Genomic DNA, 51147 nt, shown 5'->3' with positions numbered 1-51147 from the left:
TCTGTTTGCTAGAATTTTGTTAAGGATTTTTGCATCTATGTTCATCAGTGATATTGGCCTGTAGTTTTCTTTTTTTGTGGCATCTTTGTCAGGTTTTGGTATCAGGGTGATGGTGGCCTCATAGAATGAGTTTGGAAGTTTGCCTTCTTCTGCAATATTCTGGAAGAGTTTGAGTAAGATAGGTGTTAGCTCTTCTCTAAATTTTTGGTAGAATTCAGCTGTGAAGCCATCTGGTCCTGGGCTTTTGTTTGCTGGAAGATTTCTGATTACAGTTTCGATTTCCTTGCTTGTGATGGGTCTGGTTCAGTTTTGGAAAGTTACACTTTTCTAAGAACTTGTCCATTTCTTCCAAGTTGTCCATTTTATTGGCATAGAGCTGCTGGTAGTAGTCTCTTATGATCCTTAGTATTTCAGAGTTATCTGTTGTGATCTCTCCATTTTCATTTCTAATTTTGTTGATTTGGTTCTTCTCCCTTTGTTTCTTAATGAGTCTGGCTAATGGTTTGTCAATTTTATTTACCTTTTCAAAAAACCAGCTTTTAGCTTTGTTGATTTTTGCTATGGTCTCTTTTGTTTCTTTTGCATTTATTTCTGCCCTAATTTTTTAAGATTTCTTTCCTTCTACTAACCCTAGGGTTCTTCATTTCTTCCTTCTCTAGTTGCTTTAGGTGTAGAGTTAGGTTATTTATTTGACTTTTTTCTTGTTTCTTGAGGTAAGCCTGTAATGCTATGAACCTTCCCGTTAGCACTGCTTTTACAGTGTCCCATAGGTTTTGGGTTGTTGTGTTTTCATTTTCATTTGTTTATATGCATATTTTGATTTCTTTTTTGATTTCTTCTATGAGCAGATTTCATTTTAAACATTCTTAAACTTTTCAGTTTATTTTTTACATCTGTCATTCAGGTTAACTTCTCACTTTATCACTTTTTTATGGCTACTATTGACTTTTGACTTTGGGAAAAATGAAAAATTCTGGGACTATGAGATCATGATCTTTTTTTTCCCTTCCCTCCTTTTGTTCAAGTTTAGTTGTTAAGACATAGGAGGGAAGCAGGGAGGGGATAGTAGAAGTTTTGGCTGTTTTTGTTAAGGTTGTTTTGAACTGCATTATTATGTGCCTAAGATAAGTTTAAATTATCTGAATGATAGGGAATTTCAGGCTCTGCTGTTATAAAATGCCCTCTCTCCTTATAAGCTAACTTCCCAGATGACTCAGATGGTAAAGAGTCTGCCTGCAATGCAAAAGACCTGGGTTCGATCCCTGGGTCAGGACGATCCTCTGGAGAAGGAAATGGCAACCCACTCCAGTATTATATTAGTTGAAAGTATTTTTTTTAAGTTTTAAAACAGTGAAAGTATACTTGATATACTTTATTAAAGTATAGATTAAAAATTTACTACTTAACATATATTCTAGGAAAATGTCTACGTTTAACCCAGTTAATGAACTAAACAGCCAGTTGGCATGTGGCAACATTTATGATGACTGAATTTGAAGTGATTGTGATTTATCATCTTTGTTGCCTAGCCTAATATATCTATTATTTCCGAAAGTTGAAACTAGGTCCCAAATTTGTGAGTCATAATCTGTCCATTTCCCTGTGTGATAAAATGTAAATTTTTATTTCCCATCTAAAAATTTTATTCTCAGGAATTCCCCCAATAGTCCAGTGGTGAGGACTCTATGCTTTCACTGCCGAGGGCCCAAGTGCAATCCCTTGTCAGAGAACTGAGATGCCACAAACTGCAAAAGGGGGCCACATTTTTTTAAAATTTTTTTCTCTAAGAACATTAGTTTTTGTTACTAGTTCCTAGAGACTGAATGGGATTGTTCTCTGATTTTCATTCAGTAGGCAAGGTAGTTTAAATGCAACATTTGTTAAAAACTTTTTATTTTGTATTGGGCTATAGCTGATTAACAATATCATGATAGTTTCAGGTGGACCGCAAAGGGGCTCAGCCATACATAAACATTCTTCCCCAAATTCCCCTCCCATCCAGCCTGCCACATAACATTGAGCAGAGTTCCCTGTGCTATATGGTAGTCCTTGTTGGTTATCCATTATTAAATATAGCAGTGTATATGTGTCAATTCCAAACTCCCTAACCCTTACCCCCACCCTTCCCCCTAAATGTAACAATTTTGTGATATGTGAATATTATGGATTTCCATTGGATTCTCCTGTCTCCTCTACAGAGTAGATACTCAATAAATGCTTATTGAGTAAATGAAAGAAAATATATTAATTTATTTCAGAAATTTATCATATCTTTCATTAAGATTTTTTCAGTAAAGATCTGCCAAATAGCAGCTTCGGTAGATATTCTTTGGGAAAGAGGAGGGAAGAATAAAAGGGCTAAGAGTATTTTATTTTCAGCCCATTAGAGTTACTGCTTCAAGCTGTGTTTTAGTCACCTGAGCCATAAGTTAAATGGGAGGGCTGTTGTAATTGAAATATACTTTTTTGTTCTCCAAGGAGACTTACCTAGTTCTCCCACCTCCTCACCTGTTGCTCTGATAAGATTTTTCCCTCCTTTTCAATTTATTTCACAAATGTAACAGTTGAAGAAGAAGAAAGAAAAATTACCCACAGTTTTACCCCATCAATTGTCTTTAGTATTCTGTGTTCCTTTCAAGTGCTTGTCTACATAAATATGTATTCTGATATACCTTATAAGTAATCACTCGTAATTTTGTCTTTTGTGTTTTAAGATCTTGCAGCCAGGCAAGACAGCTTCACAGGGATGGTAGGAACAAATGATCTGGTGTGAGGATGGAAGAAGGCCAGAAATAGTAAGGGTGGTGATTGAACCTTCCCTGTTTCATCAAGCCAATCCTCAAGCCACCCTAGTGCCATCACAGTTGCAGTGGGCAGCATGCCCAGTTGCAGAGTTTCAGAATGTATTGTTTAACATTGAGGCTTAACTTGCATTAAATAAAGGGAACTGTGAGCAGGGAAACCCTTCAGACTGGTTATATTATGAGCTGTAGAACTGTTGCCATTTTTCTGTTCCCCAGTTGTGCCCGTGAAAGAGGTATGTTCAGGCTGGAGACTCAGGCTCAGATGGGGGAACGAAGAGCCAAGGACCAATCTCAGTTTGGTCTGACAGGTGAATTCAATCTACTCCCTAAACTCAGCTTTTGTATCTGTAAGACTGAGAGATACAGATAGTGATGGGAAAAACCTTTTGAAAATAGAAGACAACTTAGTGGTTACTCTGCTAATATAATGGAAGTTGCCAACTGGAAAATGAATGCAAAGAAAAACAATGCAGCTAGATTGTGTGCCACAAATTTATTAGTCAATAAATATTCTGTGGTTTGATGTACAGTATCATATTTTTAATATGCTCTGATTAGAAATCTCCTAAAATATTCTGGAAGACTCCAATACTGTTGAATTGGAAGATATTTGGATTTATTAAAACATATTTGGCCTCAATAATGTCCCTTAGCCATTTTTCTTGAAAGCGAATCATTCCTGGTCTGCAGAGGAAGAGAAACAAACACAACAAAAGCTTTTAAAGGGAAACAAAACACTGAGCCAGGGATCCATTGATTCCCTGTTTACTCTGTTATATTCCTAGTGAGCAAAATGCCTTTTGGGGGTGGGGACAAAGATTGTCTCCATTCCTTAGGCCCAGTCAATAAAAGGGTGAGTTTATATGTAAAGATTCTGTAAGAGAGCTGATGTACAAATAAAAGGAGTTATTGAATATTATTTATGAGTGAGTTCCATGTGATTGTGAAGTTCCCCATTGAAACAACAGACAGGACCTACTTTGGCCCCACCCTACTCCGGCAACTAACCTCAAGTTGCTAGTCACTGAAAAGCAAGACATTACAGATAAAATCCATTTTCTAGAACAAAAGCAGAATCTTACTTTCAGCCCATCTTAATGGAGTAGGTGGTCCAAAGAAGAAAAGTGACCATTAAATAAATTATCTGTCATTGAGGGCTTCCCAAGGTGGCTCAGTGGTAAAGAATCTGCCTGAAATGCAGGAGACTCAGGTTCAATCCCTGGGTTGGGAAGATCCCTGGAGAAAGATTTCCCAGTATTCTTGCCTGGGAAATCCCAAGGACAGAGGAGTCTGGAGGGCTACACTCCATGGGGTTGCAAAAGAGTGAGACATGATGTAGCAACTAAACAGCAACAACAAAACAGACCCACTGGCTTCTTGGAGTGTGATGACCTTGTCCTACTACCCTTTTAAAATCTCTAAATTTTCTTTACCTGTGAACTAATGAATGGCCCTCAAAGACATAAGAGACATCAATGGGTGTATCCTAAGAGAAAAAGACAACTGTCAGCCAAGACCAGTCATACCAACTCATGATTCTTTCCATTGCTACATGTATCCATAAATACAGTCTTTAATTTCTAGAATTCATCTTCCCTGTGAATTGGAGATCTGTGGGTGGTAGTTCTTTGTCACTTCAAACCTGTGTTCCCCCAAAAGATCTTTTAGGGAGTAAATACCTTAAGAGTCTCCATAAAATTGAAAATAAGTCAGGGGAGGCTGTGCTCTCATTACTAGGAGCATGAGGAAGTCATGTGCCCTCTTTACATGATCCAGTTTACTCAGCCAACAGTACCAACTTACCTTGTAGGGACAGCCTAAGAATGAAGCCATGTAGATGAACACGGTACAAAAACATTTTAAAAATGTCTTTTACAGTTATAATTCTGTCTCAGTGACCCCCATCCAGTGTCCCCTCCAAAATTATACTTGGAATTCTGAGCAAGAGCCTGGCTCCCAAGTCCTCTCTCTGTGTGGTCTCGTTTACCTCCAGAGCCTCCCTTTCCAATGTTAGAGCTTGCCAGTTAGCAAGATAGCTAATGGTGGACTGTATGACCAGGAGAAATGAGAACTCCTTATAGTCTACCTCTTTAGATCACTCCAGGTTCCAAACTCTCCAAATAGGTGAGTTTGTACTAGGATAGGATAAATATAGGACATGGTTGGCTCACTATGGTGTGGTTATCTATAAAGCCTTAGAGTCAGGAGAGCCTCAAATAGCTTGGGAAAGGATGAAGGCAAAGGGGAAGTAACACTTTTATGTCTCCTGTATTCCAGGCATCATGGTTAGTACCACCCTGGTTCTAAGGATCCTAACCCTGGATTCATGGGTGTCATTTGGACTCCTTTCACAGCATCTGTCAACATATTTCATATTCACAGTCAACCTAGTGGTGACAAGCAGTCATTCCTTCAAATACTCAGTGCCAACTATTTGCCAGGTCTTTACAGCAGCACCAAAATCCCTGCCTTCATGGAGCTTACATTCTGGTGGGGGTGCAGAGTATAACAAGGTAAGAAATTACATAGACGATCAGAAGATGGTAAAGTATTAGGGAGGGAAGGAGGGTTCCAGTCAGAGGGAACAGCAAGTACGGAAACCCTGAGGTGGGACTCTACCTGGCTTATTTGAGGAGTAGCAAAATCAGAGTGGCTGGAGCAGAGTAAGTGAAGGGGCAGGGGTAATGGGAAAGCAGAAATAACAAGGGACCAGATCACACAAGGCCTGTAGGCCCTCACTACTCAGGGTGTCGTCTGTGGATCTGCAGCATCAGCAGCTCCTGGGAGCTTCTTAGTAATGCAGAAGCTCAGACCTGCTGAATTTGAATTTTCCTTTTAACAAGATCCCTGAGTAATTCACATGCATTTTGAAGTTGGAGAAGCATGTTGGAACATTGGAGGTGTGACATAACTTCATTTTTCCAAGACTTCCTATGGCTGGCTGAAAAGAGACAGGATGCAGGTAAAGGTGGAAGCAGAAAGACTGGCTAGAAGGCTATTGAAATAACTTTGGTGAGGGATGATGGTGTCTTGGCCCAAGGTGGTAGAGGTGCAGTGGGAAGAGAGGTTTGGATTGAGCGCCTATTTTGAAGGTAGGGTCAACAGGATTTTCTAATGGATGTGACTGAAAAAGAAGAGTCAAGGAGGATGACAAGGATTTTGGCCATCAGCTGAGATGAGGAAGGCATAGGTAGGTCAGACTTTAAAAGGAAAATCAGAAGTTCAGCTTTGGATACAGTAAGGGAGATGTTTAAATATCCAAGTGACAGAAGTCTGGGCTGGAGACAGAAATTTGGGAATCATAAGCCAGAGGTGGAGCTTCCCTGGTGGTCTAGTGGTTGAGAATCCTCCTGCCAATGCAGGGGACATAGGTTCGATCCCTGGTCTGGGAAGATTACACATACTGCAGAGCAACTAAGCCCATGCACCCTAGGCCTGTGCTCCGCAATGAGAAGCCTGCACACCACAATGAAGAGTAGCCCCTGCTCACCGCAGCTAGAGAAAGCTCACACATAGCAACAAAGACCCAATGTAGAAAACATAAATTTTTTTTTTAAAAATAAGCTAGAGGTAGCATTTAAAGCCAGGAGACTGGATAAGATTGTGCAAGAAATGAGGATAGAGAAGATATCCAAAGGCTGAGTTTCGGGACATGCACACATGAGGAGGTCAGTGAGAGAAGAGACCAGAGAACCAGTAGAGTAAAAACTGGTCAATGAGGCAAGAGGAAAACCAGGAGAGAATGTTGTTGTTCTAGAAGCCAAATAGAACATTTCACAGAGGAGGGCGTGATCAGTGATGGCAAGTGCTACAGATGGGCTCCACCAGATTGAAGACAGAAATATGACTGTTGAGTTTCACAAGGAAGGGGCCATCAATGGCCTCGACATGCGAAGTCTCTTCTCATTGAAGTGTCACTGAAGGGAACAGGGCAGCCAAGGAAGCGCTTACCGGAGGTTTGTTTTTGTTGACCTTGATGGTGAAGTACACACTGGCAGTGATTTGGGCTATGGGTCTCCGAGCAGTTGGGATGCTCCAACGTACACAGTAGATGTAGTAGAAGCTGTGAAACACATCTTCCTTCCTTAAAAACTCTGTGTAGTGCTCCCAGCGGCCTTGATACTCCCAATTCTATTTCACAGGAGAGAAGAAAAAGCACACAGAGGAAGAAAAGCAGACTTGTGTTCAAGTCCTCTCAGTGCACCCCAACCTTTTTGGCACTAGGGACCAGTTTTGTGAAAGACAGTTTTTCCACGGCCAGGGTGGGGGGGATGGTTTGGGGCTGATTCAAGTGCATTACAATTATTGGGCACTTTTATTCCTAATCTAATGCCGCCACTGATCTGACTGGAGGTACCTACCGGTCTGTAGCCCACAGGTTGGGGACCCCTGTGATGAAGGCAGCACACAACAGTAGGGATTATAGCCCCACTTCTGGAATCCATTTCTAACCTTTTAGACTGACGTTCAAACTATAGTCAACTCTCACTTATCTCCAAGGGTAGAGGAGAGAAAAGGTGGAGCTAAAATGGGAAATAACCTAACAGTGCAGACATTGCTTGAGATTGGATTTTGGAGTGCAGGGGCGCACACTCAGGTGTGTGTAGATACACACTGCATGCATGTCCACAGTGACCTCCTTCCGGACCCTTACTTGGAAGGCAAGTTTGGTTAATTGGCAAGTAATTAGAAAGTGCTTAGAATATGTGTTCTGCTCACTCCAGGAGACCTAAATGTGTGACTAGGAAGTAATGAGGCTGGAACTTCCCTGGTGGTCCAGTGGGTTAAGACTTCACCTTCCAATGCAGGGGGATGCAGTTTCGATCCTTGGTCGGGGACCTAAGATCCTACATGCCTTGTGGCCCCAAACATAAGACAGAAACAATATTGTAACAAATTTAATAAAGACTTTTTAAAAAAATGAAAGTGATGAGGCTGATTTCATCACCTGTTTGGGAAAATCAGACTCACTTCATTGCAGCCCTAGGTGGTAAGTGAAATAAGATCAGAAAAGGAGGTCAGGATCATCCAGATGGCTTGGAGAAGCTTCCCCCTCCAAAGCACACACCTTAATAACACCTCAGGTCCACACAAGTCATGTTGCACCCTTGAGTCTCAGCACCAGGCCTTGAAAGCCGGAGATATTCATCAAGTTCAACAAACCCCCCTTACTCTGGCTGTTGAGGCACAGAAAGCTTCCAAATTGAAAAAGATCCTAAATTAAGATGAAGATCCACAGAAGGACGGGAGTAGGATTCTCTAACAATCCCAGTGATATCAGAAGAGAGTTTGGGAGGAGATGGTAAAAAGACTTCAGGCCTTCCTTTAAAAAAAATAAATATTGGGACTTCCTTGGTGGTCCAGTGGTTAAGAATCCATCTCCCAATGCAAGGGACATGGGTTTGATCCTTGATTGGGGAACTAAGATGCCACATGCTGCGAGGAACCTAAAGCCTGTGCGACTGCATACCACATGAAGAACCCGCATGCTGCAACAAAGACCCAGTGCAGACAATAATAAAAAGAAACAAAAACTGTAGGCTGGTCTTCTGCCTCAGCTGATTTTATTTCAAACTTAAACCCAGTTGGCTGTTAGAGTTGGCCAGAGAGGAACATCAGACTCTAAATTTCTTGAGATCAGGTCTCTGTGTTCTTACACAGATCATTATTCCTTTGAATGAAGGAGTCAACAGTCAACCCTATGAGGACCGTTGGACCATGCCTTTTATTTTCAACCTTTCTGTGTTATACTTGATACACTTTTTTAGGCCTAATGTTTAATCTGTCACAGAGACTTCTCTGATGGTCCAGTGGTTAAGACTGTACTTCTAATGCAGGGGGTGTGGGTTCAATCCCTGGTCAGGGACTAAGATCCCACATGCCTCTCTGCACAGCCAAAATATTTTAAAAAATAATCTGTCACACAGTCACAGGCTCTGTAGCATTGGAATGGTCCCTAAAGATCATCTAACAGAGCCCCTTGCTTTGCACATGAGGATCCCGGGACCTAGAAATAGGAAAGGACAAACCAAACAGCTGGAACTAGGACCCGGGCTCCCAGGCAGCCAGCTCAGTGCTCTCTCCACCCCATCAGATGTCTCAGCTCTAGGATATTCTAAAGCAGGCTTAGACACAGTAAGTTCAGCTGTCTCCATCAAGCCAGTCTCTTCCCATTTTTGTCTCTATGCTGTGAGTGTGTGTTATCCCATGTTTTGTCATTTTTACATAACATTGCTTTATATACTCACTTCCAGGAAAAGAGTATCTCATTGTGCTATTCTGCCATGGATGGCTTAGACAATAACATACTATTGGACACTCAAAATCAACAGGCACCTGGAAGTATATGCACAAAACTTATCCCTGGTAAGTGACATCTGAGGGAGTAGAACTGGATATTGTAGGGATAGAAGGGGGTTTTCATGTTCTACTTTGTGGCTTTTTGCTCACTGAGTTTTTTTTTAATAATGATATCTTAATTTTATTATGAAAATATTGTAAGTGTGTGATAGGCATGAGGGATTTTCCAGGTTTTCTTGTATAAAGAACTTCTTTGTGTATTCTTGGGACTTCTCGGTGGTCAAGTGGTTAAGACTCCATGCTGCCAATGCTGAGGGCATGGGTTCAATCCCTGGTCAGAGAACTAAGATCCCACATGCCGTGCAGTGTAGCCAAAAGATAAAAATAAATTTTAAAAATGTTTTTAAAAAGAACTGCTTTGTGTATCCTTGTTACTACATTGCATTGCTGAAGAAAATAAACCAGTGCTGCCCACTGGCAGTGTATAAGTGTACCCATTTTTCCCTCCCCACAAACACACAAGCCTTCTGATACCAGATTGAATCATTCTTATTCACATTGTAATACCTTAAAATCTTTTGAATTTGCATTTTTCATTGATAGTAAACTGTATTATTTTTGGCATCAAAAAGGACTCTTCCTATTACAGTGAGAAAAGTATATCAGATAGACCTACAGTCAAAACTTTATTTTGCTGATTAATCAGAAAGACTTTGGACAAATTGCCCAACCTCTGTGACCCTCAAGTTTCATCATCTGTAAAATGGGTACACTGAGGTACCCACACCCAGGTTTTTTGTGAGGATTAAATGAGATAATGAATGTGAAATGCTTAGTGGTGCTTCGCACATTGCAGTGCTCACTCAGCAAATGGTAATAACTCCTAATTTGCCATCCCCTGGTGTGTGGTGAACTCTAAGAAATCTGCAGTAAGCTTGAGAAAGCTTTCCATTAGAAGTGCCTGGCACTTAGATGGTAGACTTTACTTCTAGGGCTTGCTGCATTAGTAGGACTAGAAATGGTGGTTTTATGTCAGGAGTTACATAGAGCTGCTAGCTTTTCCATCACCTTCTACTTTCTAATTTGTCTCTGTCCTCACAACAGTCCTACCAATGAGTAAGACAAATACTTTGACTTAGCTTTTCATCTGTGAAGAAATAATGGCACAGAGAATAAATCTGTTCATATATTCAGCACATATTTATAGAGCAGCTCCTCTGGTGACTCAGCTGGTAAAGCATCTGCTTGCAATGTGGGAGACCTGGGTTCGATCCCTGGGTTGGAAAGATCTCCTGAAGAAGGGAACGGCTACCCACTCCAGTATTCCGGCCTGGAGAATTCCATGGACTATACAGTCCATGGGGTCACAAAGAGTCGGACACGACTGAGTGGCTTTCACTTTCACTACCATGTACCTGACCTTTCTAAGGCCTGGGGACATGACAGTGAACAAAAATCTCTGCCCTCATGGACCATGTGTTCTGATGGCGGATAAAGGCAATAGGGTAAATAAAATCTAATATCCTAGATAAAGCTGAGTTCTGATGGAAAAGAAATAAGTCAGAGGAGAAATGGGTGTAATTTTAAATCAGGTGGCCGGGAAAGGCCTCAGTGAGCATAAGGCATCTTAACAAAGACCTGAAGAGAGGGAAAACGTGACCCATGAGAGTAGATCTCAGGGGAGAGGGAACAGCAAGTGTAGAGACCCTGAGGTGGGAGCATGCCTGGCAGTTCAACTGCAAGTACAACTTGAGTGAGAAAGGGGACCAGGGAGAAGGTGGTAGGTGATGGAGTCTGAGCAGTCAGTTGGGGGGAGGCGGGGATGGAGACTCGGATCACATGGGGCCCTGTAGCCCAGGCAGGACTGACTTTTAGCCTTTTACTCGGGACCAGTAGGATCTCCAGAGGCACGTTTTCCTGCTTGTTCTCTGTCCCATTCAGTCTGATTCATAAACCCTGGGTGCAGCAAGCAGAACCTTTGGCCCAAACCCAAATGGAAGATGTTCTCCGAGTGGGAAGGCCCAAGGGGAACCAAAACTTTGCACCATTTGTCTTCATTGTCTTCCTGGTACCCCTTGCAATGGCAACAGCAGTCCTGCCGCTGGATCACAAATGGAGGGTGTGGAGTCCCAAACCCCTGACCTTTCCTCTTTCCCACTTGACTGGGGCCTTCCTGGGCCTGGGAAAGTGCCCTTAGGCCAGAAGGCTTGGATGGACTGACCAGAGGAACAGAGACAGCTGGACACTTCTTCCAGGCTCCGGGAGTTTGCCTCCACCAGTTTCACCTGGTTTCTCTTCCAAGGAAATAGAGCGAGTGGGGGTTTCAGACCAGTCTTCTTCCTCCACCCCGCCAGTATGCAAAGCAACCCAGGGCCTTCTTCCCAGAGCTGCCAGGATAAGCCCCACAAATAGGTCAGAGCCAGGACCAGGAGGAAAAAGAAAAGGAGTTAGGAGCATGTGCATCTGACTGTACAGTGAACACATTCCAGAGCTAAGTCAAAACACCTTGTGATCTCTCTACATCCCCTCTGTAGAACTCTAGAGCTGGGACTACAGAACCCCTGTTTTTAGAGAGGCATCTCCCTCCTTAGAAAGGAAACCACTCCCCAGTGGCTCAGTGATAAAGAATCTGCCTGCCAATGCAGGAGATGCAGGTTCGATCCCTGGGTTGGGAAGATCCCCTGGAGAAGGGAATGGCAACCCATTCCCATAATCTTGCCTGGGAGATCCCATGGGCAGAGGAACCTGGTGGGCTACAGTCCACAGGGTCGCACAAATCAGACACAACTTAACAACTAAACAACAATTCCTTCTTAGGCCATTAGGCCCCCATTTAGGGCAGTGGCATGGGGAAATTGCTTAGCTGAGAATATCTGATTTTCTTAGGGAAGTGTACAGTGAAGACAATACAAACACTGGGAAATACGATTGTGCTGTTCACCTTCAAAGACTATCCCATCTTGATTTTGAAATCCAGATGAGACAGTTTTTATTTATTCAAGTCGCCTGTGGTATCATCACTTAGGCTTTCTAGCAGGACTTCCAACTTTTCATCAAAGAGGAGTCTTTTTGTCATTCTTCGCCCTTGTGTGCAAAGCTGGAGTGGCCAAAGGACTTACCAAAACAAACTCCTCAACTTGCTTACGGCCCTTTTCTTCTGTGAATTCACCGTGGGTGATCCAGTCGATATTTCTGACGGGGTTTTCAGCTTCTGCAAACAGAGTATGAATGTATTAGTTACCTCCTAGTGGAGCACTACCTAATGAGACCATAGGCACCCAGACAGGTTTACTACCTTCTATAGACTTGATAGCAGCAGTGATGGCATCCTTGGCTAAAGTTTGAGCTATTTCTGTTATGTCTTGAGGGTCTTCTTTGGCCATTGCCTGGCTTGTGGAACCTTTATCCTCATTTGCTTCCTTCTCAAATTTGACTTTTTTGGTCACATTCATCTTCTTTTCACTGGAAAAAGAAACTCAAGAAGTTACTTGTGTGTGTGTGCGTGTGTGTGTGCACATATGCACATGCCTGTATAAACTCATCTTAAGTACAGACTATCTATTGAAGAATCACAAGACACAGGAAACAGTTGTTGCCTCTAGGGAGGGTATTAGGTGTTAGGGTAGGAGGGGTCTCGCTGTTTACCTTCTGTGCCTGGATGCTGAGATCCACTATTCCTGAAAACCAAGGATTTTCTGATTCTCATAACCATGAAGACTTAAGTCAAGGAAGGTGTAGCCAAATGATTCCTAACTTCCTTGTGGTTCTAACAGTATTGATTTCTAGTTGAGTCTTTATTAGAACTTCAACCCCCAGGTTTCCCTGGTGGCTCAGTGGTAAAGAATCCGCCTGCCAATGCAGGAGATGCAGGTTCGATCCCTGATCTGGGACGATCCAACATGCTGCAGAGCAACTAAGCTCCTGTGCCACAACTATCGAGCCTGTGACCTAGAGCCCAGGAGCCGCAACTACTGAGCCCATGTGCTGCAACTACCGAAGGCCCTAGAGCCTGTGCTCTGCAACAAGAGAAGCCACCACAGTGAGAAGCCCGTGCAGTACAACAAAGAAGAGCCCCCACTTGTAGCAACTAGAGAAAGCCTGTGCAGCAACGAAGACCCAGCACAGCCAAAAATAAATAAAATTATAAAACAACAACAACTTCAAACCCTGCTTTAGGCTACTGAGGGCATGTGGCTCTTTGAAGATAAAGTGAATTAAAAGGATTAGAGGCAGTACAGTAGAGGAGGGGTTTGCTTTTCAGTTTTTTTCCTCTTGGATTTTCCAGATATGCAATTATCTGTCAGAAACTATCTTTTCTTTTGCCATCTCTTTCCCTGCAATATATAAGTGTTAGCTTTGGGTAACACTTCCAGAAAAATGGAAAGGAAACGAGACAGTGGCTTCTCTTGCTTCAGGCTTCAAGGGGTGTGCTTTTTGGTGTGGCACCAGTAAGTATGATGCTGGCTCAGAGCTTGAAATTTGTTAAGAGAATATTTGTCTGCTCCTATTTTAGTAAGATGTTTGTGTGTGTTAGTCACTCAGTCGTGTCTGACTCTTTGAGACCCCATGGACTGTAGCCCACCAGGCTCCTCTGTCCATGGAATTCTCCAGGCAAGAATGCTGGAGTGGGTTGCCATTCCCTTCTCCATGGGATCTTCCTGACCCAGGGATCAAAGCCACGTCTCATGCATTGTAGACAGATTCTTCACCATCTGAGCCACCAGGGAAGTCCAAGATGTTTGTAAGAGATAATTAAATTTTTCCAACTGTGTTTAACACTTGTCCAGATTGTGGAAATTAGTTATCAGGACTTTACAGTCACAGAGCTATAAGTCTTTGCACATTTTCCATTTTCCCCCTTGAGTCTTGGAGTCTTTCTTTCCCTGCTGTGCTGAAGTCTCCTCACTGAGGTGCACTCACTTCTAGCATAGCTATAAACCCCCTGCAGGCAATCCCTGCTTGGCCAGTGCTGCCTGAAAGTGGCTCTCTCGCTCCTAAGGGAGCTATTTATTTCTCTATAAATAGCAACTCCCAATTTGGGGGGGTTAATGTGCCTCATTCCATTTGGCTCTCAGCATGGCTGTGAGATCATGGCTGGACATCTATCTTGTGCCTTCCAGGCCCACTTTCCCCACCTCCCCTGCTCTCCAGCCAGGAACACTGACCTGCTGGGACTGTAACAGTAGGCTGTCCCGTGCCCTCTGGCTTCCAGGAGGTGCCACACAGTGGGGAGATCAGGCTGAAAGGAGAGTGAGCTCCAGGCAGGTATTCCCCCGGGGCTCTCCGCCTCCCGGGTCACCCCTGACTGGCTGCCTGAGGAGGTGGCCACCAGTCCCAGGGCAGCTCGCTCACTTCTCAGTCTGGTGAGAGTAACCATCCTCTCCCCTCAACGTCATGGCCCCACTGTTACCAGCCCCAAGGAGCAGTCCTCACCCTCCTTTCCCTACCCTCTGCCCATACCTTTGTAAATATTCCCTTTACTTAATCCTTCTCTCCGACTTTCTGTGTGCCAGCAGTTTCCCCACTGGGGCCCTGAGTCATAAAAAGAGGGACTCTATAGTTACCACATGAACCAGGAAGCCAACCTCACATCAGGCCATCCAGCTCCACAGTCCACCTCTCCTCCACCCTGCCCTCCTCCCTCCCCTCGACGCTTCACAATGAGTGATGACCTCATCGCTGTGAGCCTCTTTCAAGAAGGTCATCCTTTGTTCCCTTTCTGGACATCATCACTGATCCCAGGCTGTGGTGCATGCTGTACTAGGCAATCCAGCTCCCCTGGCTGCAGTGGAGGGGTGGACAGGGTCATCCTTTGGGGGAAAACGGAATCTTCCCAGGCAGCCCATCCCAGAGTGAGGAGGGACTGAAGGGTCGGGGTAAGGGTGTCTGGAGGTCCTTAGCCCTCGAGAACTGGCTCTCCCACCCCGAGGCCCATGCCAGTTTGGCCAAAGCAGTTTGTCATAAACCCCATCCAGCAACATGATCCTTCAGAAAACGGCCCATTTGGCTACTTGGTCATTCGGTGACTTGACTTTCAGTAAATTGCCTCTTGATGAATTGACTGGAAGCCAAATCTGTGCCCTTCAAACCCAGCAAATTAGTTGGGGCCTTGTCTATAGAAGGACCCCAGGAGCCCTGTGCTCAGTGGGGTACAGGCCTCAGGAGGCAGTTCCCATCTTATCCTCACATGCCTGTGGACCACAGACCCAAAGCCTCCCTCCCACCGGCCTCACCTAGCTCTTTCTCCTCCTCCCCTTACTAATGTGAGGCCAGAAGGCAGAATGGCTATGAAGGGCCGGGGTCAAGCTTGAGGTGTGAGTGACAAATGGGGAAAACAAGTTCAGGCCCCTTTTGCAGAGCCCTCCCATCCTTCATAACCCTCAATACCTCTGTGACCGGATCATTTTATCCTGGATCCTCGTATGAAACAGCAGTGGTCTGGGAAGCCACAGAAAGAGTCGCTGGGCAGCTTTTCCCCTGGCTTCCCGGCTGGAATGTTTACACCTGCTACCAGGGCAACACCAATTTCAGCCAACAGGAACCAAAGCCCAAATGATTGACTTCTTCTGTTAGTGAGAGGGCGGCTAGTAGGGTCACAGCAGCAGTCTGAGCTGTGGATCAGGACTAGGCTGTCCTGTCCACGCTAGCTTCCCCTCAGCAGGTGGACTTGCAGGGCTGCGCAGGAGTAGGGAGCCTCGCAGCTGTTATATACTGGGAGTCCTTATTGTGTGCCAGTCACTGGGAAGTGCTACATCACAATAGCCCCAAGAAGTAGGTGTTGGTGTTTTCATTACAGTTGAGCAGGGGCACAGAGTGTATTACATAAGTTGGCTAAAACTCAAACCCAGAGCTGTCCGCCTTCATTGACTGAGCTTTCACTTATTTATTCCCAACTTCTGAGGTTAGGATCTCCCTTGTGTGCCCGATTGTTTTCAAAGATGTCTTTTATGAATCCAGGATGAGCTTATATTGTAATGGTTATCAGCACATACCCAGGAACAATTTACTTAACATTTCTTAGTTTGTCTGTAAAATGGGGATGACAGTGCCTGCAGAATCCTCTTAATGAGGATCAAATCACAGTTTTACAGAAAAGGCTGAGAACAGTGCTTGGTACATCAGAGTCAAGGCAGGAGGAGGGCTCGTGTGGACACTGCCATTGGGGAGCACAGAGGCTCCTGAGCTATGAAAACGCTGGATGATGAGGACCTGCCTGGGTTCTGTTTGTTGATCTGACTCCCATACAGCCCATCAGACCAACTGCCATGAACCTTCTAGTGCCTCAGCAGGCCCTGATCCACAGCCCTGCCCTCCTCCTGGGTTCCCTGGGAGAAAGAGGGGGAACTGGAAACACTGGGCAGGGTCGCAGCTGCACTCCAAAAGGACAGAGCTCCAGCCGCCTGTATGCGGCAGGGGCGGCAAGACCTAAGAAGCCCCGGGACCACTGGTGCGAGGCCCAGGGTGAGCATGGAAGGGTGGGCAGTGGGATTCTTAACTGCCCAGAGGAGACGTGCAATCCACCAATGAGACGCTCTTAGAAGGTAAAATGTTCTTAAGGGGGAGCCCGGAAAGATTTCCCAGCTGATTAGAAAGGCTCCTCTTTGAAGCAGAAGCTTCAAGTGGGTGGCCAGAATGACACCGTTTACCCCCAGCCAAGCCCCTCACTGAAGCGACAAATTCTGGCCTCTGGGCCTGAGAGCTTGAGAGACCTTTTGAACCCTCATCAGCCATGAGGACAGGGACTTCCAAACCATGCCCTCCTCGGATGCCTCCTCCCCAGGCGGCGCCGCAGAAGAGTGTTGAGAGGGCCGGGGTGGGGGTGGGGGTTGGAAGTGGGGGCGCAGATGGGAGAGAAGCAGGTGGGGCAGGAGGAGAAGGAGCAGGAAATAAGCCTCTGGCAGCTCCCCTCTCACACACCCCCGTCCCCAAGCTCTTGCCCTGGAGGGGGGGCCGGGCCCCGGGAGGGTGGGGCAGCGCCTGCTCCAGCCGCGCGCCAGCCTGTGCCTTCGAGAACTTGGAGCCCGTGTGCAAAGACATGCCCCGCGGCCCCGCTCGCGGCCCTTCTAGACCCTGTGGGCAGCCTGGTGAGTGTGCGCGGTCTGCTCACGGGGGGCCTTGGACACGGGGTCACACGGGGTCAGAAACGCGCCGTCTCCGGCTCCGGCTTCGTCCCTTGCTCCAGCCAGGGGAGGGAGAAGGGGCAGGGCCTCGCTTGCCCCGCGTGTGGAAAGTGGAGTGAATTGGTACCCAGGGTGCGGTGCTCAGTAGGGGGTGTTGTTTGGTCGCTGTCAGCTTCTTCCTGACTTGAGGACAGTTAGGGGAGGAATAAGTTGGGGAGGGGGGCAGAAGCGGGCAGGGGGTCCCGCAGGGGCAGTAGACATCAGTACAGGAGAAAGGACAGCCACACCCTGGGCCTTGGTTTTTCTTCCTTCCCACCTGTAACCTGTTGAGGCTTGTCCCAGGCCACAGGTGCGAGGTCTTGCAACAAGGCCACAGAATTGAAGCCCAGAACCAAGGACACCTCCCAAGCTGACTGAGCCCCTTTGTAATGGTTGCCAAAAGCCCCCCTAATCCTCACTAACAAGTTCCTGACTCCCAATTAGGCCAAGGTGCCCACTCCACTAAACACCCCATAGCGCCCCAACCCATCACCTATTGCCAGCCTTCCAGCAGGAATTTTGTCTTGAGGCTATAAAAATTGGCTATTAACTCACGAAAACTGTCAGCTTTCTCTCCTCTGTCAGGAGGTCGTCCCACTGTATTCACAGCACCCACATTATCTCTGCTCTTTGTTCTTAGTAAAAACTCACTCCCTTCTGAAAAGTCCTGTGTCTGGAAATTCTTTTCCAACCCGCGATCAGACAGCCTCAACATAGCCCTTCGTTTCCTCTAAGCTCCTGCCCTCACCTCTCCTGGTACCTTCAGCCTGTCACCCCCTTCCCTTGTTTATCTTCTTACTCCCCCAACCCCGGCCGATGTCCCACAAGGCTGTTCTCAGAGATGAAGCTCATGCTATATGCTGACGATCCCCTGGCAAGTGATCCCAGTCAGCTAGCACGGGTCTTCTGAGGACTGCAAGGCCCTGAGGTGAAGTGAAGCTGAAACAAGTTTCCCACCCTCAGTGCACCTACAGTCTAGTTGGGAGGATAAACTGTGCTCACCTGACAAGAGAAGCAGTGAGTCAAATGTAGCAAGGCACCATGGGTTTGGGCAGCTTCTCAGCAAGTGTGGCTGATGACTTCACTTCCACCGTAAAAGGCCTGACTAGACTGTCCCCAGAAGGGAGAGGAGGTGATAGGAGCCCAGGGCCTTTCCTAAATGGAGGGCTGTTCTTCATCCATAAAGGCCACACACCCTGCGTACTGTGCCTGTCAGCCCCAGGTGGGCAGACCCCTGAGAGCTGTGATGTCACAAAGACCTCTTGCAATATTCCAGCGGTCCTTGAGCATGCAGGTCTGCCATTGCGGGAGTGCCTCATTGAACAGCTTCCTGCTCAGAACACAAGTCCTATGGCAGAACTGTTCCCAGATGGCTGGCCTTTTGATGGGGATGCCTAGATGGTCATTCCCACATTGGGCAGCCCTTAACAGACACTGGATGAGAACTCCAGAGTTGCCCTAGAGACCTGACCCAGCTTGACCCAAAGACTAGGCTCTTAAACTTAAGAGATGGGAGTGGGCTTCTGGGGGCCTGCACTGTTTTCTGGCCTCTAGAAACAAAGAGTATTAAGCCTAAAAGGAAAACAATCTGTCTGCTAAGTGAAACAGACATTCCCCAGCCATGTAGTAGGTGGCACATAGGGGGACAGGCAGGTATGCCAAAGAAAATCTTAAAACACACAGGAAAGATTCTTGTTTTCTTGGGGGCAAGTGACACTCCGTGTTTCCATTGTCTTCCCTTTTCTCCTACTGCCTTCGGCATTACAGTTCTTTGGTGTCATAACTGAAATTGCATAGTTGTTGAACTTACCTGGTGGCGCAATGGATAAGAATCCCCCTGCTGATGAAGGGGACATGGGTTTGATTCCTGGTCCAGGAAGATTCCACAGGCTACGGAGCAACTAAGCCTGCAAGCCACAACTACTGAGCCTTCATGCTGCAACTACTGAAGCCCGTGTGCCCCAGAGCCTATGCTCTACAACAAGAGAAGCCACTGCAATGAAAGCTTGTGCACTTCAACTAGACAGTAGCCCCTGCTTGCCACAACGAAGACCCATTTAAGCCAAAAATAAAAAAGTTAAAAAAAGAAATTGCATACTTGTTTGTAAATTTTATTTCCCGACCACACTCTAACCCATATAATTGATTTCTCCATGTTTTCTGGAATTGAGGAAGACACCTGCTACGAAACAAAACAACAGATGAAACAAAATGTCTGCAAACAAATAAAGCAGTATTTACATGGGTTAACACAAGTCAGATCTGCTAGGCCATTTTCTCAATGATGCCCTGAAAAGAACAATTAGGTCTTTAGTCCTCAGTCAAGATTTGTGGAAATCCCCAAACTGGTGATTTGGCTCTTTATTGCCAAAGAGACTTTGGGGGTGGCCAGCAGCATCAGACACAGAGGACACACAAATATACCAAAGAAACCTTTAACGATGAAAGATTATGCAAACATAGCCTTGGATTGATTCTTTCCAGAAATGTCCTCATCTTTTCTTTTCTCAACCGTGCACCAAACTGTGAAGGTCCTAAGAACATTCTCCTCCCCAGCTCAGACTCTACTCCAGCTTCATCTGGGAAGCATAAGAAGAGCATATCCCAAAAAAAGCATTCCCGAGTATGCCAACCTCAGAGGTGAGCTATTTGGTCAGGAGTATATGGATGTGGCGGGGGGAGGAAGGCAGCATTATACCAGCACACAGAGACTCAAATCAAGAAGTTGAATGCTAGTGTCTTTCAAAGTGAAAGTCACTCAATCATGATCAATTCTTTGTGACCCCATGGACTACACAGTCCATGGAATTCTCCAGGCCAGAATACTGGAGTGGGTAGCCTCTCCCTTCTCCAGGGGATCTTCCCAACCCAGGGATCGAACCCAGGTCTCCCACCTTGCAAGCGAATGCTTTACCAGCTTAGCCACCAGGGAAGTCAATGTCTTTAGACACACAAAATCTGCATCAACACACTTGGGAAAGAAAAACCTCTATAATAGTTCCATATGTCTTGTGTGTCACAAAAGTGTGAAAGTACAAAAGTGTAGTAGAATAATTTTGAGTTCTCAGGTCACAAAAGCATCAGAATGATGTGAAATCTTGAAAACCAAGTGATGTTTAAGTCTCCCCCTCACCCTGAAGTTTCCTGCTGAGGACGACCAGCTTCAGTCCCATCCAGTCACCACCTTCCCCTGAAACAGAGCAGGCAGCATCTACCTTGAGGGGTAAACCAGGACCTGGGTTCACACAATGGCAGGAAAATTGCATCTTTCTCTCTTTCAGAACACAACTTCAGAGCAATTCGTGTCCTTATCAAGGTTAGTACCATCTTTGCTGCAGTGTTCTGTGAACCCCCAGACTGTAATCGCTGGTTCCAAGAGAGAAGCCAAGACTGCTGCCACTGCCTACTCCTGGTTACACACTGGGTCTGAGGATCCTCCCGACACCACATTTGGGTGACTTTGGGGGAGCTGGGGGCAGACTAGACAGCTTCCACAGGCACAAGGCCATCCAGTTACAAACTACTCCACAGACACGATGTCCTGATAGCCAGAGATACCCAGGGATGGGTGCAGAGCGCCGACCATCCTCCCTTAAAAGATAGGAGATCTGAGGCTCAGAGTAGTGAAGTGACTTGCCTGAGGTCACACAGCTGACAGGGGGCAGAGCCTCCTGATGTGCTGGTACCCTTGGTGTTCCCAGTCTCCACAGCCTTTCGGAAAAGAAACGGTTTGTTCTTCGCCCTTCTCCACCTGAGATGCGTCACTTGTGGTGAGGTGGGATACACCTGTGGGAAAACAAAAGTCTCCGAGGATGGGATACAGTTCAGGTTTACAGATGAGCGGAGGGAGAACCCGGGCTTCTCAAGTGATACCAGTGGTAAAGAACCCACCTGCCAACGCAAGAGACGTAAAGAGACGCAGGTTCAATCCCTGGGTGGGGAAGATCCCCTGGAGGACGGTATGGCAACCCACTCCAGTATTCTTGCCTGGAGAATCCCATGGACAGAGGAGCCTGGCGGGTTACAGCCCCTGGGGTTGCAGAGTGGGACACAACTGGAGCAACTTAGCATGCACGCACGAGGGAGAATCTGGGATCCGAACTTGAATGAAAAAAGGACGAGGAACAGGAGGAAGAAGCCATGTTGCTTGATGGAGACCTGGCTGTTTTCAGGGTTTCTCAGTCTCAGCAGTGTTGATGTCATCATGGACTTCTTTTTTTTTTTTTTTTATTAGTTGGAGGCTAATTACTTCACAACATTTCAGTGGGTTTTGTCATACATTGATATGAATCAGCCATAGATTTACACGTATTCCCCATCCCGATCCCCCCTCCCACCTCCCTCTCCACCCGATTCCTCTGGGTCTTCCCAGTGCACCAGGCCCGAGCACTTGTCTCATGCATCCCACCTGGGCTGGTGATCTGTTTCACCATAGATAGTATACATGCTCTTCTTTTGAAATATCCCACCCTCACATTCTCCCACAGAGTTCAAAAGTCTGTTCTGTATCTCTGTGTCTCTTTTTCTGTTTTGCATATAGGGTTATGTTGGTGGGAATGCAAACTAGTACAGCCGCTATGGAAAACAGTGTGGAGATTTCTTAAAAAACTGGAAATAGAACTGCCATATGACCCAGCAATCCCACTTCTGGGCATACACACTGAGGAAACCAGATCTGAAAGAGACACGTGCACCCCAATGTTCATCGCAGCACTGTTCATAATAGCCAGGACATGGAAGCAACCTAGATGCCCATCAGCAGATGAATGGATAAGGAAGCTGTGGTACATATACACCATGGAATATTACTCAGCTGTTAAAAAGAATTCATTTGAATCAGTCCTAATGAGATGGATGAAACTGGAGCCCCTTATACAGAGTGAAGTAAGCCAGAAAGAGAAAGAACATTACAGCATACTAACACATATATATGGAATTTAGAAAGATGGTAACGATAATCATGGACTTCTAAAACCGCCCTGGGAGGGCCAGCCCCTGCACTCAGGCTGTTGAGGAGCGTTGCCAGCCTCTGGCCACTAGATGGCAGTAGCATCTCCCCAGACTCCCCGGGAGATGGTGAGCCTGTCTCCAAACTTTTGCCCACTGTCTTTTTTTCTCCCCACAAATATTTCACTTAAGTGTTTCCCAAACAAAGGGTAGGGCCATCGTCTTCCCAACAAAGGGTAGGGCCATCGTCTTCCCCTCCCTTCTGAAAGCGTATGGCTTCCTCTAACCTTTTTCAAAGTCTTTTCCTAGTGACGATTTCATTTGACCCTAGAAATAATGATGGCAGCCTGGTAAATATAATTTCAAAAAAGAACCATTCTTCCAAACAAGTGACAGAGGTAAAATATGTGTCAAGTGTTACCATCACAGAAGACAGAAGAACATGTGTTTATTTTTCTACGTGCACAGAAACCCTTCAGGGTAGTGTGACAGTGGGGTAGGTGATGGGCAGGTAACTGGAACAAAGTCTTTTCACTGAATAACTTCTATTGTTGGATTTTTGAGCTATGTATGGTATCTATTTTAAAAATTAAAGATAAAGAATAAAACCGTATGTATAAAATCAGCTAGAAGGATGCCTTGTACAGGACAAGGAATATAGCCCATATTTTATAACTATAAATTGAGTATAACCTTTAAAAATTGTGAATCACTTTGTTGTATACATGAAACATATCATATTGTACATCAACTGTACTTCAATCAAAAAGGTAATAAAACCAAATGAATGGCATTGTCAACCAAACGTCCTTTCAACTGGCCTTAAAAGCAGGTGAGTAGTGAATCTGAGGTCAGTAGCCAGATCACATCTGTCAGAGCTGCTGTAAGAAAACCCTTCTGGCTAACTGCACTTTCAAAAAATCAAGAGAAACACGGGCTGCTCCCTTCGAGGCAATGGCACCCCACTCCAGTACTCTTGCCTGGAAAATCCCATGGACGGAGGAGCCTGGTAGGCTGCAGTCCATGGGGTCGCTAAGAGTCAGGCACGACTGAGCAACTTCACTTTCACTTTTCACTTTCATGCACTAGAGAAGGAAATGGCAACCCACTCCAGTGTTCTTGCCTGGAGAATCCCAGGGACACAGGAGCCCGGTGGGCTGCTGTCTATGGGGTCGAACAGAGTCGGACACGACTGAAGTGACTTAGCAGCAGCAGCAGCCATTACCTTCTCCAGGGGATCTTCCTGACCCGGGGTTGAACCTGCATCTCCTGCACTGGCAGGTGGATTCTTTACCACCTGGGAAGCACCGGATAAAAGATGGAGAAGAAAGGTAACTTAATTTTCTCACCTAGAGGTTCCCTGGTCACCTGGGGTGTTGATCTGTACACACGGATTATCACCTTCTTCACAGTAGTTACACCTTTTCAGATCTTAATATTATCTGGTTACCTTTAGCACTGGACATGCAATTCTTTATTTCAAATACATTCATTTTAATAAACATAATCATTGTTGCTGCTCTACATAATAAGCTAAAATAAGAATCAACACTTAAGTGACTACTATATGTGGATACAGGGTGCACGGACGATGAAGGTGCAGTCTGGAATTTTAAGCATATAGGGATTCACCCAGAAAAGGAAAGAGGAAAAAAAAGTACTACTTTTTCTGTATTCTTCTAGCAATCTCCGAAGAAACACTGTTTTCCAATATTTTAATATCTACTACAAGAGTAGGAACTACCTTTGTGACACATAATGCGCTGGGCAGTTATTGGTGCTTGGTGTATATTACAGCTGTAATTTTACAAGCCTCGGTTGCCTTCTAGTTTTTTTTAAGTGATAATGCTATATTGGGTAGACGTCTTGATCTTGGGTAGTACTGTTTTAAAAAGTAAAGAAAACCTCTGATTTTTTATTTTTATTATACACTACAAAATACAATGCATGCTACACAATATGCCGCATAATCTACTAGCAGAGATAGAAGAGCATGACTGAGTTGTTCTTCATCAACCAGGAAAACGTTTCCTTAATCAATGTTCTCCAAACCCTGAAAAACAGTTTAAAAAGGAAAATGAGAGAATTCTGTTCCTCTCAAAGATGTACAATGACTCCCAGAACCTGTAATGATTCCTAGTTTTCATTTTCTGACAGTAACAAATATATCACTTTAAACTGTTTTATAAAACAACAGCCAACATCAGGAAGAGATGATTAGCCTTATTCTACTTTTTTACAAATGAAAAAAATTAAAAAAAAAAAAACAATGGAGGCTCAGCCAGGTTAAAAGTCCCTTGCTTAAGTCAGTCAGGAAGTAGTAGAGTCAAGTTCAGGGACCACTCACCCCCTCTAGAACTTTTGCCCTGTAAGCATGACACTGTTCGGAAGACCATTCTATCACACTCAGTTCACAATCAAATGCTTCAGAAACTACAGAGTAAAAGTGTCATCAGTGATGGCATTTCTTCCAGGTTGTTAAAATAACACAGTCCAGGTATTCTGTTTCTATTACAGGAATAATCTTTTTAAAGAATGAGGACGAACTCCTACAACATATAAGAACATACTATTAGGCCGAACCATATGAAAATGCTACTGCTTGACCATTTTTGACCCACAAAAAAAAATCATTTCGTGATTCAGTCAAATATAAATTATAGTAATTCTTTAATGTATTGGTGCATGAATTGGCAAACCAATGGAGTATAGAAGAGTACATTAGTGAAACAGGCCCATGTATATATGGATATTTAGTTTACTAGAATGGTATCTGAAACAAACAAAAAAATTGACTGTTCTATAAGATAATTCTGACAACTGGCTGTTTCTTGGAAAAAACTAAAGTTAAATCCTTGCTTCACATTATACCCCCAAATGACCTGTAGACAGGTCAGAGTACTAACTGTAAAAAAGGGGAAAGGATTGTTAATTGTATTTGGAGAAACTGTAGAAATATTTTTTAGAATCTTGGATATGAAAGTCCTTTGTATCAATGTAAACTATGATAAACAGAACATCCATATTAAAAATCTATCTGATGAAAGCCAGGATAAAGTAAAAAAGACGGCAGACAGAAAAATATTTGCCACATATAAAAGAGACAAAAAATTAACATCTGTAATGTATAATAAGAACCTCTATAAATCAAAAAGAAAAAAGACAACAGAACAAGAAAGGATATAAGCAGACAATGCAGAGAATAAGATGATCATTAATATGTAAAAGGCACTGTGCTACTTTAATTTGCATTTTCCCAGTCTGCTGTAAGCCCTTTGGCAAAGCGTTAACCAGAATGCTTCTCAACCCTGACAGGTGGGCTAGCATCAGAGCCATCTTACCTTTGACACATAGTAACGGTTTACTCCAGAGACACGCCTATCTCTTTCCATCATATACCACTGATATGAATAGTGGGCAATCCTTTTTTCCTACAATGAAAGGAAATCATTATTGCAGTTTATAAAGGTGAGTGAGCCAATAGAAAGATATTAGAACTTTAATTAATAAGTGACATTCCAGAAAAATGGAATCATCACTCATATAAAAACCAAATTAAGACAGAATCTTAAACAAAATCAGACCACTAAACTTTAGAAATAAGACAGTAACCATGACTTCTTACACATTCTGTTTTAACCAGCATCATTTTTTTCCTTTTCTCTTTTTTTTTTTTTTTAAGTCATGACTACTTGTTCCTTTTGGGGACGCTGGGATGAAACAACAGCGGTAGGTCACAAGTGAAAGACGATCACAAAACCAGAAACCAAATACATTGATACTTTAGAGTTAACGTAAAGAACTAGTTAGAAAAATCACAATCCTAAAGTGAAAACCAGGAGCTTGAGCTAAATTCCTAAAGGCTTGCAAGAGAAAGTGGGGGATAAAAAAAAATGTCAAGGTAAAAAAATTAAGGGGAATTCCCTGGCCGTCCAGTGATTAGGACTCGGCGCTTTCACAGCCAGTTGCTCGGGTTCAATCCCTGGTGGAGGAACTGATATTTCGCAAACAGCGTGTCAAGCCCCCCCCCCCCCCAAAAAAAACTAATTAAATCAAGGTTAGGAAAAAGTGAAAAACGAGAAGCTACCGAGATATGGATGCGAAAAATTAAAATCCAGCCAGAAAGGAGACTTGGGGTGGAGGCAAGACTAATTGACGCCTCTCTGCCTAGGTAGGGCTTCACTGGCGGTTCAGACGGTCAAGAATCTGCCTGCAATGCAGGCGACCCGGCGTTCGATCCCTAGGTCGGGAAGATCCCCTGGAGAAGGAAATGATAACCCACTCCAGTATTCTTGCCTGGAGAATTCTATGGACAGTGGAGCCTGGCGGGCTACAGTCCATGGGACTGCAAAGAGTCGGGCACGACTGAGCGACTAATACTTTCTATTTTCTTTCTCCTCTGCCTAAGAATTTGGACTTGACCTCTTTTAATCTCCTACCTTAACAGCCCCCAGTCTCTACTCCACCCTCCAGCCCTGGCTTCACCCAGTAACCTTACTAAATCCTTACTAAAGTGGAACACGGTTCCGGACGGGTTTCGATCCGCAAGTCTACGTTTTCAGGCAATAAAAAAAAACTGGCGAGAACGGATCTCAGTATTCCCCATCTCGGAGAGAGCCTCCGGGTCCTAAGGGCCTCCCGACGCCCCCATCCATTACGTAACGGCAGCGATGGAATCAGCCGCCGGGCCGGAGAAGCCGCCTTACCTTGCCCCCGTTACTGAACCTGTGGATGCGCGCGGTGGCCATTCCCGGGATGAACAAGCACACGCCCATGACAGCGATCCCGGGGAGAACCTCGAACCACATCGCGACGCCGTTCCCGAGGCCAAACACTCCCTTCCAGGTCCCTTAAAGGTGACCCGGCTTCGAGCTCTTCCGGGTAAGCTCCGCGGCTGCGCGCGAGTGGGGCCGAAGTCACGTAAGCCGCCAGAGGAAGCGACGGGGCGCGGCAGGGCTCAAGAGGAGCGCGCGCCCGCGCTCTCGCACACTGCCTGCTCTCGCACACTCCCTACTCCCGCAGTCCTCTTTCTGCAGCAGATTTTGCGTCAACTCGCTGCCGTGCGCCCGACGTGCAGTAACGCCAGCCAGCCCCGCGCCAGCCAGCAGATCATCGCCGTTTCGGACCTCAAGACTCTAAAAATGGCAGAGCAACTTTCCCCAGGAAAGGCGACAGACCAGGTGTGCACCTTTCTTTTCAAAAAGCCTGGGCGAAAAGTGGCTGCAGGCCGCAGAAAGCGCCCGATCTGCAACCAGGAGTCCGGAGACAGCAGCAGCAGCAGTGACGAAGGGAACACTGTGGTTCGCCCGGAAAAGAAGCGAGCGGTCCACAATCCGATGATCCAGAAGACCCGTGGCAGTGGTAAACAGAAGGTGGCATACGGCGACCTGAGCAGCGAGGAGGAGGAGGAGAACAAACCCGAGAGTCTCGGCGTGGTCTATAAGTCCACTCGCTCGGCGAAGCCCGTGGGGCCGGAAGATATGGGGGCGACTGCTGTCTACGAGCTAGACACAGAGAAGGAGCGTGACGCACAAGCCATCTTTGAGCGCAGCCAGAAGATCCAGGAGGAGCTGAGGGGCAAGGAGGATGACAAGATCTATCGGGGAATCAATAATTATCAGAAATACATGAAACCCAAGGATACGTCTATGGGCAATGCTTCCTCCGGAATGGTGAGGAAGGGCCCCATCCGAGCTCCCGAGCATCTGCGGGCCACCGTGCGCTGGGATTACCAGCCCGACATTTGTAAAGACTACAAGGAGACTGGCTTTTGTGGCTTCGGAGACAGCTGTAAATTCCTCCATGACCGTTCAGATTACAAGCACGGGTGGCAGATCGAACGCGAGCTTGATGAGGGTCGCTATGGCGTCTATGAGGACGAAAACTATGAAGTGGGAAGCGATGAGGAGGAAATACCATTCAAGTGTTTCATCTGTCGCCAGACCTTCCAAAACCCAGTTGTCACCAAGTGCAGGCATTATTTCTGCGAGCGCTGCGCGCTGCAGCATTTCCGCACCAGCCCGCGCTGCTATGTCTGTGACCAGCAGACCAATGGCGTCTTCAATCCGGCGAAAGAATTGATTGCTAAACTGGAGAAGCACCGAGCTGCAGAAGAGGGTGGTGCTTCCGATTTCCCAGAAGACCCCGATGAGGATCCAGTTCCCATTACTTAAATTTCCCCATTATTCTCAAATCTCAAAATAAACGTTTTGTTGTTTTGGAAATCTTAACTCGTGTCCTTCCTTTCTAGGGAAAGTGAGTGAAAGGAAAAGGTGGGTGGTGAAGTGGGGTCCTGGATGGATGGCTTGCAAAAGCATCAAGGTAGGTAAAATCTGGAGTTTTACCTGGCATAAATGCTGCCTGTGTGTAACAGTTACTTTTCATAACCCTTTTACATAAATTTGGGGGATGGGAGAAGTTCAACAAAAGAGCTAGAATTTGCTTGAAGTGACCAAAGCTGTGATAAAAACAAGAACTGAACCTATTTATTATATCACAATTATGAATCACTTAATAATTTACGAAAGTATTTTCATGCATGATCTTTTGGGAGCCTGTAGTACTTCAAAATACACCCCAGCCAAGGTGTGTGTCAGGGGTTGGGAGAGCAGTGAGAGTGGGAGAATTAGGATGGGGGACCTGTAGCTAGACCTGCAACCTGTGTGTATGGGGAATGTTCCTTGCTTTCCTTGAAGCATAGGTAACTCCTTCCATGGATGATTGAAATGGTCTATGCTCCGGGGTCCAATATGATAGCCACTAGCTTCATGTGGCTGTTGGAACATTTGAAATGTAGCTGGTAGTGACCCTATGCAGTTCTGGACTGAACCTGTGAACCTGCAGAAGGCAAAAGCCTAACATTTTATAATCCAGTGTCTGAAACTGTATTTTCATAGAGCTGATCATGCCCTATTAATCTATGTACCTGTTTCCCCAACTAGTCTGTGAATTTCTCAGTGACCAGGCCAGTGCTTGGCATATAATAAGCACTTAATAAATAAACTCAGAGAGGTCTGAAAAAGGAGATCAGGGCCAAAGCCTTGAACCCAAGCCGAGGAGCTTTGACTATATTCTGTAGGTAAAGAGATTTGGGGAGGGGAACACAATCAAACTTTTTTTTTAATGTTACTATGGTTACAGGCTATCAGACTGCAGCAAGATGGAAGGCAGAGAGGCCAGTTAGGACAAATGACTAGTAAATTTTTATTGATCTGACTAGAATTTGGGCTGATCCCAGGGAAAAGATATAAGAATAAATTGTGGGTTAGAGTTTTTATATTCATATACATTAATCTATTTAAAGATATTCTTTGAGGAGCCACTCTTGTCAGGCACTGTGCCTAGCATACGGGATGTTAGCAAAGAAGATAGACATAGCCCCTGACCTCATGGAGCTGGACATCACACAGTGCAGATTTGATGAGTACAAAAACAAAAGTGCACTGGGCTGACCTCTCAGGATTAAGCCAATTCCAGCCCTTGAGAGAATTCAGAATCAAAGTCATTTCATACAATGTCATATATTCTTTAACAGAATGTTTTAAGTACAGTGGGGATACATGAGAAGCCTAGCGGGAAAAGGGATGGGGAATACATGTAAATCCATGGCTGATTCATGTCAATGTATGACAAAAACCACTACAATATTGTAAAGTAATTAGCCTCCAACTAATAAAAATAAATGAAAAAAAAACAAAGAAAAAGAAAGAAAGTATGACACAGAAAACAGCATTTAAGGGATGAGACAAAAAAAAAAAAAACCCAGGAGAACAAGAAAGAGAAAGTTGTAGAGGCAGTTGGAGAAAGAGAAATTTAGGTGGCGCTAGTGGTAAAGAAACTGCCTGCCAATGCAGAAGATGTAAAATGATGTAGGTTCGATCCCTGAGTCAGGAAGATCCTCTGGAGGAGGGCATGGCAACCCACTCCAGTATTCTTGCCTGGAGAATCCCTTGGACAGAGGAGCCTGGCGGGCTACAGTCCATAGCATCACAGAGAGTCAGACACAACTGAAGCAACTTAACAGACACACTGAGGTGGAAGGCAAAGGAAGACAGTGTTCTAAAAAGTGTTATGGAAAGAAACAGGACAACGAGTAGCAAAAATCATGGTATGCTCAAGGTATTTTTCATGTTTACAAGGTTTATGATTAAAATTTTTAAAAGAACTATTTTTATTACTCTAATTAAATGGTGCAACTTCATTTCATAGGTGAAAACTAAATAGTTATTCTTACAAATTAGAAAAAAATTAAATACGGGGGTGGTTCCCTAGTGGCCTAGTGGTTAGGACTCTGGGCTTCCACTGCCATGGCCCGGGTTCAATTCATGGTCAAGGAACTGAGATTCCCACAAGCCCTGTGGCATGGCCAAAAATAAACAAATAAATATGGGGGGATAAAGAGCATGCCAGCCGAGATGAGTTGCAGCTTGACCCTAAAGGTGCTAACCTAGTCTGAGAGTTCAGAGGAGGCTCCCCTAGGAGATGACCCTCAACTGGAGACCTGTAAATGGGGGTTAGGAAGAGGATCCAAGTCAGAGGGTCAGTATATCCCAAGGACCTGAAGTGAGAGACTGGCTTCAGCTAAGAACTCCAAGCAGTCCAGGATACTAGAGGAAAAAGACAGGTGGCCAGGTAGTCAGGGCCAAAGAACAGCCACCTTGCTGTCATGTTAAGGACTCTGGACTTTATCAGAAAGGCAAAGGGATGCCATCAAAAGGTTTTAAGAAAGAAAGTGAGCTGATCAGATTTGAATTTTAAAAAGATAATTCTGCAGTGTGAGGAATGGACTGTCTTGGAGACAAGACAGATCAGACTGGAGGCTGGTACACCAGTTGACGTGATATCATGGCAGACTGGACTAGACTGGGGACTGTGGACATTCATTTAATAAATAGTGTTTTTTGTTTTTTTACCATTCTAAAGCCTTTATTAGCATCAGGTAGATCATTTCATTATAACTTCTTAACTTCAAGACAGCCATTGAAATAACTTGCTGGAGGTTACCTAAGGCCCATAGGAGCAAAATCTCAGTCTGGGATTGGGTAGATAAATACCAAAAGATTAATGTACCCCAATTAAAGGGGCAAAGCTACTGTACAGTAGGTCTCCATACATATCTTAAGTACACAGGTGCCTTGCAAAACTGAAATGCTCGAGACCTCCTTTTATATAGTTTGATATTTATAATACATGAATACAACTGAGTTTCTCGGGTGGCATTTGTCAATGGAAGTTAAAGCATTTAAAAAGATTTGTCATTATGTAATGATGGTGCCTAAAACCTCTATTTCTATGGTATTTTTGTGAATTGCTAGGTTTTATTTACCTTTTAATTCTAATGACATTAATTATAGAAAACTGTACAAGTAAGTTCAGAGTACTAAAATAAGCAAATGAAATACTTTTTCCAGTTTATTTTTTTTTCTTTTTTTTCCCCTTTTTTTTTTCCAGTTTATTTATTTATTTTTTTTTACTTTTTCCAGTTTAGAATTTTCAAATCAGGAATGTCTCTTCCAAACATTCAGGCATTTTTTTTTCTTTTTAGGAATGGGAAGGAGTAAAATTGATAGGATTAGTGTGAAGAAAAGCCATCTTTTCAATGTAGTCTTCACAAAAATGACATAAAACCTTCTCTATATTTGAGCATATAAACCTCATATAGGAGAATTCTAACCATTACAAAGTTAAATCTAAAACATTCAAGCATGACAGCATAAAAATATTCAAATAACTTGATTTGGAATTACTATATAATTCCATAAAGCTAAAGTTACATTTAAGTATAAACTTCAGCAAATATGGCAATAGCAAACATCAAAAGCTTATTTGCCAGCAGTTTCCCATACCTCTGTATAAAATAGTATTCCAAAGAAGCATGACTGGATAGCAGAATTACCCATTTTTCCTAAGACTTTCATCACCAGTATCACCCTATGCCCCACTATTGTTGGGTGAAGTGCAAGTTATCTTGAGATGGTTTTTCCCTTTGAAAAAAGATAAGGAGAAACTAAGGAAGAAATTTTTAAAACATAGATTTAAGACTTATCTGTGGATGAGCCAAAACACCCCAAATTGTCTGCTGCTGCTGCTGCTAAGTCACTTCAGTCGTGTCTGACTCTGTGCGACCCCATAGACGGCAGCCCACCAGGTTCCGCCGTCCCTGGGATTTTCCAGACAAGAGTACTGGAGTGGGTTGCCATTGCCTTCCCCGCCCCAACTTGTCTACATTTTAGTAAATGTCAGGCAAATTGAAGTAGTTTCTGTCCCAGTAGCTGCCAGAATAAAGCCAGTCCTGGGCTCCGCTGTAGGGATTAGGGCCTTGATGGAACCACCTCGTCTTCCAGTCCTCTGACTCGGACCTGTTCTTGCATGCCACTCTTTGTTTCTCCTCGAGTTGCTTTTTTTCTTCACTGGCTTGATCCATCTCCCCATTCTCCATGGCTCTGATGTCAGGCCGCAGCCTGCAGTCTGTCTTAGGAAGCATGCTCTCCATCTCCTTGTCTACTTCATTCAAAACCATTGCAAAGCTAGTAAAATTATACATCTGGGCCGAATTCGGAGGCTGTGGGGCTATTCGCCACAAGAGAACGCTCCCAGGGATGACAAACACGCTCTGGGATTCTGGCACTGGCATTTCATCCGACTCCTCAGAAGCACTTACCTGTTTGCTGTTCTTCTCTTCAGTATTTTTCTTATCCTTTTTTTGGTAAGCAACAAATATGGCCAGGTCAACACTGTACAAACATTCTGTCCACTTCCCGTAGAGAGCACAGAGCTTCTTTTTGCTTTTATCTTGAATGTAGCCTTCAACTACGTGAAATTCTTTACCAAAAAGGCCGCATGGCTTAAAATTCAACAGGCATTTGTCCCCAGTCTTGTGGTTTGTGATCTCCACATTGCCATACTGCTCCATCCAGAGCTTTCCCACAATGATGTTGTGCACTCAGCAGGTAGGATTCACTCACGTATATGCTTCATTGTGTTCAAGGAGCTCCAACGTCATGGTTCCTTTGGGTTCTGCTTCTATGCTTTTCCCCCAGAACTTCAGTTTGGGATTGATTGAGCCATGAAAGATGAAATCATTGTTTAATCCTTCAGCATGAAATGCACTAATGGGTGGGTGATGGCTGACATGCTCAGAGATGAGTCTGAAACCAAGGTCATCTCGAACTAATTCATAAGTCTCTCCCAGAAGTGGGTTGAAAGGCTTTCCAGTGCGTTCCCACTGAGAAGCAACAGCAGAGACAACAAAGGCAGCTACCCACTGCATCCTTTCCACAGGATCTGCAAACCAACTGGCCTTGTGGATGAGGTATGCATGCTCCATGTATTCAGTGAGTCGCTGGAGGAAGCTCAAAGGCTCATTAAATATAACTGGCATGGTGATCTTGGAGAGTTCCATTCTGATACACTTTCTGAGGCTGCTCCAGATACTGAAGTCATTTCTGGAAAACATAGGGGAGGGCAGGCTTGTTCTGTGTTTTTTGATGCCTTTGGAGAACACGTCTTCACCACCAGAGTCCTTGCCTTCCGACATTCTGTGCTGTCTACTGCTCCGGGCGCTCTGCTTCCTCTTCCAAGGAGTGCGTGGTCGGTCACTGCTTCCAGTCTGCTCGGGGACAGAGCTCGCCCTCACTAAGGATGCTCAGAGGCGGGGAGCCTTTGACCAGAGAATGCTCTAATTCGTGATGTTCAGTGGCTAGAGTAGCCAGCGCTTCTGATAAAAATTTGGTTTTTCTCTTGTTCCTGTTCCAATTTCAAATTCCTCGCCTGGGCCGGGGCCGGGGCTCTCCCTGGCGGCTCACTCCGCCTGGTGCTGCTCGCTCCGCCCGGGGCTGCTCGAGGCTCCCGCACGAATGCGCTCGGCCTGTCCTTCCGCCTTTTTCCCAGCCCAGCCGGGAGGTGCGATCAAGGGCGACACCGCAAGGTCTCCCTAAGTCACCTTCGCGCGGTCCGCCCCCGGCTCCGGAGAGGTCGAGCAGGAGAGAGGCGCGGCCCAGGACCAACGCCTGGGCCGCCCGCGGTCCACGCTGGCCGGTCGGCTGCACCGCCGCCCTCCGGGGCTCCCGCAGGCCTAATAATTAGTTTTTGAACACCCACTATAAGCCAGGCATTGAGTTAAGCACTGGCGATACAGCCAGAGCAAAGGCACTCGAATCCCCACACTCTAGAACTTACATGAGAGAGCATAGCAGAATCGCACATGCATAATATATAACAAATGGAGCTAAGTGCTATAAAGAACACTGGATGAGAGAGCGTGCCCGGGGAGGGGGCATGTCATCGTATATAGGGTGGTCAGGGAGGGTCTCTTTCTGATAAGGTGACATTTGAGCAGAGACCTAAATGAAGCAGATAATCTGGGATAACAGCATTCCAGACAGAGGACACCAAGTACAAAAGCCCTGAGGCAGGAAAGTGCCCAATTTGTCCTGAGAACAGTGAGGAAGGAATTTAACGATCTGTTTTGGAGAGCCCATACAGAATGAACTCAAGGAAGAGGAAAGAGCTGTAAGATGAGATAAGAGAAGTAATGGGGGGTGAGGGCAGACTGTGTACAGCTTTATGAGCCATTGCAAGAACTTGAGGTTTTATTGTCGGTGACAAGGAGGGTCACTGGGAGGTTTGAAGCAGAGGACTCACATGATCTGACACTGGCTTTAGAAAGGATCCTTCTGGAACTTATGGGGGGTAGTGGAAATGTTTTATATCTTAACTGGGATGTTTGTTACACTAGTGTCTACATTTGTCAAACTCATTGGAATGTACATGTATGTGCATTTCATTGTATGTGATTAATATTTCATTAAGAAATACCTTCAAGTCAAAGGAGAAAAAAGAAACTGGTTGCTATGTAGAAAATACTCCAGGGTAGGCAGGTCAGGGGATGGAGTGGAGAGATCAGAAGGCTACTACTATTGTCCAGGTGAGAGATGGCAAGTGCTTCAAACCAGGTGGTGATGAGAAGGGGTCAGATTCTAGATGTAGTCTGAAGATAAAACTGACAAGGTGTCTTGGCAGGTTAGATATGAGGTGTTAGATAAAGAGTCAAGGTGACTCCAAGATTTTTGACTTGAGTAACTGGGTGGAAAGTGGTACCATTTAGTGAGATGGAGAAAGGCACATACAGAAAAGTACATAAAACACAACTTTGCAGTATAACAAGTAGCTCCATAGGAAGCCTTGGCATAACCACCACCCAGGTCAAGAAATACAAAACTAACAATGCTCAAGAAGCCCCTCAAGTATCCGGATTCTCCAGATCGCACACACAGGTAACCACTCTGCTGATTTTTATGGTAATCACTCCCTTGCTCTTTTCCCATTGATCTTCCTCTTTAGCTATATCTCTCTCCTTCCCTCTCACCAAGCCAAGAATAATGTATACTTAGTATCTTTCATTTTCTCGTAACAGCTTTACTGAGATACAACTTACGTATCATATAATTCATCGTTTTAAAATATGCCCTTGAGTGGCTTTCATTCACAAGTATATCCACAAGGTTATGCAACCATCCCCACTATAATTTCAGAACATTTTCTCAATACTTCAAAAACAAAAGCATATCCTATATCTGAAACTAACACAATAGTGTAAATCAACTATGTTCCAATAAAATTAAATTTTTTAAAAATTTGCTAATAATAAAAAAGAAAAGCATACCCATTAGCAGTCACTCTCCATCTCCCCATTCAGTAATCTTTCTGTCTCTATATATTTACCTCTCCTGGACATTTCATATCAATGGAATCATATTGGGTTGGCCCAAAAGTTCATTTGGGTTTTTTATGGAAAAACTGGACTGAACTTTTGGGCCAACCCAATACTATGTGTGGCCTTTTGTGTCTGCCTGCTTTCACTTAGCATGTTCTCAAAGTTCATCCATATCGTCGAGTATATCAATACATTCCTTAATGTGTCTGAGTAATACTCCATTTTACAGAGATACTACCTTTTGTTTATCCATTTATCAGTTGATGGACTTTAGATTGTTTCCACATTTTGGCTATTATGAGTAATGATACGTTCATGGGCACACACGTCTGTGTTTATGTGTATCTTCATTTCTCTTGGGGAGATACATAGGAGTGGAAATGCTGTTATATGGTTAACTCCTTAACCTTTTTAAAACTGTTTTTTAACTGAAGTGAAATTCACATAACATTAAATTAACCAATTTAAAGTGGTTAATTTTAATAAAGTGAACAGTTTGGTGGCATTCACAATGTTGTGAAACTACTGTGCGTGTGTGCTCAGTCACTTCAGTCGTGTCCGACTCTTTGTGACCCCATGGACCATAGCCCGCCAGGCTCCCCTGTCCCTGGGATTCTCCAGGCAAGAACATTGGAGTGGGTTGCCATTTCCTTCTCCAATGCATGAAAGTGAAAAGTGAAAGTGAAGTCTCTCAGTCGTATCCGACTCTTAGCGACCCCATGGACTGCAGCCTACCAGGCTTCTCCGTCCATGGGATTTTCCAGGCAAGAGTACTGGAGTGGGTTGCCATTGCCTTCTCCTATGAAACTACTAGCTCTATATAATTACAAAACATTTTCATCACCCCAGAAGAAAACCTCATACCCACTAAGTAAATGCTCCTGAGTCTCTCCTCTCAGCGTCTTCTGACAACCACCAATCTGCATTGTTTCCATGGATTTAGCTATTCTAAATACTTCATGTAAGAGGAATCATACAGTATGTAGTCTTGTGTCTGGCTTTCACTTAATACAATGTTTTCAAGGTTCATTCACATTGTAGTATGTATATGTATCAGCACTTCCTTTTTGAAGCTGAATAATATTCCATTGTATGTATACACCACAATTTATTATCCATCTTTCTGTTGATGGATATTTTTGTATTTTCCACCTTTTGGCGATTGTGAATAGTGCTACTCTGAAAAATGAGTGTCTATATCTTTGAGTACCTGTTTTACAATTCTTTTGAGTATTCACCTAGGAGTAGAATTGCTGGGTCATATGGTAATGCTATCTTTAACTTTTTGAAGCACTGGCAAACTGTCTTCTTTTAGCAGCTAAGGCATTTTATTTAGGAAACCCGAACAAACTTCTTTTTTAATTTACGTATTTTTAATTGAAGGATAATTGCTTTACAGTATTGTGTTGGTTTCTGCCATACATCAACATGAATCAGCCATAAGTATACATATGTCCCCTCCCTCTTGAACTTCCCTCCCACCCCTCTAGGTCTGAACAAACTTTTGGCCAACCCAATATATTCCTACCAGCAGTGTAAGAGGGCTCCAGTTTCTCCACATCACCAGCACTTGTTATTTCCCTTTTTCTTAAAAGCAATCCTAATAGGTGTGAAGCGATATCTCATCATGGCTTGGATTTGTACTTCCCTAATGACTAATGCCTGAGCATCTTTACATGTGCGTGTAGGCCATTGTATGTCATCTTTGGTGAAATGTCTATTTAAGTCCTTTACCCATTTTTTAATTGGGTTTTTTGACTCTGGGTTCTTCAGTTGTAAGATTTCTTTATATATTCTGGATACCAGGGCCATATCAGATAAATAATGTACAAAATTTTTCTCCCAATCTGAGTTGTCTTTTTACTTTCTTGTTGGTATTCTTTGAACCATAAAAGGTTTTGATTTTGATGAAGTACAATTTAACCACTTTTCTTGTTATTCATGCTTCTGGTGTCACATCTGAAAATACATTGATAAATCTGAAGTCATAGAGATTTACCCTTATGTTTTCAAGAGTTTTATAGTTTTAACTCTTTCAGTTAGGTTTTTGATCCATTTTAATTTTTGTGTATGGCATAGGATAAGGGTTTGATTTCATTCTTCGGCTTGTGGCTATCCAGTGATCTAGCACCATTTGTAGAAAAGACCATTGAATGTTCTTGGTACTCATAAAATGAATCAGTTGACTGTAACCAAGTGGGCTTGTTTCTGGACTCTCAGTTCTACTCCATTTACCTATATGTCTATTCTTATGCCAGTACTATAAGGTCTTGATTACTGTCATTTTATAGAAAGTTTTAAAATCAGAAGTGTGAACCTCCTTATTGTTTTGGATATTCTGGATCTCCAAAATTCCTTATGAATGTTTGAGTCAGCTCATCAACTTCTACAAATAAATCAGCTGGGATTTTAATAGAGATTTCACTGAATCTGTAAATCAATTTAGGGATTATTTCCATCTAAATAATGTTAACTAATATGGGTAATTCCCTGGTGGTCCTGTGGTTAGGACTACATGCTTTCACTGCAGGGGGCCTGGGCTCGACACCTGGTCAGGAACTAAGATCCTGCGAGCTGAGAGGTGGCAAGGCCAAAAATAAATAGATAATATTAAATAATAGTAATCTTCTAATCAAACTCAGTGAACATAGGATGGTTTTCCACTCATTTTAATCTTTAATTTCTTTTACAATTATTCAAGGTATTCATTTGTAATCCTTTTTATCTGTATGGGATCAGCAGTAATGTGCCCTCCTCATTTCTTTTGTTTTTTCCTTTTTTGGCCATGCTGCATGTCTTGTGGATATAAGTTCCCTGACCAGGAACTAAACCCAGGCTGGGCAGTGAAATGCTAAGTTCTAACCATTGGACTGTCAGGGAATTTCCTATTGATTTCTGATTCTAGTCATTTGAATCCTCTTCTCTTTTGTTATTTTTGAGTCAATCTAGCTAAAAGTTTGCCAATTTTATTGATCTTTTCAAAGAACCAACTTCTGGTTTCATTGATTTTTCTCTGTTGCTTTTCTAGTCTCTCTTTCATTAATTTCCTTCTAATCTTTATTATTACCTTCCTAATACTTGCCTTGGTTTAGTTGGAAAATACATTTTTCCAGTGTTTTATTTTTTTAATGATTGTATTTATTTATTTTTGGATATTTTGGGTCTATGTTGCTGCACTCAGACTTTCTCTAGTTGTAGCGAGTGGGGGCTACTCTTTGTTGGGGTGTGTGGGCTTCTCACTGCATTGGTTTCTCTTATTGCAGAGCACGGGCTCTAGGGCACACGGGCTTCAGTAGTTGCAGCACGTGGGCTCAGTAGTTGTGACGCATAGGCTTAGTTGCTCTGGGGCATGTGAGATCTTCCTGAACCAGGGGATCGAACCTGTGTCCCCTGCATTGGCAGGTAGATTCTCAACCACTAGACCACCAGGGAAGCCCAAGATTCATGTCTTAATGCCTCAGAACCAGCTTCAGATTTATAGTTATCTAATTCCAGTGAGACATAAAACATTCCTAAATACTTCTATTCTCTTTTGTCCTTTTCATGATACATATTACATCTATAAATGTTACAAACTGACAATACATTATTACAGGGGTCCCCAACCCCCAGGCCACAGACTGATACCGCTCTGTGGCTTGTTAGGAACCAGGCCACACAACAGGAGGTGAGTGGTGGGTGAACAAGCATAGCTTCATCTGTATTTACAGCTGTCTCACATGGGGAATATGAGCGTGAGCTCCCCCTCCTGTCAAATCAGCAACAGCATTAGATTCTCAGAGAAGCACAGTAAATGTAATGCATCTGATCATTCTGAAACCACCCCTACCACCACCCTGGTCCATGGAAAAATTGTCTTCCATGAAACCAGTCTCTGGGGACTGCTGTGTTATAATATTATTTCATATACTTTTATGACTTTTACAGGACCTAAGAAAAGAAAGGAAAACAAGTACATATTTATACCTTCTGTTATATTAACCTTCTTTTTATCATTTCTGATTCTCTTTATTTCTTCTGGTAGATTTGAAAAACCATCTGGAGTCATTTTCTTTTTTTTTATTATTATTATTATTATTTTTTTCCAGTGGGTTTTGTCATACATTGATATGAATCAGCCATGGTGGAGTCATTTTCTTAGCCCAATACATGTTTGTTCCACCCACCTCTTTTGTGCTATTATTGGAAAATATATTACATTTCTGTTATAGATTCAACAATACAGTACAGATATATTATTTTATACAGTTAATATATAAATTGGTTGACAGAAGAAGGGAGAAGAAATATGCATTTATATTGTTTTTTAAATAATCCAGTTCAGTAGTTCAGTCGTGTCCGACTCTTTGCAACCCCATGGACTGCAGCACACTAGGCTTCACTGTCCATCGCCAACTCTCAGAGCTTGCTCAAACTCTTGTCCATCGAGTCGATGATGCCATCCAACCATCTCATCTTCTGTCGTCTCCTTCTCCTCCTGCCCTCAATCTTTCCCAGCATCGGGGTCTTTTCCAATAAGTCAGTTCTTCGCATCAGGTGGCCAAAGTATTGGAACTTCAGCTTCAGCATCAGTCCTTCCAGTGAATATTCAGGACTGATTTCCTTTCGAATTGACTGGTTGGATCTCCTTGCAGTCCAAGGGACTCTCAAGAGTCTTCTCCAACACCACAGTTCAAAACCATCGGTTCTTTGGTGCTCAGCTTTCTTTATAGTCCCACTCTCACATCCACACATGACTACTGGAAAAACCATAGCTTTGACTAGATGGACCTTTGTTGGCAAAGTAATGTCTCTGCTTTTTAATTTGCTGTCTAGGTTGGTCATAGCTTTTCTATCAAGGAGCAAGCATCTTTTAATTTCATGGTTGCAGTCACCATCTGCAGTGATTTCGGAGCCACTCAAAAGAAAAGTATTATACAACTACTATTGGTTTGTAGCCTCAGGAGTTCCCCTGAGTGAAATCTGAAATTGACCCCCTTACATGGAGCATAAGGAGAGACCAATGAAAGAGGCAGACCACTCCAGATTTTCAGGTTGCAGTTTTAATAAACAAGGGAAGTTACATAGGAGGCTTGTCTTGGGTGGCTGCAAGCTGAATAAATCCCGCATCCACCCACCAGATTCACTCTCATAACAGCTTTCATATATAATGTAAAGCAGTGTTAATTATATATATTTTTCTTATAACTTGAAGTTTGTACTGTAAACAGACAATGTTGAGTGCCATTCCAGTTCTACAAGGATCAAGTCATTGGCCACCACGGTCACTGACCTACAAGGACACCCTGAAAGAATTTAGGATGAAGCATTGTGTGTTTTAGATAAATGGACCCCTAGATAGTTAAAATGCATATCTAAGGAAGAATTTCAATGACCCCATTATTCTCGCATCTTCCCATACTTAGAAAAGTACTAAAATCATTAACTGAGATACTTGATCCTCATGAGCAGTAAACTTTCACCAAGATCTTGACTGCACTATATGTACTAGCTCTTCCCCTAACTCTTTGAAACTATTTCTCAGAGTTTTCTGAGAGGCTGTCTCCTGGGCTACAGTCCTCAGCAAGAGTCAGAATAGATTCAACTTACAGTTCTTACATTGTGTTCTTTCCAGTACCTTTTGATTACTTTCATTCAACTCCCCCTCCCCCCACCCCCACCTCTGGTAACCACAAATCTGATCTCTTTTTCTGTGAATTTGTTTGTTTTTGAAGTTTAACTGACCTACAATACTAGGTTAGCTGCTAGTATACAGCATAGTGATTCCATATCTATATATACATTTCAAAATGAGCACCATAATAAGTCTACTTACCACTGAGCAGTATCCTTATGAGAAGAGGAAATGTGGATACAACAAGAAATCAGGGGCCTTCCCTGGTGGTCCAGTGGTTAAGAATCTGCTTGCCAATGGAAGTGACATGGGTTCGATCCCTGATTCTGGAAGATTTCGCATGCCTCAGGGCAACTAAGCCTGAGTGCTACAACTACTGAGCCTGCATTCTAAAGCTCCACAAGGAGAGAAGCCACTGCAATGAGAAGCCTGCATACCATAAATAGAGTGGCTCCCACTCACCACAACCAGAGAAAGTCCGTGCACAGCAAGGAAGATCCAGCACAGCCAAAAAAAAAAAGAAAAAGAAACATCAGGGGTACATGTACATAGAGGAATGACCATGTGAGAACATAGTGAAAGATAGCCATCTGCAAGCCAAGGAGAGAGTCCTCAGAAATAAAACATGCTGATGCGTAGATCTTGGAATTCTAGCCTCTGGAACTGTGAGAAAGTAAATATATGCTGTTTAAGCTGCCCAGTCTGTGGTATTTTGTTATGGCGGTCCTAGCAAGGTAATATAGGGCTTACTTTGGCCACCTGATGGGATTCCCTGGTGGCTCAGATGGTAAAGAGTCTGCCTGCAATGTGGAAGACCCGAGTTCGATCCCTGGGTCGGGAAGATCCCCTGGAGAAGGAAATGGCAACCCATTCCAGTATTCTTACCTGGGAAATCCCATGGACAGAGGAGCCTGGTGGGCTACAGTCCATAGGGTCGCAAAGAGTCAGACACGACTGAGCGACTTCACTTTGGCCACCTGATATGAAGAGCCAACTCATTGGAAAAGACCTGATGCTGGGAAAGACTGAGGGCAGGAGGAGAAGGGAGCGACAGAGGATGAGATAGTTGGATGGCATCATCGACTCAGCGGACATGAACTAGAGCAAATTTGGGGAGATAGTGATGGACAGGGAAGCCTGGCATGCTGCAGTCCGCAGGGTCACAAAGAACTGGACATGACTGAGAGACTGAACAACGACAACAGGTGGCACTAGTGGTAAAGAACTTGCCTGTCAAAGCTAATTAATATAAGACCCTCTAGTAAGTTTTTCATTTAAGTTACTGTACCTTTCAATTCCAGAATTTCCAATTCTTTTTTATATATAATTTATTCTTATTGAGTTCTCTATTTCATACAACATTGTCTCATACTTTTATTTCTTTAATCATGGTTTTCTTTAGTTCTTTGAATGTATTTATGATGGATACTTGAAGTCTTTGTTAAATCTGATACCTGGTTCTTCCCTGGTGGTTCAGTGGCTGAGACTTTGTGGTCCCAATGCAAGAGGGCCTGGGTTTGGTCTCTGGTCAGGGAAATGGATCCCACATGCTACAGCTAGGACCTGGCACAGGCAAATAAATAAATATTTTTTAAAAATCTGACACCTGGTTACTCTCACAGATGGTTTTTGTTACCTGTTCCTCCCCGAGTATATGGGTAATATTTTTCTGTTTCTTTGTATATCTCTTAATATTTTCATTGGAATCTGAGTGTTTTAGGTAATATACTGACTCTGGGTATAGGCTCCCCAGCCACCACTCCGGGCTTCTTATTGTTATTTGCTTACTGAAAGGCTGGATCATTATTGAAGTCTCTCCTTGCTATCCACCCCTCACTGTACCCCTCCCAGTGTAAACCTCTGATGTTGGTTCTCAGGGAGTATGGCCTTGGTGAACCCATAGTCTCCCAAGATGACAGTGGTTTTGACAGGTTTCTCTGTCTCTTTTCCTGACAGTACCCAGCTGTTAGACTGCTTTATTTGCAAAATTGTTGTTCTACTGTCTTCTACAACACCCTGAGGCATAAACTGCTCTACTGTCCATCCCAATCAAACGAGAGCACCTTTGGAGGACCAGTTCCTGAGGTCAGTGTTTGAGCTTTGTTCTGCACCTAGGAGGGCTCCTTATGCAGTTTTCTTCTTAGAGGAGCAGGCCTACAATTTAGTTTCTATCTCCACTGAATCTAATCATCTTAAATCCTCCCAAAGAGCAAACTCCTTTTACCACAACCTCCACTGTGTTTGAGAATACCCTTAAAGCTCAAATTTCCTCATCCCATGTTGCTAATGAAGTCAGTTCCTTTGGGATGAGATTAGCGACTGTTTTGTGACCTCCCCCAAAGAAAAAGCTCCAAGCCAAGACTCTGGGATTGAGGGCTGAGGTTGTTTCTTTCTGCGCAACCTCCACACTTTAGGACTTGAGTGCTAGGTAGAGACGTGGCAGTAGACTCGGGTCTTCTCAGCTTGCCTCTACCAGTGTGGAACCACCACATCAGCCAGGCAGTGGTGATCAGGGCCCCAGTACTTTCGGCCCCACCGTGCTCAAGGTAGAGTCTCTGTCCCACCAGTGGGAGCTGGGTGAAAGCAGGGACCCCAACCTTTCAGCCACATTACCCCAGTACTTAGCCATAGCAACAGGTAGCCAGAGGCAGGATAAGAAATGGCAATGTTTTGCCCTTCCGAGGAAGATAGCCCTCTATAGGAGCTACAAAGAGAGGGAGCCCTGTATTCTTGGCTACACCAGTCTGAAATGGAGCTTCCATCTCACTGAGCTGGGAAGTGGGAGGGAGAGAGCAGTCTTGGTTCAAATACCATAGGCTCTTGCTGTTCTTATAGAATCTTAGTAGATCTTTCTTTCTTCCTTTCCTTCGTTCTTTCTTTTTGCTGCATCACATGGGAACTTAAGTTTCCCAACCAGAGATCAAACTGAGCCCCCCTGAAGTGGAACCATGGAGTCTTAACCACTGAACAGCCAGGAAAGTCCCAGTAGATTTTCTTGGATAGGTATTTTCTTCATTTGGTATATACTCTTAGGATTATTTCCAGAGACTGTAAATGGTTGTTGTTTTTTTTAATAATCTTCACCAGTTTCACTGGGGAATGGGTCCATGGAGCTCCTCATGCCATCTATAAGAATTCAGTCTTTCCTCCCACTTCCTCTTTAGCTCACCAAAAAGCCTTCTTTTGGCCTTACCATTTCTCAGGGACATTATTAGTGATGACCAATATCTTGTTTCCCTTCCTTCTGGGGCACAGGAGACTACACTTCTAAATACCCTGAATTACACAATGCCACATGGCTAGATCTGACCAAGGAAATGTGAACAGAAGCAATATCTGCACAAAGCCTCTATTTGAGTCTCCAGTTTCTCCCTTCCCCTGCCCAAGTGAACCTGGAAGCCTCCTGTGGAGATGATGAAGTTAACATATCAAAGCATAATAAATTTTTAGTCACCCCAGGGGGGACAGATGTTTTGATGAGTTTTCTGGACCTGATGCAGACTTAGGGAAAGGTAGAGTCTTGTCTCACACCACTGAAATTTCTGGTCTTGTCTGTATTGCAACATCGCCCACCCTGTCTTGATAAATTCAGCATTCCAAGAAATTCCCTGGCGGTCCAGTGGTTAGGACTTGGCACGTTTACTGCCTTGGCCTGGGTTCGATCCCTAGTTGGGGGAACTGAGATCCCACAGTCTGTGTGTTGCAGCCAAAAAATAAAATAAAGAGGTTAAAAAAATTCACTTGGAGAAGGCAATGGCAACCCACTCCAGTATTCTTCCCTGGGAAACCCCAAGGACAGAGGAGCCTGGTTGGCTATAGTCCATGGGGTTGCAAAGAGTCAGACATGATTTAGTGACTAAATGAGGACAGCTGGGCTTGAAACCCAAGGTCTCCCTGGCTGTGTGACCATAGGCAAGTTACTTAGCCTCTCTGAGCCTGTTTTACCTTTTGTAGAAGAGACACAAATCCCCCATCTTGGGATGGTCTGAAGGTCCCTGAGGACATGGAGCTCAGACACTGTCCCTGGCCACCCTCAGAACCCATTCCAGTTCCTGGGAAACTCTAGTTAGGGCCAACCCTCTGGCCAGTTACCAAGGCTCAGAAGGGAGGGAGCTGAATAACTGAAGGCTGGGGGTAGCAGTCCCATACTGACAGTGGGGACTGAGGTCTGCTGAGACATGCCTACTGGAATGGGGGCTGGGAGGCACCTCCCTCCTGGCTCTGCAGATCCCCACTCTGGCCCAAGTTCCCCTCCTCCAACTTCACAGCCTGGATGCCAGCTAGGGACCTGGGTTTGGGGGCTCCTGCCTCTCAGTCAGGTCAGGGGTGGGAGCAGGTCCAGGCCTTCCTAGGTTATGCTTTGGCAGAAAGACTGGTGAGCCTGGCTGGGTATAGTGGCAGCCTGGGTTCCTGCACTGGGTTTCCTGTGGTCTAATGCACATCCTGGTTCTTGGTTTTCCCATCTCTAAAAAGGGCGTCATGATAGCACCTGCACCGAGGTTGGGGAGGGGAGCGGAGCTGAGAGGACACGGGCTAGCAGACACGAAGAGGACTGAGGGGGTTCCTGGAATGTGATACTCAGTTTTCAAACCAGGAAGGTCTTAGGCAGATGGGGACAAGTTGGTGACTCCACATCTCAGGCACCTAGATAATAGTGCCTGGCAGGTGGTCAGAGCTCATAAAAGCTGGTCCTGGGGACACAGATGGGACAGACTCCCTATAGTACCCTAGGGTCCCCAGGAATCCCCAGGACCGTAGTTGTGTATTCAGAGCAATGGTGGACTACAGTTTTAGGATCAATCAGCCAGAAACATGAGACTTGTGCCAAATTAACATCAGATGGAGCAATGCGGGGGATGGGACATAAAACAGGGACCTTGGATTTCCTCATGGACAAGGGCAGGGAGGTCAAGTGAACAAAATAGAGCCTGAAGTGTTGAGGAATCAGGTTAGTCCTGAGCCTGGGGAAAGGAGGGCTGGGGAGGGGTCAGTATATGAAGAATCGAGGTTAATTTCAACAGAGGTAGAGCTAAATGATTATTGATTTTGTCTGAATGGACAATATATTCACACAGTTCAAATATCCCAAAACCTAAAAAGGCCTTTGTTCTCCCCTCTTCTTCATTCCCACCCCACTCCCTTCATAACTGCTGTTAGGTTATTTTCTTCTCTTTGAACTTCAAAGACAAGCAAACCTGCATTTGTATTCTTATAGATCTCTGCATCTTTAGACAGTATTTTCAGTCCTGCTTTATTACTTGCATCTGAACCCCCCAAATTCAACACTCCACTGTAATGACTTTTGCTAAGGTCACCCAGCCTTAACAAAAGGTTTATACCTTTCTAAAGTATAACCCAGTTCCAAATTACAATTTTTAGTATATACCTTATTTGATTTCTCTGCAGCATACAACTGCTACTATTTTTTTTCAACTGCTACTATTTATAGAGACACACGTGGCTAGCATTTTATAAATATTACCTCATGATAATAAAATGAAATCAAACGTGTCAGATCAGGGGTCCTAATTTGGCGGTAGTGGAAACTAAGTCACTGTGGCAGAGAGGTTAGCCCCTGTTTCTAGAAAAACAGCCCCTGGTTGAAACCACTGGTCTAGGTATACCAGACAGCCAGCATTTCCTAACATGACATGCTGTTTCATACCTCGGATAATTTGCATAAACTATTTCCTTCATCTGTTATATCTTCCCGCCTCCTCCTCTGCCTGACATTTGTTAATGGTTCAAATACCTGCTTAAAACACCTTTCTTGGGTAAAGTCTTTGTTTCCTGTGTTAATTTCTTTTCTGTTTTTTGGCCATGCCACACAGCATGTGGGATCTTAATTCCCTGATCTGGGATTGTACCTGTGACCCCTGCATTAGAAGTGCAGAGTCACCACTGGACCACCTTAATTTCATTTTTTTTTAGCTTCAGTGCCTAACATAGTCCCTGGCATAGAGTAGGTGCTGAATGAAGAAAAGGTAACATTAAAATATAGGTGCTGAATAAATGTTTGCTAAAAGGATTAATCATCATTATCAGGAGATTTTTACTGAGATCCTTGAGCACTGAATTTCATAAAGGGTATAAAGCAGGATCCTAATTCTAGGGTGGTTTACAATTTAATGGGTGTGATAGAAACTGTTAATTATCCTCCATTATCCTTTCTATCCTTTTGTCTTGAATAAAAGAAGCCCTGATGTCTGCCTAGTAAACATTTCCCAACCTCCCTTACTAAATCCTAGTCTTGTGATATAAGTGAAAGTGGTATGTGTCCTTTAAAAGAGGAGGGCATGTTCTTACCTTCCTCCTTCCTTTTGGCTAGAATGCAGATGAATTGGCTGGAGCTCAAGCAGCTATTTTGGGTTTTTTTTTGTTTGTTTTCAAGCAGTTATTTTGGACTATGAAACAGAAGCCTCATGCTAAGGCTGGTAAAGCAACAATAGAGAACAAGCCTGTGTCCCTGATGAACATGAAGCCACTATTCCCACCTTGGACTTCATGCCTTCTGACTTCATTTATAGGAGAAACAAATAGACTTTATCTTGTTTTAAAAAGTATTAAATTTTATCTTAAGTAATTGAGTTGGGAAGACCAAAAGCAGACAAGATCTGGATTGAAGCAGAAGAGCAAAACAGAATCCCAGGAGGCCTGAGGTAGTTTGCACAAGGGTATACAATTGCAAAAGGGGTTCAACATCAAGGATGCATCAGGCCCAGAGGTGCTTGGGAGCACAGTTTAAATTCTCTACACCTGCAAAGTGCAGGGTCCCTCAAGCTGAGAAACAAACAATAGTAACAGCAAAAATGACAGTAAAACAGATCTGAACTGGTGGAAATCAAGGGACCCAGTAAAGGCAAACACAAAATTTATCTGTAAGGACATTCTTATACCCAGAAACATGGGACTTCTACAGAGAGCAAGCCCAATGAATATGGGCTTATAGCTAAGATTATAGACCACATCAGGAAATCTTCCCTCTGCCTGAGGGAGGAGTCAGAAGAGGCAACAAATGGGATAATTTACATCTGAGGAACTAGATAATCAGTTCAGTTCAGATCAGTTGCTCAGTCATGTCCGACTCTTTGCAACCCCATAGACTGCAGCATGCTAGGCCTCCCTGTCCATCACCTACTCCCAGAGTCCACTCAAACTCATGTCCATTGAGTCGGTGATGCCATCCAACAATCTCATCCTCTGTCGTCCCCTTCTCCCCCTGCCTTCAATCTTTCCCAGCATGAGGGTCTTTTCCAATGAGTAAGTTCTTCACATCAGGTGGCCAAAGTATTGGAGTTTCAGCTTCAGCATCAGTCCTTCCAATGAATATTCAGGACTGATTTCCTTTAGGATGGACTGGCTAGATCTCCTTGCTGCCCAAGGGACTCTCAATAGTCTTCTCCAACACCACTGTTCAAAAGCATCGATTCTTTGGCGCTCAGATTTCTTTATAGTCCCACTCTCACATCCACACATGACTACTGGAAAAACCATAGCTTTGACTAGATGGACCTTTGTGGGCAAAGTAATGTCTCTGCTTTTTAATATGCTGTCTAGGTTGGTCATAGCTTTTCTTCCAAGGAGCAAGTGTCTTTTAATTTCATGGCTGTAGTCACCATCTGCAGTGATTTTGGAGCCCAGAAAAATAAAGTCTGCCACTGTTTCCATTGCTTCCCCATCTATTTGCCATGAAGTGATGGGACAGGATGCCATGACCTTAGTTTTCTGAATGTTGAGTTTTAAGCCAACTTTTTCACTCTCCTCTTTCACTTTCATCAAGAGGCTCTTTCGCTCCTCTTCGCTTTATGCCATAAGGGTGGTGTCATCTGCATATCTGAGGTCATTGATATTTCTGCCAGCAATCTTGATTCCAGCTTATGCTTCATCCAGTCCAGCATTTCTCATGATGTACTCAGCATATAAGTTAAATAAGCAGGGTGACAATATACAGCCTTGACGGACTCCTTTCCCAGTTTGGAACCAGTTCCCGATTGGAAGCACTAGACCATTCAGGTATGACCTAAATCAAATCCCTTACAATTATACAGTGGAAGTGACAAATAGATTCAAGGGATTAAATCTGATAGACAGAGTGCCTGAAGAACTATGGACAGAGGCAGTGATCAAGACCATCCCCAAGAAAAAGAAATGCAAAAAGGCAAAATGGTTGTCTGAGGAGGCCTTACAAATAGCTATGAAAAGAAGAGAAGCAAAAGGCAAAGGAGAAAAGGAAAGATATACCCATTTGAATGCAGAGTTCCAAAGAATAGCAAGGAGAGATAAGAAAGCCTTCCTCAGTGATAAATGCAAAGAAATAGAGGAAAAGAACAGAATGGGAAAGACTAGAGATCTCTTCAAGAAAATTAGAGATACCAAGGGAACTTTTCATGAAAAGATGGGGGCAATAAAGGACAGAAATGGTATGGACCTAACAGAAGCAGAAGATATTAAGAAGAGGTGGCAAGAATACACAGAAGAATTATACAAAAAAGATCTTCATGACCCAGATAATCAAGATGGTGTAATCACTCACCTAGAGCCAGACATCCTGGAATGTGAAGTCAAGTGGGCCTTAGGGCCCACTATGAACAAAACTAGTGGTGGTGATGAAATTTCAGTTGAGCTATTTCAAATCCTAAAAGATGATGCTGTGAAAGTGCTGCCCTCAATATGCCAACAAATTTGAAAAACTCAGCAGTGGCCACAGGACTGGAAAAGTTCAGTTTTCATTCCAATCCCAAAGAAAGGCAATGCCAAAGAATGCCCAAACTACCACACAATTGCACACATCTCACATGCTAGCAAAGTAATGCTCAAAATTCTCCAAGCCAGGCTTCAACAGTACATGAACCGTGCACTTCCAGATGTTCAAGCTGGATTTAGAAAAGGCAGAGGAACCAGAGATCAAATAGCCAACATCTGTTGGATCATTCAAAAAGCAAGAGAGTTCCAGAAAAACATCTATTTCTGCTTTATTGACTATGTCAAAGCCTTTGACTGTGTGGATCACGATAAACTGTGGAAAATTCTGAAACAGATGGAATACCAGACCACCTGACCTGACTCCTGAGAAATCTGTATGCAGGTCAGGAAGCAACAGTTAGAACTGGACATGGAACAACAGACTGTTTCCAAATCAGGAAAGAAGTATGTCAAGGCTGTATACTGTTACCCTGCTTATACAATTAGGGATAATAGAGCAATCCAAAAGAGCTTTTGGAAAAAGGAAGGAATAAGAACCATAATACAAAAAAATGTTAAAGCATTAAAAAAGGTGGATTTGAAAAATATCCAAAGAGAAATTTTAGCAGCATCTCTGTCTACTACCTACTACATGCCAGTAGCACTGGTAACAACTAAAAAATAATCATTAAACTTTGAACAAAGTTTATAAATGGATAGACTAGACACAGCCAAGGAAAAAAAAGTCACTGAATTAGAATACAGATCAGAAGAAATGACCTGGAACCCAACATAGTAAAACAGTAAAAAGAAAACCTGGTTACATGCTAGGGGGGATGAGACATTCCAACACACATCTAATAGGGAGTCAAGAAGGAGAGAATGAGAGACAGACAATATTTGAAGAAATAACAATTGAGAAATTTT

The 51147-nt window shown here is 43.9% G+C and overlaps 5 protein-coding genes across 5 annotated transcripts; 1 reads left to right on the top strand and 4 right to left on the bottom strand.

Moving 5' to 3' along the window:
- Positions 1 to 3358: 3358 nt before the first annotated feature.
- On the bottom strand, positions 3359 to 15574 carry AKAP14 (A-kinase anchoring protein 14). Its single transcript, XM_061137528.1, has 6 exons — positions 15492 to 15574; positions 12400 to 12566; positions 12224 to 12315; positions 6756 to 6935; positions 4238 to 4290; positions 3359 to 3488 (listed from the first exon to the last, which is right to left on the bottom strand). The coding sequence occupies exons 1-6, from the start codon at positions 15506 to 15508 to the stop codon at positions 3359 to 3361; spliced, it is 639 nt and encodes a 212-aa protein (XP_060993511.1). The 5' UTR covers positions 15509 to 15574.
- Positions 15575 to 24118: 8544 nt separating this feature from the next.
- NDUFA1 (NADH:ubiquinone oxidoreductase subunit A1) lies at positions 24119 to 27110 on the bottom strand. The gene is made up of 3 exons (XM_061136193.1): positions 26917 to 27110; positions 25552 to 25641; positions 24119 to 24263 (listed from the first exon to the last, which is right to left on the bottom strand). The coding sequence occupies exons 1-3, from the start codon at positions 27016 to 27018 to the stop codon at positions 24243 to 24245; spliced, it is 213 nt and encodes a 70-aa protein (XP_060992176.1). The 5' UTR covers positions 27019 to 27110; the 3' UTR covers positions 24119 to 24242.
- Positions 27111 to 27176: 66 nt separating this feature from the next.
- Positions 27177 to 28440, top strand: RNF113A (ring finger protein 113A). Its single transcript, XM_061136192.1, has one exon. The coding sequence runs from the start codon at positions 27352 to 27354 to the stop codon at positions 28381 to 28383; it is 1032 nt and encodes a 343-aa protein (XP_060992175.1). The 5' UTR covers positions 27177 to 27351; the 3' UTR covers positions 28384 to 28440.
- Positions 28441 to 32437: 3997 nt separating this feature from the next.
- Positions 32438 to 33122, bottom strand: LOC133051787 (oxysterol-binding protein-related protein 1-like). Its single transcript, XM_061136415.1, has one exon. The coding sequence runs from the start codon at positions 33120 to 33122 to the stop codon at positions 32439 to 32441; it is 684 nt and encodes a 227-aa protein (XP_060992398.1). The 3' UTR covers position 32438.
- Positions 33038 to 33999, bottom strand: LOC133051788 (oxysterol-binding protein-related protein 1-like). Its single transcript, XM_061136416.1, has one exon. It carries the CDS (start codon positions 33744 to 33746, stop codon positions 33171 to 33173), a length of 576 nt encoding a protein of 191 aa, XP_060992399.1. The 5' UTR covers positions 33747 to 33999; the 3' UTR covers positions 33038 to 33170.
- Between the last annotated feature and the right edge of the window lie 17148 nt (positions 34000 to 51147).

Source organism: Dama dama, chromosome X (genome assembly GCF_033118175.1).
Source record: "Dama dama isolate Ldn47 chromosome X, ASM3311817v1, whole genome shotgun sequence".
In the NCBI taxonomy this organism is placed as follows: domain Eukaryota; kingdom Metazoa; phylum Chordata; class Mammalia; order Artiodactyla; family Cervidae; genus Dama; species Dama dama.
The sequence above is the reverse complement of the archived record's forward strand: the minus strand, read 5'-3'. Positions and strand labels throughout refer to the sequence as shown.

Bases quoted from the DNA above. Each gene is read 5' to 3' on its own strand.
- LOC133051788 (XM_061136416.1), bottom strand. From the start codon at position 33,746: ATGTCGGAAGGCAAGGACTCTGGTGGTGAAGACGTGTTCTCCAAAGGC.
- RNF113A (XM_061136192.1), top strand. From the start codon at position 27,352: ATGGCAGAGCAACTTTCCCCAGGAAAGGCGACAGACCAGGTGTGCACC.
- AKAP14 (XM_061137528.1), bottom strand. The intron at 12,316-12,399 runs GTAGTAAACCTG...CTCTGTTTGCAG, and splicing joins TGCTATCAAGTCTATAGAAG to AAGCTGAAAACCCCGTCAGA. The intron at 4,291-6,755 runs GTAAGCGCTTCC...TTTTTCTCTTAG, and splicing joins TCAACAAAAACAAACCTCCG to GATACACCCATTGATGTCTC.
- NDUFA1 (XM_061136193.1), bottom strand. From the start codon at position 27,018: ATGTGGTTCGAGGTTCTCCCCGGGATCGCTGTCATGGGCGTGTGCTTG. The intron at 25,642-26,916 runs GTAAGGCGGCTT...CTTTCATTGTAG, and splicing joins GGTTCAGTAACGGGGGCAAG to GAAAAAAGGATTGCCCACTA. The intron at 24,264-25,551 runs GTAAGATGGCTC...ACTGTTTTTCAG, and splicing joins ACCGTTACTATGTGTCAAAG to GGTTTGGAGAACATTGATTA.
- LOC133051787 (XM_061136415.1), bottom strand. From the start codon at position 33,122: ATGGAGCAGTATGGCAATGTGGAGATCACAAACCACAAGACTGGGGAC.